General features: G+C 52.0%; 2 protein-coding genes across 4 annotated transcripts; both read left to right on the forward strand.

Moving 5' to 3' along the window:
- Nucleotides 1-10071: 10071 nt before the first annotated feature.
- Nucleotides 10072-34812, forward strand: TPM4 (tropomyosin 4). 3 transcript variants are annotated; one of them, XM_040241038.1, is made up of 9 exons: nucleotides 10072-10237; nucleotides 16453-16578; nucleotides 21100-21233; nucleotides 24767-24884; nucleotides 25446-25516; nucleotides 26476-26551; nucleotides 28804-28866; nucleotides 28953-29022; nucleotides 33379-34812. In XM_040241038.1, the coding sequence occupies exons 1-9, from the start codon at nucleotides 10124-10126 to the stop codon at nucleotides 33459-33461; spliced, it is 855 nt and encodes a 284-aa protein (XP_040096972.1). In that variant the 5' UTR covers nucleotides 10072-10123; the 3' UTR covers nucleotides 33462-34812. The 3 variants fall into 3 exon arrangements, with proteins under 3 accessions (XP_040096972.1, XP_040096974.1, XP_040096973.1); XM_040241040.1 differs by lacking the exon at nucleotides 33379-34812 and adding an exon at nucleotides 30010-30107; XM_040241039.1 differs by lacking the exons at nucleotides 10072-10237; nucleotides 16453-16578 and adding an exon at nucleotides 16811-17125.
- A 3946-nt stretch (nucleotides 34813-38758) lies between these two features.
- RAB8A (RAB8A, member RAS oncogene family) lies at nucleotides 38759-59516 on the forward strand. Its single transcript, XM_040241042.1, has 8 exons — nucleotides 38759-39128; nucleotides 44476-44536; nucleotides 46769-46829; nucleotides 50926-51003; nucleotides 53203-53292; nucleotides 53854-53919; nucleotides 55424-55474; nucleotides 58166-59516. Exons 1-8 carry the CDS (start codon nucleotides 39005-39007, stop codon nucleotides 58256-58258), a joined length of 624 nt encoding a protein of 207 aa, XP_040096976.1. The 5' UTR covers nucleotides 38759-39004; the 3' UTR covers nucleotides 58259-59516.
- Nucleotides 59517-60948: the final 1432 nt, after the last annotated feature.

Raw genomic sequence — 60948 nt, forward strand, 5'->3', positions numbered from 1 at the left:
GGCGGGGCTTCTCTGGTCAGGCAGGGGTAAAGAATCCGCCTGGTACTGCAAGAGACCCGGGTTGAATCCCTGGTCCAGGAAGATCCCACATGCCACAGAGCTACTAAGCCCTTTCGCCACAGCTACTGAGCCCGTGCTCTGGAACCCCGGAGCCACAACTGCCAAAGCCTCCTGTCCTGGAGCCTGTGCTCTGCAACAAGAGAAGCCACTGCAAGGAGAAGGCCATGCACCACGAGGAGGACGAGCCCCCGCTAGTTTCTCTAGCCAAAACTAGAGAAAGCCCCAGGCACAGCGATCAAGATCCAGCACGGCCAAAACTAAATTTTAAAAATTAAATAACTTAAAAAAAGAGTTGGCAAATATTCCCAGCTTCCTGACCCTTCAGCTGGATGACTCTCAGACGTCTTTAGAGCAGATGTCAGAAATGGTACAGAAGATCCTAAGTGGAACCAACCCCTGGCTGCCCACAGACTAGCCACTCATGAATATGCCTCCTCTCCCTGTCTTCTTTCCGCACCCCCTCACCAGACTTCCAGCCACTGTTGCTGGCCAAAATCCTGGCCTTCTCTGCCCACGGAAGCCAAATAAAAGAATAGGGAGACAAGAGTTTGGAGGAAATAGAAAGGTGCTTTAATCCTCAGCGAGAGCTGTGCCCTCCCCCATCCCTGAGGCCTCTAGAGACTTATGGAAGGCAAAGGCTTGCCGTAGGAGTCAGTGAAGAGGCAAAAAGGTGATAGGACCTTGACCGCTCCCTCTTGCGTTGTTTCAAAGACAGTCATAAACTAACATCAGTAACCCAATAACTGAGTCTGGCAGTTCAGGGCCTCTGCACCTTCTTTCTGATATGTAAAGGGTGTTGCAGGGTAAACACCAGAGAGGGGATGTACTTAGCACAGAGTCAAAGGGAAAAAGTGTGAATTGTAGCTCCTGTACAGATGGGGGACAGAAAAGCAAACTTGGTTACAAATATGCAGAGTTAGGAGCAGTTAAAGCAAAAAAAAATAAAAAACTAGGAATGTTCAGGGCTGCTCACTGTTCTCTTAATCTTCTTTGTTCTCAGGAAAGGGAAAGAAAAAAACTCATTCCTCTTTTTTGCCTTTCACTGCAACAGAACTACCTCCCACACATCCTTACTTTGGGTCTCCTTTGGGAGAAACCCAGAGTAAGGCATGGACAAAAGCGTAGAGGTGACGTGGGAATGACTGAAGTTTGTAAACCCTGAAACAGCGCGTGGAAAACCCTTGGTGCCGGGTGCATAATGAATACTCCGCTGACGCTATTAGTTGCTTTGTTGTTGTTAATTTTTAAAATTGGGGTAAAACACACAAAACGTAAGATTTACCATCTTTATCTTTTGTAAGTGTACCGTTAAGGAGCACTAAGTATCTTCATGTTATTGTGCAGCCATCACCACCAACCATCTCCAGAACTCTTTTCATCTTGCAAAACTGGGACTGTCTCCATCAAAACCTGGCTCCTCATTTCCACCCCTTAGCCCCTGGCACCCACCATTCTGCTTTCTTCCGTCTCTGAGAATTTGACTTTCTAGGAGCCTCATGGGCTTCCAACACAGCGCAGGAGTAAAGAACCCACCCGCCAGTGCAGGGGATGCAAGAGACCTGAGTTTGACCCCTTGGTGGGGAAGATCGCCTGGAGTAGGAAATGGCAACTCACTCCACATTCTTGCCTGGAAAATTCCAGGACAGAGGAGCCTGGTGGGCTACAGTCCATGGGTCACAAAGAGTCAGACACAACCGACTGACGGAGCACGCCCACACACAGGGACCTTTTATAAGATGAATCAGGGATTTCCCTGGAGCTCCAGGGGCTAAGACTGTTTCCACTGCAGGAACCCAGGTTCAGTCCTTGGTCAGAGAACTAAGATCCCTCACGAATCATACCATGCTTCTCCTTTCCTTGACTGGCTTATTTCACCTTAGCATAATGTCCTCACGTGTCATTCACATTGCAGCAAGTGTCAGAATTCCCTTCCCTTTTTAAGGCTGTGGATTCCACGGTGTGGACGAACCACGTTTTGTTCATCCATCCATTCATCAGTGGTCACTAAGGTTGTTTCCACCACTTAGGTCTTGTGCATCATGCTGCCATGAAAGTGGGTGTGCAATTCTATTGTTACTTTTTATCACTTACCCATTAACTCATTCATTCATTCAAAGTTCCAAGACTTCCAATATGCCCGTGTTCAGAGTATTGTAAGTGTTCCATATAATTGGGGAGTAAAACAAACAAACTCCCAAAAAAACAGACTCCCTAAGACAAAAGAAGGCAGCTTTTCAGTGGTAAAGAATCCGCCTGCCGATGCAGAAGACACGGGTTCGAGCCTCGATCTGGGAAGATCCCACAGGCCTCAGAGCAACTAAGTCAGTGCGCCACAACTATTGAGCCTGTGCCCTAGGGCCTGGGAACCACAACTCCTGAACCCTCATGCCTGAAGTCTGTGCTCCACAACAAGAGAAGCCACCACAACGAGAAGCCTGAGCATCACAACGAAGAATAGCCCCTGCTCGTAGCAGCTATAGAAAAGCTGACACCACAACGAAGACCCAGCACAGCCAAAAATAAATAAATATATTTTTTTAAAGAAGGCAGATTTGCTAGATGCCCCAATGTCAGGCCTTCCTAAAAGGAGTGATTCTTAACGAGCAGGAGGATTTAGCCCACCGTGGCTCAGACAGTAAAGAATCCGCCTCCAATGCAGGAGACAAGGGTTCGATCCCTGGATCGGGAAGATCCCCTGGAGAAGGGAGTGGCTACCCACTCCAGAATTCTTGCCCGGAGAATCCCATGGACAGAGAGGAGCCTGGCAGGCTACAGTCCGTGGGGTCGCAGAGTTGGACACGACTGAAGCAGTTTATCACGCATGAAACACGCACCACGCAACATGCATGCACAGCTACATTGTCAGTGCACGGAAACGTTCTCTGTTGTTAGGCCTGGGGGTGAGGGGCTCACGGCACCCAGTGGGTGGAATCCAGGGATGCTACTCGACATCCCACAGTGCACAGGACAGACTTATACTATAAAGAATTCCAGTCGAAAATGTGAATAGCACCAATGCTAAGAAACCAACCTTAAAGGATGACATCTTTTAACTCTTTACCACCCCATTCTGCATCAGGTCAGAAAGACAGCAGCAGGGGCACCTAGATAGGCTAAACCCAGGATCCCAGGTGAGACATCTTGGTGTCAGGTAACATCACAGAGACAGAGTAAATAGGTATCTAGAAATATGAAGGGTCTGAGACTTTACTTATAAGCTCACAATTATTTTTGTTTTAGTTTTTGAGACTTGGTAATTTATAAAGTACCATATAGGCTTCCCTGGTGAAAGTGAAGTCACTCGGTCGTGTCCAACTCTTTGCAGAGGAGCCTACCAGGCTCCTCTGTCCATGGGATTTTCCAGGCAAGAATACTGGAGTGGGTTGCCATTTCCTTCTCCTGGTGACTCAGTAGTAAAGAATCCATCTGCCAAGATAGGAGACTCAAGTTCAATCCCTGGGTCAGGAAGATCCCCTGGAGGAGGAAATAGCAACCCACTCAAGTATTCAGTTCAGTTCAGTCGCTCAGTCGTGTCCGACTCTTTGCGACCCCATGAATCGCAGCACGCCAGGCCTCCCTGTCCATCACCATCTCCCGGAGTTCATTCAGACTCACATCCATCGGGTACGTGATGCCATCCAGCCATCTCATCCTCTGTCATCCTCTTCTCCTCCTGCCCCCAATCCCTCCCAGCATCACAGTCTTTTCCAGTGAGTCAACTCTTCGCATGAGGTGGCCAATACTCAAGAATACTCAAGTATTCTCCCCCAGGGAAATCCCATGGACAGAGGAACCTGCAGGCTACAGTCCATGAGATTGCAAAAGAGTTCGATCTTCCAGACCCAGGGATTGAACCCGCATCTCCTACATCTCCTGTATTGCAGGTGGATTCCTTCACTGCTGAGCCACCAGGGAAGCCGCATATAATTATGTATGTATCTTCCTAATCTTGACTATATGTGTCTTTTAAAATTGCTCACTTATTGAATTTTATTTTGAATTATATTGTAAATATTATGAATATATTTCCTTTAACTTTATTGATGATTTAATCTTTATTTTCCTTTTTTTTCCCCAAAGAGCTTAAGCTTTTTTTTAACCTGCCAGTTTCATGGATGTTGACAGAAGACATAAGACTCCACGGTCAGAGACCAAGGACTTTATCTCTCACAGCACAGCAGGCGGCGTGAACTTCACGTTTTTGCTTTTTCCTCCAAGTGCCCAACAGGGACAGCCAGGTGCAGACTGGGTTTGCACCATGGCTGAGTAACTTGAGTTTAGAAACGTCTGTCTTTTCTGTGGACTATGAACAAACCTGTCCTACCTTTATGTCAGAAGGAAGCATTAACCTTATTATATGGACAGCAAACAAACCTGCTTTCTGCTCCAGAGCAAGAAATCCTGTCTTCCAGGGCTGTTTGCTCTACAAACATCCTTGAAAAGATAGCCAGAAGGCAAGCTGTCCACATCCTTGCTCGAGAGCTGTATAGAAATACCTGGGACTCACAGAGGATCCTTTCCCGATAGCGGTAGCTCTGATACCCAATGGGCAATGGTTGTTGTCTGTGAAGGTAATTTGGGCTGGACACCAAGCATATGAGGTGCTCTTCAGTATAGGTGATCACCATGGAAACTCTGCAGTCAGACATGTCTAAGTTCAAATCTTGCTTCTGCAGCTTTTCAGCTGCCACAACTTTCTTGACCTCTCTGTGCTCCAGTTTCTCCTCCTGTAAAAATGGGACTAATAGCAGCCCCTATCTTATAGGTTTATTGTGAAAATTAATGTATAAGCTTATATATGTGAGGCACTCAATGCAGGCAGATTGAGGGCCATGTCAGTGTTCACTGTAATTATGATTCATTATTACGACGATGCCTTAAAGCTTGTGGTCATGCCTGTTTTTCAGCATTTGTGGGCAAGCTCTGTAACCCACACAGTTCCCTTAGAGTCAGTCTGCAAGAATTTGGGGAGGACACAGAGCCCTTTGCTCCCTCCTCCCCACACTGGCTCCTCCCCCAATGATTCTTAGTGAACAAGGGAGCAGGGCCGAAGCAGTGGTGGTTTTTGAGTCCAGGGAAATCAGACAGACTCAAATTCAGATCCTGATTTTGGGATGTGAAAGCTGAGCAGCTTCTCTGCTGAGGGGACTCCAAGTACACACAGCACAAGGCTCTCAGTGAAGGGTGAATGAGTCCTCCATTTCTGCCCACCCCACCCCCACACGCTGCACACGACCCACTCAGCACACGCTCTGGGTCATCTTTAGCCAGTCTCATTTCAGTCATTAACATTTTCATGTTATCATTGAATGAACAAGACTCCATCGGATTCAACCTAAGAACATCTTTGCTCTTTTATCCTTCAGTACTCCCTAAATTCAGTCTTGCCCCTCAGTCTCTCTGTGTGTCTCAAATTCCAGCAGAGATCTTGGGAGGAGCAGGGGCAACCCCTTTACAGTCCTCCTTCACACCTCAACTGCCACCTCCTCAGGGAAGCCTTCCCTGATTTCCACCCAAAACTAATCAAGGTCTCAAAAAGACACATGTATCTCAGTGTTCATCATAGCACTACTTACAGTAGCCAGGACATGGAAGCAACCTAAATGTCCAAAGACAGATGAGTGGATAAGAAGATGTGGTACATATATATACAATGGAATATCACTCATCTATGAAAAGGAATGAAATCGGGTCATTTGTAGAAGATGTAGCTGGACTAGTGTCTGTTAAACAAAGTGAAGTAAATCAGAAAGAGAAAAATAAATATTGCATAGTAACGGATATATGTGGAATCTAGAAAAATGGCACAGATGAATCTATTTTCAGGGCAGGAACAGAGACACACAAACAGACAGGTGGACAGGGTGGGAGGAGAGAGTGGGATGAATTGGGAGATTAGAACTGACATATATACACTACCGTGTGTGAAATAGATAGTGGGAAGCTGCTATAAACCATAGGAAGCTCAGTCCGGTGCTCTGTGATGGCCTAGACTGGTGAGATGGGGGGCAGGGGGGGCAAGTTCAAGAGGGAGGGGATATATGTACACATATAGCAGATTTACTTCACTGTACAGCAGAAACTAACAGAGCATTGTAAAGCAATTATCCTCCAGTTCTAAAGAAAAAAGAATGAAAAACAACTAATCAGGTTCCTACACCAAGGGCTTCCTTCTCCCAGCATGTATGCAGGGGCAGAGAAGCAAGGGAAGGGTCTTTCTGCAGCTGCTGAAGCTGGAGGTGACCCACACAAAGGCCAGATAGAAGGCTGGCATATCAGCACCCCCAGGAGCTGCCTTCAACTGACAAGGACGGGAATTGGTGGATAAATGCTCCAGCTCCTTCCCCTGTTGGATCCTCCAACTCCGAAAGGCATGCTCTCTGCTGCCTTCTAGAGGTCCCTTGTGGGACTGTGCCCCAGGCTCAAGAGTGATAACTGGCTTCCCCATAAAGGAGACTTTATCAGCCTCTTTCCTTTCTGTCCACTTTCCCACACCTTATCTGTGTGTCTTTGCATAACCTCCCAAATAAAGTAATTGCTCTTGACTTTTTGTCTCAGAATCTGCTTCTGGGGAATCCCAACCTAAGACAGAAGTTTGCTCTATCCTACCTAACAAATTCAGCAACGGTTTGCAGATATTGGTCTCTCCTCACTGGGCTGAGTCATGTCCTTGTCTCCAACCCCTGCACAGTGCCTGCGTGTAGTAGGTGCTCAATAAGTGACCCCGAGTCTCAGGGATGTGAGGTCGCCAGGTGGCAGCATGGAGCGCTGCCCCCACCCCAGTCCTCAGGACCCCCAGTTAGAGAGTGAGGTTCAAGAAGGGAGCTCACTCCTTCTAAGCTATAAATGTCAGGTTTCATCCACCTCATGCCCCAGGCCACACAGTCTGGAGAGCTGGACCATGGCCTCCAGGGGCCAGGAACCCCAAATTACCCTTCCAGCCCTGCCCAGGACTTCTGGGTGTCCCTGGGGCAGATACACAGAGAGCATGTAAGTCCAGTCTTAAGGCTGCAGGGCAGGGGCCAGGGCTGGGCTCTAACACCATTCCTGACCGCCTTGTCCCTTCCTTGGCATCAGATTCCACCTGCGGGAGCTCCCTGAACAAGTGCCACTTCCAGGGACAAGGGTCTACCCTACAAGGCCTTGGAGCAAGCCAGCGTCTCCTGGGGGAAGAATCCCTTTTGGAGTCGGTGGTGTTAGGACTGAGCCTCACCACCTGCGATGAGGCTGGGTCCCAGGGTCCCCCTGAGGGACATCAGGGGTGTAGAGAGCTGACCTCTGATGACCTGCCCTGAGACAGTTAGAGGATGGGAGCTGGGGCATTTGAAGATACGGTGGAAGGGTAGGGTCTTAGGACTTCAGAGTCAGCGGGATCCAGTGACTCGCAAGCTCGAGGACCCTGCATGGGCCACTCTGGGCCTCAGGTTCCTTTTCCATAAAACAGGAATGAAAACAGTCTTCTACTTCTTAAGGTTCAGGGAGGCTGACATGTACACACTGCTGTATTTGAAATGGATAACCAGCAGGGACTGGCTGTGTGGCAAGGGAAACTCTGCCCAATATTATGTAACAACCTAACTGGGGAAAGAATATTTTTTTAATTTAATTAATTATTTATTTATGGCTGTGCTGGATGTTTGTTGCTGAGGGCCTTCTCTTGTTGCGGCGATTGGAGGCTACTCTCTAGCTGCAGGGCGCAGGCTCCGTGAGGCGGCTTCTTCCGTTGCGCAGCACAGGCTCTAGGCATGTGGGCTTGGTAGTTGCAGTTTATGGGCTTAGTTGCCCCACAGCATGTGGGCTCTTCCCAGACCAAGGACTGAACCTGTGTGTCCTGCACAGGCAGGTGGATTCTTAACCACTGGACCATCAGGGAAGTCCAGGGGAAAGAATTTGCTAAAGAACCGATACATGTATATGTATAACTGAATCACTTTGTGGTACAGCTGAAACTAACACAACACTGCTAATCAACTCCAACATAAAATAAAAAGCCAAAAAAAAAAAAAAATCTACAATTCTTAAAAAAAAAAAAAAAATCAGTTCCCTAACTCTTAGGGTTCAGGGAGGTTTCAGTGAGACACTGTGAGTCTGATGCTGAGTATGGTGTCCCGCACGTGGTGTACAATTAATGAGCGGTATTCCATGATTTATCTAGTGTCCGTTAATTGTCACTGAATTTTTCAGGATGCAATTATGACGGTATGCTTCTATCATAAGAGGAGGTATTCTGCACAGCCAGGACATAGCGCTGGGTGAGATAAGGGAGGTGGATGGAGAAGAGAGTTGGGGAGGGGTCTGGGTTGAGCATCTCAGCTCCTGAACATGGGGAGAAACGTGTCTTTGGAGCATGAGAAAGGTTCTAGAATATTCTGTGTGCTACCATTTTGGCCTTTGTGCCAATGGGGGTGGGAGGTGTATGCAGGGGAGATGGTCTCACCCTGATCTCACCATGACAAAGAAAAGAAAGCTGGTTTAAGGGGCAGTGAGGGAATCAGGAGGTGGCAGAGAAGTGCTGGGGACTCTAGATCTTAGCCTGACGCCCACACTCCCCAGTGGTGCTGCCTACTGCCCAATGCCTTTATTTCACTCCCTCTGCAGTCTTGGGCAAGAAACATAGAAACCTCACTACCTCCGCTCCATCCCGTATAGAAGTCTTGATGCTGGGCTGGGGGTCCAGAGCTCTGTCTAGAGTACAGGAGGGCTTCCTGGAGCAGGGGGCCCTCTGATCTGGGCTTTGCAGGATAAATAGAAGTTTCCTAGTTAGAGATGTGTCTGCATGTGAATGTATGAGCAAGTGCATGACTGTACAGAGGGAATTGCTCATTTGAATTAATAAGGACTTTCTGATCTTCCAGGGGTGCATTCAGAGGGCCACAGACAAGACTCAGGCAACAGGACTGCCCCAAAGCTGCTCACAGTCCAAAACAGATGATCAAATAATAACAATAATAAATGCCCTGCCGGGGAAGCAGTGGAGGAGCTGAGCTGAGTTGGGGGAGAGCTAGGGGTGGGAGTGGGCAGGAGTCTTGAGTGAGACGCTGAGGAGGTAAGCCACTTCCTGTTCCTACCAGTGCTGGAGAGCCGTGGCCAGATTCTGAGCAGGGGAGGGAGAGGGCGAGAGTCAAGGAAGGCATTCAGAGTCTGGTCTGGGCCTGCCTTGGCCTCCCAGAGATTCCTAGAGAAAGACAGCCTGGGTCCATTTAGCCCTGGTGAGCCAGATCCAGAGGGGCAGGTGAGACGACAGAGAGAGACAGAGTCGCAGAGAAAGAGACGGGGGCAAGGTGGAGGGGGGGAGGAGAGAAAAAGAGATACAGAGAAAGTCCAAAAGGGGAGAGACCCAAAGAGACGGGGAGACAGGAAGAGGAAAACGGAGAAAGACACAAAGAGACAGAGAGACAGAGAAACAAAACGAGATGGAGAGAGACACAAAGGCAGGAGAGAGACACAAGAGACAGTTACCAAAAGGAAGACAGAAGATAAACACAAGGAGACAGACTGGGCAGTCAGAGGTGGGAGTTATCCAGGGAGGCCCCCAGGGGTGGCAGAAGACAGGGTGCAGCCCTGATCCCCAGTACCTGGAGGGACCCAGAAAGAGCGGGGAGAAGAAAGAACAGGAGCCTCCTCTGCCCACCTCACTCCAACTCTCACCCACCCACCAGCCCTCTTCAGCCCACCCAACCACAGATGGGAAAACTGAGGCCGGTACACAGGCCAGCCTCATCCTCCTAGGCCAGCCCTGTGCCCGCTTGCCCACACGGGACCTGTATCACCAGGTTAAAAATGGAAATGGGTCTGGCTTTTTTTTTTTCCCCCTTTGAGAAAATCCTAGGCCCAAATAAGGCGAGGGCTGCAGGGAGGCCGGTGAGCTGGCCAAGTCCTCCTGAGCAAGCAAGCAAGTGGCGGCTGGCCCAGGCGGCCTGCGTTTGGGCCTCCTCCAAGACTCACCCCACAGCAGGGCGGTGCACCCCGGGAGCCTATAAGGACCTCTCCGCCGCCCTGGCTGCTCACTTGACGCCACAGCCGCCGCAGCCCTCTCTGCGCCCACGGCCCCCACCACGCAGCCATGGAGGCCATCAAGAAGAAGATGCAGATGCTGAAGCTGGACAAGGAGAACGCCATCGACCGGGCCGAGCAGGCGGAGTCGGACAAGAAAGCCGCCGAGGAGAAGTGCAAGCAGGTGATGTACCTCCGCTGGGCCGCGCCAGGCTGCCCAGCACCCTCTCTGAGCTGGTGACGTTCTGGGGTGGAGGGTGGGAATCTCAGGAAATCTTAGGACTTAGGAGACCGGGGCTGAGACAGGGGGTGATGCTCTGGCTGAGAGAGAGTAAGGGGACTATTGTCTTCCCTGGAGGGGTTCCTGGGCTGGGAGAGAGGGGGCCGACTGCACCCACTTCCAGCAAGGCCAGTGGGAGCAAAGTGAGTGAGAGACAGAGTGGGAAAGCGTGTAAGAAAGGGAGGGGCATTTGTGTGGGTTGCTTGTGCATGTGTGTGCAAAGACGAGAGTCTGAGGAGGTGTGTTGGGGTGAGGGGATCACCACGCGGGGTGTGTCAGAAGGGGTGGTTTAGGGCTGCTGTGTGTATGTGAAAGGTGTTTGTGTGCGTCTGAGCATTTGTGTGTCTACATGCGTTGTGCGTTCTGGCTGTGTGGAGACCTGAAGGTGACTGAGAATACGTGTGCCGAGGAAGGCCTGAGTGTGTAGCTGTTGACAGTGGGTGTGAAAAAGTATGGATGTGTTTATGAGTCTGAGCGAGTATTGATGGTGGTATTGCCCTGGGTTTTACCAACAGGGGAAGAGACTAGCTGTGTGTTCTTGTGCAAATGTTGACATGATGTTGATGAAATTGTGTGTGTCAGGGCGAGTGTGTGTGTGTTGCGGTGACTGCATTTGGGCTGGCATGGGTGCGTGCATGTTTGTCAGGGTATGTGTGCGCCTATTGTGTGGTTGTGTTTCTGTTGGGGTATCTGTTGTGTGAGTGTGGGTGACAGATTGGGAAGTGTGGTCGAAGGTATGGGTGTGTGGTGAGACAGCTGTGACTGGCTGCAACAGCAGCTGATGAGGGTTTGGGGACTGGGGTGGGTAGAGATTTCAGGGTGAACTTGAGAATCTCAATGTGTCTCTGAGGGTGCCCTTGCTGTGAGCCTGGCAGGGGAAGGTGGGGGTGCCTCTGGCAGGCAGAGGCCCTGGATTCAGAGCTTTGGGGATAAGATTCCCAGGGGCCCGGACAACAGGGATCCATCAGAGAGCCAATGGAAGGGGGCTGGGCTGGACAGTCCCAAGACCTTGGCTTGGGGCAGAGAACAGGAGTCAGTTGTCTGGGTCTGGGTGGTCAGAGCAGCCAGTAAGAGGAGGGAAGGGAGTCTTGATCCCTCCACAGTAGCCTGCCCCACCTGGGGTCAACTGCCAGGCCCTGGGGAGCTTCAGGGTCTCTGATAAGCCCCAGGAGGCGCCCAGGATGGTGACACCAAGTGCCCAGCCCTGCCCATCCTGGGCGCCAGGCCAGCTCAACAGGTAAAAGTGCAGGCTCTGAGCTCAGATCGGCCAAGTTCACAGTTCAGGCACTGGGCGTGCTTGCTGCACGCTAGGTCACCTCAGTTATGTATGACTCTTTGTGACCCTGTGGACTGTAGCCCAACAGGCTCCTCTGTCCGTGGGATTCTTCAGGCAAGAACACTGGACTGGGTTGCCATGCCCTCCTCCAGGGGGGTCTTCCCAACCCAGGGCTCGAACCCAGGTTTCCTGCATCGCAGGCAGATGCTTTGCCGCTGGGCCACCAGGGAAGCCAGCTTCACCTCTCTGTGCCTCTGCGGCTACATGTGTGAAATGAGGAAGTGACAGTGCTGCTTCCCTTACCACCGTGGGAGGACTAGAGGTGACGAGGCAGGTGGAGCCCTTGGCGTGGTACCCGGCGCACTGTAAGCGCTCCAGTAACTCAGGATTCTTTCCTACCCCACCCTACTTCCCCTTTGGGCTCCCCATCCCCCAGTGTCCCGGAGCTACCCTAAGTAACATATCCGCACAGGACAGCCCCACCCTCAGTGCTCCCTGCCACAAACCCTCCTCCCTCCCTGGCAAACACAAACGCCCATCCTGTGCTGGCCCTGAGCTGCGGCCTCCATCCATCATTTAGCACTTACCATGAGGGCTTTGCGGCAGGGCATGGCAACCCACTCCAGTATTCTTGCCTAGAGAATCCCCATGGACAGAGGAGCCTGGCGGGCTACATTCCATGGGGTTGCAAAGAGTTGGACATGACTGAGCGACTAAACATTCAGCATGAGGGCTTTAGCCAGGGATTCAGATAAAAGCAATTTAATGGCTCTAACTCGCACTAAGGTGTGAGTGACTGATATAGCATATTCTACCAAAGCAGTTGTTGTTCAGTTGCTCGGTCCTGTATGACTCTTTTGTGACCCCATGGACTAGAGCCTGCCAGGCTCCTCTATCCATGGGATTTTCCAGGCAAGAATACTGGAGTGGGTTGTCATTTCCTTCTCCAGGGGATCTTCCCAACCCAGGGATCAAACCCAAATCACCTGAATCGCAGAATTTTTTTACCACCAAACCACGAGGGAAGCCCCAGGGCAGACACAAGTCCAAAAGCGAAGGCTCCTCAAAGCATCCCACCAGCTGCATGGCCAACGAGGTGGGGATAGGGTCTCTGACCTCCAATTGGATTTTCATTCTGTTTTCTTTTTCTTTTCTTTTTTTTTTTTTTTGCCCAAAGCTGCCTACTAGGGTGGTTCACACATGCATGCTCAGTCATGTCCCACTCTTTGCTACCCCATGGACTTGTGCTCACATCCAGTCCAGATCATCTAACTCTGTAACCAGGGCACATTGCTGCTGCTCTTTCACTGAGCTCCTTCAGTGTTCTCATCTGAGAAATGGGGACAATGCCTTCTGATAGAGGGTACGTAAGATTCCAGAGGTGCAAAGCAGAAGCCTGAGCCCTATAGAGCAGATAGCCCATTCTGCCTGGGAACAAAGGCAGGAGATCACGAAAGGCTAAGCTTATTCGGAGTGCCTTATGCTTCCAGAGGCCAGAGAGCACGGGTCTTGGGCCAGCCTGACCCTCAGGGATCCTGCAGCAAAGCCCCCATTCCAAACCCTCTCTGCGCAGTATGGGAATGGGCCGGGCCTCCCTGGCCTGCTTCCTGCCACACCCCTTGCAGGGCAGTGACATCCGCCCCAACTGGCCTTTGACCCCACATCCTGCCTCAGCCCAGCCCAAAGGCCCCATTTGCAGGGACTAAGGTCTGCCGTCCACGACATTCCTGGCCATTTTACAGGCAGAGAAACTGAGGCTTTAAGAAGGAAGTGACTTGAGGGAGACCTTGGAGAGCCAGTGCGAGGCTCAGCCTCCCCAGCAAGACACCACACATCCTAGGTGCTTTGTGTGTGTGCAGTTCAGAGGGACAGGAACCCGACCCGTGTCAGCTTTATTTTTCCATACCTGGCTCCAACCACTGAGGGACTGGCAATTGTATCAATGATTCATTCTGCAAACTTTCCCTGGGGTTCCATGGTGAGCGTTGAGCCCAGTCCTGTGCTGCGCGATACTGGAGCCGAGTGACGTAAGGGCTTCAGTAACTGCTCCAGCCCCAGGGGTTGTGCAGTGCTTAGTCACTCAGTCGAATCCGACTCTTTGCAACCATTTGAACTGTAGCCACCAGGTTTCTCTGTCCAGGGGAGTCTCTAGGCAAGAATACTGGAGAATTTCCTCCTCCAGGGGATTTTCCCAACCCAGGGATTGAACCCACATCTCTGGGTCTCCTGGACTGCAGGTGGATTCTTTACCAGCTGAGCCATCGGGGAAATCCCTAAGGGAGACAGAGCCAAACACAGAGGCGTACCCCTGCCCCAGGGGTCAGGGTGGGGCCAGAGGGTGGGACAGGGACTAGGGGCCCAGTGCAACAGTGCAGACCACCCAGGGGAGGGACCTGGGTGGGGAGGTCAAAAGGAGGAGGGCTTGCTGGGCCGTGCGCACAGCCTAGTCTAGCAGTCAAGCAAACCAGCTTTGAAGTCAGTCTGACAAGGGTTCAAATGCCCTCTTTGAAGGGCCTCAGGCAGGCCCCATTTTCATTTAGGGACTGTTTACCCTTTTGAGCTTCCCCGGTGGCTCAGATGGTAAAGTGTCTGCCTGCAATGCGAGAGACTTGGGTTCGATCCCTGGGTTGGGAAGATCTCCTGGAGAAGGAAATGGCAACCCACTCCAGTACTCTTGCCTGGAGAATCCCACAGACGGAGGAGTCTGGTGGGCCATAGCCCATGGGGTCGCAAAGAGTCAGACAAGACTTCACTTTCACTTTCACTTTCCCCTTTTGTGACGCTGGCACATTCTAACTGCTTCTTAGCCCCCTGCCCACCTTATCACAGTCCCTACCCTTTACTGTCCAGAAAACGTCATCAAAAACGATCTTGACACCCGCCAATTGAGCCTGACGCTGCAGAATCTGCCCTCAGTCTTTCATGTTAAAAGAGCATTGCACCTGGCACACAGCACCAAGGAAATGCTGCTGTAGAAAGAAAATTTGGGGGCCACCACAGGCAGGACCTTAGTTCCCTGACCAGGGATCGAACCCATGCCCTGTAGTGGAAGCACAGAGTCTGGACCGCTGGACTGTCAGGGGAAGTCCTAGCACCTAGGAAATGCTGCACTGTACAGGGCTGGAAGGAAGTCAGGTGGATGTTGGGTCAGGGCTGACCTGTTTCTTTAAGGAAACTGGCTCATTTTCTCCGTGAAAGCGGAAGTTCAAAAGCAGCTGCCAGGGTGCTGGGAGACCACCAGGTCAAGGCTTCCATTTTGCAGATGACAACAGAGGCCAGAAAGGGGGACAGGGTCAGACAACGGGGATTTGGAGCCTTCCGGGCTCCTTGCCTAGATGTCAAGGTCAGGGCCGGTGAACCCTGTTGTAGGCGGAAGCTGCAGCCACCCTCCTCCTCCTCGGACCCCCCACCCCTTTTCCATTCCTCAGCTCCTCAGTAAGACTCTCAGAAGTCCTGGGAATGGGAGGCTGGGATAGCAGCCCTGTTAAGAATCTGCATGTGCGCACACACGCATATGTGCAACACATACACAGCACACACAGCGCCTGGCACATTTTGCACATCGTCTCAGGACGGAACAGGAGCAAGCCGCAGGGGGCTGCAGGAAAGCAGGTCGGTTAGGAGGGCTTGTTCAGATGTGGATTCAAATCCAGTGCTGGGTGATCCACGGATAGTCACTCCACCTCTCTGGGCTTCCTGCTATGAGGAGGAAGCAGGAGGAGGATGCAGAGCCCATGAGGGCTGTCTGCTCACCTTGGCAGCATGAATAGGACCAGGGGTCAAACCACCTGAGACATAAAGTCAGATCAAAACTTGAGCGGGACTGAGCACCCCAGCCCAAAGTTAGGGGCAGGAGGGGGAGGTGCAGAGGGAAGGAGGGTGACAGAGAAGCTTTATGAGTTGACCCTTGACTGGTGTGGTGGGGGGGGTGCTGGAAAGGTTAAGGGGTCTTTGTATTCCATAGGACTTCTCAAACTGGGGGTGCCGGGAGGGGGCAAGCCTCTCTGGATAAATGAAAAGGACTGAAAATTTGGGGAGTGTTGGGGACATTTTTATTAAACACAAGCCAGACTGCAAGAACTGAAAAGCCCTAACCTGAATCTTCCAAGAAAGTGATCTCTAAGGAGTAGCTCTCTTCCAGTAAGCTTCACGAAGTCCCAGCAGTGGGGGACAGGGGCAGGGGTTGAGCCTTTCAAACCTTCAGGGTATTTTGTGAGAACCACTCTCTTGGGCAACAGGGAACCATGGCAGGTTCCAGGTTGGCTCCTTGGGTCAGGAAGGTCCCCTAGACAAGGAAATGGCAACCCATTCCAGTATTCTTGCTTGGAGAATTCCATGGACAGAGGAGCCTGGTGGGCTATACAGTTCATGGGGTCACAAAGAGTGGGACACGACTGAGTGGCCAACACTTTCATTTTTTCACCCTTTTGGGCAATAGGGAGCCCTGGCAGGTTCTCCCCAGAGGTAGGGTCTGGCTGCCAATGTTGGGAAGGTTGAGGGTAGGGGGATGGCCCAGGCCAGAGTATGAGACTCCACCAGGGAGCCTGCAAAATTGAACCCGAGTTTCTAGAAAGCGTGTCGGGACTTGTTTCTCAAAAGCTGTGATAGATTCTGCAAGAGTACTGGGGGACCCCAAAAAAAGATAAACACAGCTGGTCCCAGGACAGGGAAGGATGTGAAAGCCATGTTAATAGGGATGAGTGTTGCATTTAGTGAGGGGGGCAGAACATTTTTCTCCCTGTTTCACAGATCAGGAAACGTGGATTCTTGTGAGTGGGGGGGGCACGTCTGCACCGCGAGGACGGGGCCCCCTAGGCTGATGCGTCCCCCGATCTGTCCCCAGGTGGAGGAGGAACTGACCCACCTCCAGAAGAAGCTTAAGGGGACAGAGGATGAGCTGGACAAATACTCCGAGAACCTGAAAGACGCGCAGGAGAAGCTGGAGCTGACAGAGAAGAAAGCCTCCGACGTACGTGCCCAGTAACGGGGGCGCCCGCGGCCGGGCCCGGCCGGGCCGGGCCGGGCAGGAGCCCGGGGGCCGGGCGGGCGGGAAGCGCTCGAGGAAGAGGAGGAGGAAGAGGAGAAGGCGGTGCCTCGCGGCGCTTTCTCCAAATAAGTCCCGAAAAGGGGCACTTTCCAGCAGCTGCGGCCAGCGGTGCCGACGTCAGGCCCTCCCCCAGCGGTGCTGACGTCGGCTGCCCGGCCGGGTGACCTCATCGCCCCGACGGCGGCCCGGCCGGGGGCGGGGAGAGGCGGGGGCGGCCCCGGTGCAGGCAAAGGCTCGGGGGCCGGGGCGCGGCTGCTGCAGCTCTTGCCGGAGTCGAGCCGAACCGAGCGCCCGCCGCTGCCCGCTGCCCGCCGCCCTCTGCGTGCGCCTCCGCGCCATGGCTGGCCTCAACTCCCTGGAGGCGGTGAAACGCAAGATCCAGGCCCTGCAGCAGCAAGCAGATGAGGCGGAGGACCGCGCGCAGGGCCTGCAGCGCGAGCTGGACGGCGAGCGCGAGCGGCGCGAGAAAGTGAGAGCCCGCGCCCTGGCCCCGCGCGCCCGGGCTCCCGCACCCCCGGCCCCGCCGTCACCCTCCTTTCTTCCCTTTTCCCGGTGCCACCCGCTTCTCGCGCTCCCCGCCCGCCATCCGCTGTCGCCCCCTCCTGATCCCACTTTCGCACCCTCGGGCCCCAGCGCTCCGGATCGCGGACCGGCTGCAGAGACCCCATCCTCCACCGCCATTCTCCTTCCCTGGCCTGGGACGGGGGGAGGGGGCGCCGCATCCGGGTCGGGCGGGGCTGGTGGAGCGGGAAATGGGAGAGATGTAAGAGGGGGGTGCGCGATCCAGGAGTGGGGAGTGGAGGTAGGGGGCACCCTGCTGCCTTCCGACTCGCCGCCGCCGGCGCCTGGGTCCGGGCGGGAGAGGGCGGGGAGCTGCGGCTCCACCTAGGAGCGGGAAGTGAGAGTGAAAACGTTGAGCTTCCATTGTCTGGGGTTGGACCGGCCGATACTGGAGGTGGGGGTGGAGGCGCCGCACTTTCTCGCCACCTCCTAGGGCTTCCCGGTTCCTGCCGAACTTTCCCAGCTGTTCCCAGGGGCGCGGCGGCGACGTGTCTGCTCCAGGCGGGGGGCGGAAGTTCAGTCCCCGAGCCGCCGGCCTTTCCCTCCCCAGCTGGTCCCCTGCGGGAACGAAGGCCGCGGGACCCTGCCTGGCTCGCGAAGCCCCTTGGAATGTTAGCTCGGGGCCCTCGACCCACGGTCGTTTTGTGTGCGGCCGCTGCAAAATGCGAGGCCTGGGGCTGAATGGAGGCAGGGGGGCTCACCGCCCTCTCTCCGTCCCTTGATGACCCTTGGGATGGGACAGGTGGTGGCCACCTCTGGAACTGGAGAGAGATCTGTATTCCAGTCCCATCCCATCCCATCCCACTTGGTACTTGACTCCTAGGAGGAGCGTGTCTCCAAAGTCGGGGTGACAATAATGCCGCCCCCACCCCCTCGCCGTAGGATTGCTGAGAGGGACTGTGGAGGAAAACCTCTCTGCCTGGCACCTACTGGGTGCTCTATTCTTGCGCTTTTCTCCCCACATTCTACACGTAGAGGAGCTCACAGCCTAGTGGGGGCAAGGGGAGTCAGACAGATAAGGCTGATTACCATGGCGGGTGGCGGGGGTTTGTGTTCTGTTACCTGGGAGCATGACAGAAAGAACCAGCCAGTGGGATAAGCTTCAATATGGAGGCTGAGCAGTCTTAGAATAAGTAAGAGTTTGCTGGGACAAGAGACTGCAAAGACTCAGAAAGAAAGTTGGGGGAAGAGTGTGGAGGCCCAGGGTCTCGGGAAGCTGGAGTGTTGAGACTCAGGGTGGGACCCCAGAAGTGGAAAAGATGCCCAGGCAGAGGGCACTGCCGTGGGGATCGATAGATCTGGGTAAGAATCGCCCCCCACCCTCCCAAAGGCTTGTTTCCGTGCTGGCTGGAGTCAAAGCCTTTAATCCTGCAAGGGCCGCCTTGGCGTGAAGAGCCCTTAGAAACCTGGTGTAAGCCTCCCAACAGTAGCTGGTTTGGCCTCTTTCACACACGTAACCGGCATAACCCTCCCTCTGATCTCATCCCAAGCCATCTCGCTGGAGGACAATTACTCCTGCTTAAAAATGGCCCTCAGCTTGGAGCCAAGACTCGAGTGGGACCATCCAGTTGGGAGGAAAGATGTTTTTGGAAAAGTTTCGAACTTCTTAAAAAGTTCACTTTTCAAAGCATGCTTCTCTTGGTCAGGAAAAGGGGAGAAAGCCTTAAGAAGGTTCCTGGTTAGAAGGAATGAAGCCCAGGGGGGAGGGGAGGCCTTTTTCAGGCTCTTGTAGAGAAAGCCAAGAACCGGCGTGTGGCAGACTTCTGGGTCTGCCTCCCGACAGCTGGTTTAGATTTTTGTGTGATTAACCGACATCTTCCTGTTGCTTTGCCACATGTATCTAGCAAGCCTCTTTTACCTTATAAGGAAAATCCTTTGTAGACTGTAGAAGCTTTGATTGCAGGAAGGGGTGGAGCCCAAAATGACTAGCAGTGACTAGCAGTTTTTCAAGAATATATATATATGTATATCTGTACATAGAAGAATGTATCTCAGAACTATTTCCGTCCCAGATAGTTGAAAATGTGCCAAAAGCATGGTTGTCGGGATTCAGAATCCTCCATAAAAGGAGGGGCTCTTTTAAAAAAAACAAAACCTACTCATGAATCAGGCACCGCTGCGTGATCTAAAAAATCAGTGCCTTGACTATTGATGGGTGTGAGGTTTCTTTTTGGGGTGACAACTTTTGGAATTAGATGGTGGTGTTGGTTACACAGTTTTGTGAGTGTACTAAAAAAACGTTGAGGGGAGGAGTCCATTCCTGCCCCAGTTGCTGAAGGAGTGAAGATTCATCTAATTTTAAGAAGAATAAAAAGCACCCACTCTTTGGAAGGAGTGGGTGACATTTCTTAAAATAGCTCATCAGTGGTTTAAATGGATTCTCCAAACTGGTGTTCTGGAGGAAGCTGTGATCAGAAACACCTGGGGGAATTTCCTCTCCTTCCGCAATTAGGATAGTGGAGCTGAGAAAAGTTTCCTGAGTCTGTGTTTTTTCAGCAACTGTGGCCTCATTCTGTTACTCCACTAATTTTTTACAGCCCTCCCCTTCGGAGATTCTTTGTCTTGTTCTGAAGAAGCCAGGGTGACTATACTTCTCCCGTCGGTTGGGCCCCGTTTTAACCAGTTCTTAATATTCTTAAGTGTGAGGCCTCAAAGCCCCCACAGGACCCAAGAGTGTAGATCTGGCAATGGAAGAACCCTGGTCTAGGGCTCAAGAATCTGTTCCCTGCCAGCTCTGGGACACTGAAAAAGACTGTATCACCGCTCCTGCATCTCTCAGTTTTCCCAACTGTAAAATGGGTGAGATCCATGAGGATTAAATGGGGGAGAAATCATGGCCGCAAGAGCTGCCCTTTGTGGGACTTCCCACATGCCAGCTGCAATGCCACACCCTTGTATTACAGTCCCCAGAAAGGTACGAAGGAAACAGGCCCTGGGATAGGCTCAGAGCAAGTAGGGAGGCTGCCTGCTCCGTGCCACATGGCTGAACGCTGGCGGAGCAAGGATTCTGACCAGTACATTTTGATCCTTGAATTGTTGCTCTTATGCATGCCAACGTATTTATTACCTTCCTTGTAGGTGAAAAGCCAGTAAAACCGTTCCGCCATCTCTCTGTGCTTGTAACCAAATTTTCTTTGCTTTCTTGTATCATTTTGTCCCTACATCTCTCAGCCAGCCTTGATTAAGGATGGAGTTCCATCGGGCTGCCCCCACTCAGCACCCCTACCCGCCACTGCCCCAACTGTACAGTCAGCGTATAACTGAGGCGTCCAGAGTCTTGGATTTGTCTTACCGTTCAGGTGGCTAGGAGCAGACCTTACATGACAGTGAGCCCGTTGATTGGTGGCCTTGCTCTCTAGAAGTCCCATGGAGAGGCCAGCACCATCCTCTTGGAAGATGCAGCTTACTTCTCTCTCTGTCCTGTATTGACTTGAGTGTTGTGCTCACTCGTGTTCAACTCTTCGCAACCCCATGGACTGTAGCCCGCCAGGCTCCTCTGTCCATGGGGATTCTCCAGGCAAGAATACTGGAGCGGCTTGCCATTTCCTCCTCCAGGGGATCTTCCTGACCCAGGACTGAACCCACGTCTCTTACATCTCCTGCATTGACAGATGGATTCTTTACCACTAGCGCCACACCAGGGAAGCCCATAATGACTTCACAGCCTGTCCTGTCGTGGGCAGTGTTCACTGACATTTGGCGGAAAAGATCATATGGAAAATTCACATTGTCCAGAAGAGACAGTCTGAATTCCTTACCGCCTGGATTCCTGGGTGGGCTTTGGTGGGGGAAGCGTGTTAGCTGGAGAAAAGGGCACTGTGTGAGTGGAAGGCTGGCTGACCTAGTTCCTTCTTAACCTGGTTCCACCTCTGACCTCTCTAGGCCGAAGGTGATGTGGCAGCTCTCAATCGACGCATCCAGCTCGTTGAGGAGGAGTTGGACAGGGCTCAGGAACGACTGGCCACAGCCCTGCAGAAGCTGGAGGAGGCAGAAAAGGCTGCAGATGAGAGTGAGAGGTGAGGACGCTCTGAGCCCGGTGGCATGAGCGTTTACTGCAGGGAAATTGGGGTCCTGCCATACTGCCAACCTCCTGGAGCTGGGGTGAGAGTCAGTGAGGTCCCAAGGACACACGTGTGTACACATACATACAGATGGGCAACCATACCTTGTAAACCATCATGCTGTGTGTGGAGGCATTTGACGTGGCGGTTATGAAGGAAAACTACCACCAAACAGAGGAAGGCAGAAAACAGGCAGATATAAGGCTGCAGTCGGCAGTCAGTCTGCAGAGCGCTGTCTCCTGTTCTCTCTGAAAGTCACTGTGTGTCTGGTTGTCAGCATTCTCAAGACATTGGTTTCCAGGGTGATATGAGAAGATGGGGGATGAAAACTGGGAATGGGCTGTCTGCATGAATGATTATTAGCAGTGCTTCAGGCCTTGGGTCACTGGACTGTGTGTCAGGGACATGCACAAACCACTCCGATTAATGTATTTGCAACTGATAGCACTTCTTACCTCCAGGGCATTCTCCTTCTGCCTCCAGCAGGGTGCTGTGTCCTCTCAAGCAGCACACCTTGGTGCGGGCTCTGGAGGACTATGGGCAGATTGTGTAATTCACAGATGTGGCCGTTTCTGTGTGATGGTCAGTGGGTTCCTTGTGTGGTGGTGGTGCGGGCTGGGCCGGTGGTCCTCACGTGTCTGCCACAACATCACACCAGAAATCTCACTGGACTCACCCGCCGTAGTTTTCAAGTTTGCCCGGTGGCGCTAGAACCTGCCTCCCGATGCAACCGATGCAGATTTGATCCCTGGGTCGGGAAGGTCCCCGGGAGGAGAGCGTGGCAACCCACTCTAGGACTCTTGCCTGGAGAACCTCATGGACAGATAAGCCTGGCAGGCTACAGTCCATGGGGTCGCAAAGAGTCGGCCCCGACTGAAGCAACTTGGCACTCATGCACCATAGTTCTCTGGTATAAACTTCTCCCAAGGATCCGTTCCTGATGGTTCTGTCGCACCCTTACACTGGAGGGGCTAAACCAACTGGAGAATCTTGGAGACTGACTTTTTGAGTTGTCTAAGCAGGAAGTTTCTTTGCCGTACAGTAGAATGGCCCTTAGGGAGGACGCAGATCTCGGGGCGTGCTCTGCTTCAGCCACTTCATAGAGTGAGAGGGCGGTAGCTCAGGGCAGCCACGTGGAAGTCTGAAGGATCCAGTCACAAGTTGCTCACAGCTATGCCAGGGGCCTCAGCTAGGTGCTTCCCTTGTTCACCGTCAGACCGGCCTGGCCAGGTGTCTCACTCACTTCTCGCACCTCCGCAGGTCAGAAGGCCTCTCGCTTGTTGGTATCATGTTACCAGTAGCCTTTGATGGCACCCTTGTTAGAGACTGCTGTTTAGGTGGAAAGAATTCTGTACTTGGGAGCTGAAGAATCTAGATTGAAGTCCTTCCACTGCCATTTACTGTGGGGCCTTGAGCTAGTCCCTTTGATTGCTTCTTGACTGCAGAGGATTTTCCAAGCTTGCTGATCTCAGGGCCTGGTACAGGCATGCATGCTGAGTTGTGTCCAGCTCTTTGTGACCCCATGGACTGTGTAACCCGCCAGGCTCCTCTGTCCGTAGAATTTTTCAGGCAAGAATACTGGAGTGGGTTGCCGTTTCCTACACTAGTGGATCTTCCCAAGCCAGGGATCGAACCCAAGTCTCTTGGGCCTCCTGCATTGGCAAGCAGATTCTTTACCACTGTGCCACCTGGAAAGCCCATACGGGCCTGGAGAGTGTTTTGATAGTTAGCTGAGAAGGGCAGTGACAGTCCGAATGGAAGTGTTTATTAGAAGTATAATAATGGTCCTCTGCTGTGGGCAGGCCTGATACACACTGATGCATTATACTGAGTTGGCCTCTTCTTTGGAGATATCTGAGTTTACCGTGTCCACTCCACATAGTGCAGGCCATGGTGAGCTCCATTTCATGGTCAGAAGTTGTAGGGTACTTCCAGCTGTTCCCAGGATGCCGTCCTTCCCCACAGTGGATGTATCCACTTCAGTTCAGGCCTTCCTCACCCATCGCTTTGTGGATATGTGCCTCTTACCTGCTCTTCCCACTGAAGTCCCAGCCATCATTCTGCTTTCCATTCACACTTGTTTTTGAAACCTTCCTGTGGTTCCCTGTTCCCTCGGTGCAAAACCCTTAGCCTGTCATTCAAGTGGCCTGTGGTGCAACCACCCTGACTTCCCTGCCATATTCTTTCATTCCTCTGGGGCTTTCTCTTTTTTTGTACTTTTTATTTTGTATTGGGGTATAGCCAATTCACAATGTTGTGATAGATTCAAGTGGATAGCCAAGGGACTCAGCCCTACATATACATGAATCCATTTTCCCCCAAACCCCCCTCCCTTTCAGGCTACCACATAACATTGAGCAGAGTTCCCTGTGCTATACAAAAGGTCCTTGTTAGTTATCCATTTAAAATCTAGCAGTGTGTGTATGTCCATCGCAGACTCCCAAACTATCCCTTCCCCCCCAGCCACATAAGTTTGTTTTATAAGTCTGTGAGTCTCTTTCTGTTTTATAAGTTGATTTGTATCACTTCTTTTTAGATTCCACATATAAGGGGTGTCATACAATATTTCTCCTTTTCTGTCTGACTTGGGCTTCCCTTGTGACTCAGCTGATAAAGAATCCACCTGCAATGTGGGAGACTTGGGTTGGATCCCTGGGTTGGGAAGATCCCCTGGAGAAGGGAAAGGCTACTCCAGTATTCTGGCCTAGAGAATTCCATGGGCTGTATAGTCCATGGGGTCGCAGAGAGTCAGACACGACTGAGCGACTTTCACATCTGTCTGACTTATTTCACTGAATATGCCAACCACTAGGTCCATCCATCTTGCTGCAAACGGCATTATTTCATTCTTTTTAAAGGCTGAGTGCTATTCCATTGTATGTGTATACCACATGTTTTTTATCCATTCTCTGAGGCTTTCTTGTACAGCTCTCTCTCTCACTGAATACCTTTCCTCTCCTTGTTCACTTGTGGGCTCTCTTCTGGGAAGCCCCTTGTGACATACAAACACACCCTCCCTACCCGACTCCCCACCCCAATGCAGCAGAATTCATCGTTCCCACAGCCAGGCTAGCGCAGACCTTTGATCAGATCCTGGTAACTGTTGGCGTACAAGTCCCCCTCGTTAGTAGTTAGTGAGAGACTATAGGAGTGTGGACTCTGGAGCCACATTAACAGGGTTGGAATCCCAGCTCTGCCTCTTACTGGCTGTGTAATCTTGAACAAGTAACTTAGCTCCTCTATGCCTCAGCTTCTTCCTCTGTAAAATGGGGGTACTGTACCTATTTCTAGGGATGGGGGTTGTGACATATAAAAATGGTGCCTGGCGTCCAGCAAAGATGCACAGGAGTGTGAGCAGCTCTAGTCTCCTCTTTGGAGTGTGGTTCTTGGTAGATGTCAGTGAAGTGTTTAGATGAGCAGATGCCTGGAGGTGCACGGTGAGGTGGTGATGTGTGTTTGGAGGCAGTGACAAGTTCTGCTCCTCGCAGAGGGATGAAGGTGATAGAAAACCGCGCCATGAAAGACGAGGAGAAGATGGAGATTCAGGAGATGCAGCTTAAAGAGGCCAAGCACATCGCCGAGGAGGCCGACCGCAAATACGAGGAGGTGAGTGGTGGGGAGTGGGGCTGGTGGGTGGCAGTAGCAGGAAGTGGGGAAGAAATGGACCTGTGATAGGGAAAGCCCTGGGGCCGCCTAAAGGAAGCTCTTGGTCAGCTCAGCTGTCCTTCTGCATCCACATCTGTTTTTTCCGAAGACAGCCACTTGGCTAGGAAACCATATCTTCCACGATGCCAGAAGTCCTGGGAAATTCTGTGACGCCCAGACAAGTGGGGACTTAGACTTAAAGGGGAAACGAAGTGATCAGATCCCCTTTCTTTGTCCTCCAGCTGGGCGTTAGGCTAAAATGGGGAATTGCAGTCCCCGGCCATGGGTCTTCAGACCACGAAAGCTCAGTTCTCCTTCTGCCTGCCCCCATGGCCTCGTCTCTTCCTTCCCTTTCCTGGGGCCCACAGGAGAGAATTTAGGTTTGGAAATTAGACTTGAAGCAGCAGCAGAAAGCCCCAAGTTTGCTGGACGTGGCCTTGCTGTTTGCACCGGGTAGGGATGGGGTATCCTATTAGATGTGGCTCTTGGGGGTGTCTTAATTGATCCTTCCTGTTTCTGCAGGTAGCTCGTAAGTTGGTCATCCTGGAGGGTGAGCTAGAAAGGGCAGAGGAGCGTGCCGAGGTGTCCGAACTGTGAGTGGCAGAGCGGGGTTGGGTGGTGCCCAGCTCAGCTCTGGATATGGTGGATGGGTGTTGGTAGGGGAGCTGGGAGGGAGTAAGTTATGTTGGGAGTTGATGGATGGGTGTCTGGGACTCATCCATCAGTCCCTCCTCTTTGCTTCCCTGGCTGACAAAGAGTGACAGGCAACTGTTTGTTCTCACCACCCTGGGAAGTACCGCCCACGTGTTGACTCTTGCCACAAAGGTATTGGGAAATACAAGTGTCGGGCAGTAGCCAAGAAGCCCAGAAGTCCCGTTTTCCCAGAGAGGAATCCTCAGGAGGCTGTGCCTTCTTAAGGGAGCACTGAGGGCAGGCTGCCGTGTCTGTGTCTCAGTGCCTCGTTCTTCATGTCATTGTTTGGCTAGGACACATTCTTGGTGGCGAGGAAAGGTGACAAGCTTGACCAGAGTCCCCATAAGCTCCCCTCCCCCCCTGCCACCACAAAACCCCAAAAGCCTCTCCCCTCAGACTCGGGTGAGGAATCAAGCTCCCCAGAGCATTCCCGCAGTGCTGAGAGAGATCTGGTTTCCAAAATCCGTTCCAGGCCTGCTTCCTGGCATGTCCGGTGTAAACTCGGATTGCCATCTCCCAGCCTCCTGCACTGCGTCTCATTCTTAAACACCTTCCCGAGTCAGCCTCATCAATCGTGGATTTCACAAGGCCGTGTTGCCTCAGACTTGGCGGGAGCCCAAATCCCAAGAGCTTTACAAACCTCCCCAATACTCCTCGGCCTGCTGTGCCTTTGCCTGGCACGATGGGGTTTTGACAAGTACACAGCACTGTGTCTCAGAGAAAGCCATTAACATTTTTCCCCACATTCCTTCTGGGGGCCCCTGACAGTGCGGATTGCTCCTTTTGAAAAGTTCTTTTAGGAGACTGCAGTTTGTGCAAAAAGATAAGACACCAAAAATCCTCTTTTGTCTTTGGGCAGAAAATGTGGTGACCTGGAAGAAGAACTCAAGAATGTCACTAACAACCTGAAGTCTCTAGAGGCCGCATCTGAAAAGGTTGGTGGTTGGCTTGAGCTGGAGGGTGATTTGCTGGACTTTTTTCTTCCCCCAAGGAACGCAGGAGCATGCCAGTGTATCAGGGGTCTGACCTGTATTTGCTAACAGTAGCTTTGGTACCCAGCAGCCAGGTTTTTTTTCCTCCTATAGAAAAGGGTGTCCTATGGCTAGATTTCTCTCTTTCATAGGGTCTTAATGCCAGCTTTTATCTCAACCTCCTACGAAGGTGGATTTATTTATCTGTTTATTTATTTTGGCCATACAAGGCAGCATGTGGGATCTTAGGTTCCCGACCAGGGATCAAACCTATATTCCCTGTAGTGGAATCGAGGCGTCTTAACCTCTGGACCACCAGGGAAGTCCCCTGAAGATGAATTTAGAATCTGAGATCGAGACCTGGCCAGGCTCATATTAGGGAAGTCAGAGCCTCAGCATATAAATACAGAGCCTATAGAGCCTCTCTCTCAACTGAATCCCCAGGTTCCTCCAGAAATACTTTCTAGAAGGTTGGGCAGCAATCACAGGTGGAATTAGGCTTTTTTGTTGTTGCTGCTGAAACAGTACCCAAAGCAGTCATTACAGGACAGAGCATTAGTCATTACATTAGAGAGAAGGTACAGGCCCTTCCGTGACCTTCCTTCCCTCCCCTCCCCACCCCTGCTGTTGAGTTCCCTTTTCTCAGCTCTTCCTCACTCTCCCTCCTCCTACTCCCCTCCAGTTGCATTGAACTTCAGTTTCACAGACATTCCATGTTGGCCACTTCCAGTGCTTTCTTTGAACCTTCTGTCCAGTCAGCCTGGAGTGGCTGCTTCCTTTTCTCTCTGCTTGGCAACCCCCTATTCACCCCTCCCAGATTGCTCATCTAGGTTAGGTATTTCTCAGCGGCATAGCCCCACCTACTTCTTTCCCTACCATGAGGGTTGATCACATTTATTATAATTAATTGCATGCCTTCCTCGCTAGATTGTAGAGACCGGGACTCTGTTGGTCTCGTTTAGAGCTGTGTCATTAGTCCCAGCATGGTGGCTGGCGGGTATTTCATGCTGGGATAGTTGGTGAGTAAATGTGGGTATGCCAGAGACTGGTCATTGGGAGAGATGTTGCAGTGATCTACTCTTGAAGAGCTTGTAGTCTAGTTGAGTAGAAGGGTTGACAAAGTAATTAGGGTGTGGTAGGGCTTCCACAGAAGGATTTGGAAAGCTGGGAAAGGTGTTGCAAGGAGGTGACCTTAGAAAAGACCGTAGAGGCTTCCCTGGTGGCGCAGTGGTAAAGAATCCGCCTGCCAGTGCGGGAGACAAGAGTTTGACCCCTGGTCTGGGATGATCGCACATGCAGCTACGTTTATGCACCACAGCTACTGAGCCTGCGCTCTGGAGTCAGGAGCTGCAGCTACTGCAGCCTGAGCACCCCCGAGGCTGTGCTCTGCAACACAAGAAGTCACCACATAAGAAGCCTGTGCAGTACACCTAGAGAGCAGCCCTCCTCACTTGCTACAACTGGAGAAAGCCCTCACAGCACGGAAGACCCGGCACAGCCAAAAATAAATAAATAAAATTATTAGAGGGGGAGGAAAAAGAGAAAAAAAACTATAGAGCAGGATGCCGGCCAGGAGCTCATATTCCAAAATCAGGTTCCAGCTGTGGCTTGGTCAGGTGGTAGCCACGTGACCCTTGACTAGTTAGAAAGCTTCCGTGACTCTTTCCTAATCTGTACACTGGGAATGGTGCTAACCACACAGCTGGCAGGTGATAAAGGTTGGCTAATACTCACCTATGTTGAGCCTTGAAAGACAAACATACCTTCTGACAGACAGCAATGAGGAATGGGACATTCCATGCCTGGGGCCCAGACACAGGCGAGGGCTGGGGTACCACAGAGTACTCAGAAGAGGGTTAGGAAGTGGCGGGAAGCTGGTGGGAAGCAGGGTTGGAAACACAGACTAGGCCAGCTGCTGTGGAGGGCCTTGAGAGGCATGTTTCCATTCATTCATCTGCCTCCGCCTTCATCACACGTGTATCGAGTTGTCAGGTCAGGTCTTGAGATCAGTCACATCCCAGAGGGATCCCCTCCCAGACTCTCTGTTTCCCACACATTTCATCTGCCTGGAAAGCTGCCTGTCTCTACTTTGCTTCTGAGGCAGGTTCATAGCTTCAGGCATGCCCTTTTCTCCAAGCATCGGGGAATGTGTGTTCTCTTGTGCTTTCCTCCCGCTCCCTCCATTTTAAAAAGTAGTGTTTTGATCTCTCCCGCAGTATTCTGAAAAGGAGGACAAATATGAAGAAGAAATTAAACTTCTGTCCGACAAACTGAAAGAGGTGAGTGTGATTCCCACCCAGCTGGCTCAGGATTCTCCTGGGGTTGGTCTTGAAGCAGTCCTGGTGACTCCTTTCTATTGCCCTAGGCTGAGACCCGTGCTGAATTTGCAGAGAGAACAGTTGCGAAACTGGAAAAGACAATTGATGACCTGGAAGGTATGAAATCACCATCTAATTGTGTTTGCTCTGTCTCCCCCTTACACGACACATCCACAGTCAGGGGAAATCTGGAAAGGCTGGTTTGGGCTTCATCCACGTCAGGAGAGTAGAGTGATGTCACTTCTGGAAGTCTGGAGCCCTGGGACGGGACAGTGCAAAATCAGATTCAAACTAGGGTTGCCATTTTTCCAGAACTAAAATATTTCTGCATAATTAACTCCATATGTAAGTACAGAGATCCAAATATGGCTGATTTTTTAGCTCTTTAGAGTTTCCTTCAATTTGCTCATTTCTGAGACGCCTCGCATTTTTTAAATGCCTTGCATTTTTTATGAAAACTCTCTCCCAGAGAGCGCAAAGCTTATCACAATATGAGAAGATGGAAATTTAGAGACCGTAGAGACCTGAATAAAGACTCCAGTCTGTGAGTCTGGTGCCCACGTATCCCAGAATTTCTTGAAGTGTTTCGTCTTTAAAAAAAAATTCTGTCCTATGCTCTTCGCAGAGTAACCCGGAAATTCCAGAATCCTGGAATTTCAGTTGTCCCAAACTGCCTGTCCCACCCAGAAAGGGTACAGAACTCGTTCTTCAAACTGTGTGTCCCAGTGTTTGGTTTGGGAAGTGAGGTTTCCATATAAGGCAAAATGCCCCCATTCCAAAGTATGACCTTTGGACTGGATGACATCACTGAAAGTCAAATAACCTGGGATGATTGGCGGGGAGAAGCTCTCACCATTTCCAGTCGCCACTCTTTCTAAAGTTTCACTATGGCTAATCCCCTGCAGAGCTTCACTCCACTTAGAAATCACCCCATAGGTCTTACGTTTTCTCGTTTGTTTCACGTGAGACGCACCCCTGTCCTAGTTCGTGCTTTGTTCTCTCAGTTGTTTTCTTCCGCTCAATGTGTGGCTCTCCATTCCAACCCTCACATTCTACCCCCTGTACCTCTTCTGAACTCTCTCCTTGGGGCCCTCTGCCCTCCAGACGAGCTGTACGCTCAGATGCTCACATACAAAGCTGTCAGCGAGGAGCTGGCCCATGCTTTCACCGACACGACCTCTCTCTGAGAGGCAGCTGGGGTGCCACCCTCTGTCCTTGCAACACTGAAGTCTGCCTTCTCACTGTGGTGCCTCCACTCCTGTGGGCTTCTAGAAGCTCCAGTTTCCTGCCTCCTGGTTGATCTTTCAAGCCTTCTGCTGCTGTGTCTGTGACTGTGTGACTGAAGTAAAGACAGGCCGTCCTCATCTTCACACCCTCCCATTTTCATTTTCTCCACTTGCTGCCTTTGAGCCATAGCCTGAGGCCCTTGACCGTGATTGAAACCAAAAGTGAGTGGTTTACATGAAGAGCTGGTTTGAAGAAAAGAAAATTATGCTCATATGATTCTTTTCTGACAACATAAAAACAAAAGCCAACTTGGCCTGAGCTCTCAAATGTATTAGCTAACTGTATCTGCATGCCACTAGCAGTTTTTCCTTACATAGAAATTGTTTTGAATGGAGACTCATCCAACCTCTTGAGCAGCTTAAGAGAGTCAGCAGAACATGCGAAAACCAGCAGGCTTATCTGTAAAAAGAAGCTACCTTGGGATGGAACTTCATCTGCGGATTCAGACAGCGGCAATGGCATTTTGGTCTCCTTAGTCCTTTTCTCTTGTTTTTTCTGTTGTACTTGAAGAATGGTGTCTGGGGTTCCCGATGTCTTCACTGTTCACGAAGCACCACTTCAGCTTCCAGTTCTGGGAGGCAGCTCACCAGAGAAGCTCACCTCTATTCCCTACCCTTAGAAAACAACTCTGCAAGGAATTAAAGGGCATCCCATAGCAGGGCAAGGGAATGGAAGCTGCTAGAATGCCGAACAAAGGAATTGAGGTGATTCTTGGAGTTCCAAAGCAGCTTTTCTGAGCAACACGTATCTCCCCTCATAGTTAACTAGAACCAGGAACTTTGGTTTAGTGAGGGCTCATGAAGTTTGTGCAGAGAAGGCAATGGCACCCCACTCCAGTACTCTTGCCTGGAAAATCCCATGGATGGAGGAGCCTGGTAGGCTGCAGACCATGGGGTTGCTAAGAGTCAGAAATGACTGAGCGACTTCACTTTCACTTTTCACTTTCATGCATTGGAGAAGGAAATGGTAACCCACTGCAGTGTTCTTGCCTGGACAAGGGAGCCTGGTGGGTTGCCGTCTGGGGTCGCACAGAGTCAGACACGACTAAAGTGACTTAGCAGCAGCAGCAGCATGAAGTTTGTGGGTCGGTGTTAAAAACCTCTAGCGACCAAAAGCTCATCAGTTTCCCCAAGAGAATCCACAAATTTCAAATAATCAATCTGTTCAGTTCTCCCCTGTACCCCACCACCACCACCTCAAATTGTCCCAGAAACACTGACATTTTGAAGTCCAAGCCACCTTCTAGAATGCCCCTTGAACCTGAAAGTGGCATGAGAACCTCTGAGTAGATCATTTATTTTTGGTCACCATAACTTATTCCTCATCTAGTAATTTTTTTATTCAGGTGGGAACCTTTGTCACAATTCTTTATGTTCATTCCTGCAAAATAGAACTTTACTAAACTACCCACACCCTTCCACCCTCAACTTTCCTCTATTCCTGGCTTCCCCCCTGAACTTCTGCATAAACCACTCCCCTCACCTATTGCCATGAGTGTGACCCTGGAAAGATTAAACGGTGTAGGGGTGGGTGTTGTTTGCTCTCTCCACGTATTTGTTCCTGGGATTTTTCCAGACACATGTAGCCTCCACCCTTTGAAATAACTGCAGCCCTGCCTATCCAGTCATTCCACCTAAGCACCTAGGTGGAGCTTCAGAGACTAGGGCCATGGTAGATCTCCTACTACCTGTTGACAGTGTGATGGAGTGGGTGGAGGGTGGGGTTTGCTGTCACATTTGTCAAGGGCAATTAACACTTTAAGGGACTCTTACTTTCTCTCAGACCTAATAACAAAGTAGATGCCAGGGAATCCAAGTGGCAAGGTGAAGTGAGGTCGGGATTTGGAGTTGAGATACCTTGCTTTGCACCCCAGCTCTGCCGTTTGAGCTGTCGAGCCCTTTTCTGCCAAAATAAAAGTGATAGCTGAGTTATTGAGGAATAAATGTGATAACTGAGAACAAATGGGTTTGCATGCAGTAGGCACTCAGTTACTGTGTTAATCCAGACTCGACGGGCCCAGGTCACTATTCTCTGAGAGAATCCTCCCAGACCATACGTCACTAGTTTTTTCGAATGAAAGCTTCAGTAGTTGTAGTTGAAAGGTGGCCATCTTTTGCAGTCGTTTTCTTTCTGAATATTTCCAAGCTGATCATATCACATTTTATGAGATATTTTGCTTTCCTCTGGTATTTTAATGAGTCTTGGCCTAGTCCCTTATCAGCTATTACTCCTTGTAAACCAGTTTTCTCTCGTGCTCTGTCATGCATAGCTCTAGGTGGCATCTTAGAGTTTTGTTGATTTGTTTAGTTTGGGAGGGGTTGTTTGTTTTTTTCGTTTGTTTCATCAGCTCAACCATTTAATAACATACCACAGAGTGGGACACGACTGAAGCAACTTAGCAGCAGCAAGTCTGGCTTAAATTTCAGTCATTCTGCATTTACCTGGAGTTTGACTGCTGTGGACACATAAATGGACATATAGGAACAGTAACACAAGTGTTCCTGGAATTTGAACAGCTATTATCAGAAGCTCCAAAGGAAAGATGGGTTATAGGATTATATTTCCCTTCCATAAGCTCAAGGACTAACCAGCACTAGAGAGAAAGTGTACTAACACATTCATATCTCAGACTAAAAGCTTATGTTTGTGTAGCATTTTATAAGTTCTGAAGCATTTCTCATTTGTTTCTCATAATAACCCTCTGCCACACAATGGTATTACCCTCATTTGACAGATGGGGAAACTGAGACCTAGAAAGTTTAAATGACTTAGGTTAAGTGGCATTTACTTCACGGGGCTTAAATCCAGGTGTTCTGACTCGAGGATTGCCAGATTTAGCATATTAAAATAGAAGACACCCAGTTAAATTTTAATTTCACATAGGCAATGAATAAATTTTGAGCGTTAAGTGTATTTCAAGCAACATTTGCAATACGCTTCCATTAAAATTTTTATTTATATGAAATTCAAATTTAACCGAGCACCCTGTATTTCATTTTCCAACCCTATCTAACTCCCAGATTTGGTATTTAGTATCTAGAAGTCCATGGTGTTCTGCTATGATTAAAATGCAGAGTACTTTCTCTGCTCTTTCACTCTGACAATGTGGAATTTAAAAACTCTCCCCCCCCCTTTTAATAAAGATGCTTATTAATTTGTTTTTCCCTCATTCTTAATTTTCACCAGAAAAACTTGCCCAGGCCAAAGAAGAGAACGTGGGCTTACATCAGACACTGGATCAGACACTAAACGAACTAAACTGTATATAACCGAAACAGAAGAGTCTTGTTCCAACAGAAGCTCCAGAGCGCCATGTCTTTCTCTTCTCTTGTAAGAAGTTTCTTTTGTTATTGCCTCTTCGCTTTGCTGGAAATGTCAAGCAAATTATGAATTCATGACCAAATATTTTGTATCAGAGAAGCTTTGAGCACCAGTTAATCTGTTCCTTCCTGTTTTTCAAAATGACACGTTTTTTCAGCTCTATTTTTATCCTTAAATTGCATATATTCCTAAGGTAGGCAGGGTATTTCCTATTGAGCATACATACTCTCTTTTAAGACTGAGGGCATTTGGTTCCTGGGAGAATAGACAACCCCACACTTTCAAAAACACAGATTCTGATGTCTAGTCATGGGTCAGTTTAAAAGGTTGGAGAATGTCCACCTTTGGTCACGTGGTAGGAGGCCAGGGATCATCACATTTAAATGGGTGGGGATTTTCCATCCAGACCAAAAAAAGGGGGTTGGGGTTACTGTGGGAAGTCATAAACCACGGAGAGGTTAACCTGATCATCCAGGCTGTTTTCCACACTCCGCCGTGCAGAACAGAACAGACATCCTCTGAGCAGTCAGCATGAGAATGCTTAGAAAAGAGTCATAAATAATTAGCCAAATGTGTTTTGAATAGATCCTTGATATGCTCTTCTATATGTTTCTTTCAATCTAAAGTTCTCTGAGGAGCTGATGTCTTATGACCCATGCTTATCTGCTCTGATATGAGGCCATCCACTCAGGAGGAATGAATGTTGGAGAATTCAGTCCTATTCAGACAAGCAGTCTTTTTCAAGACCATCAGTAATTGAGCAAGACTGTTTTTCGGTGAACAAATATTAGGCAGAATGGCCCTCTCAGACAGCAAAGTAAAAACTAAAAAATTGGCGTAACTTCATCTCTATACTCGAGAGAATGGCACATTGGAGATTTACTTATCTAGAATTTTAATTCCTTCTTCAGGACCAAGTTAATGAAAGACCAAGAAACTCCTGATTAAACTGGATATGGAGTATTTTGTACACAGGGCTGCACATAATGTGTTGTATTTTGTTATATTTCTGCTTTCTCCGTTAACATCTCAGAGCTGAAACATTCCACATTCCCCAGCAGTGTGGGGGCCAACTCAAGTTTACAGTTCTGACTAAAAAAATCACCCTGCTTCTAGCTTATCTGAATCCTCTGCCCCTCACTCCTATTTATTAAGCGCCACACTACCCAGGAGATACACTAGCAAATTGTGCAATTGAATAAAACCCACACTTTCCATTTAGATTCTTGCAACTGTATCATATGTAATAGTATCACTTTTTCTACATTTTGGTCAAATAAATTTTTACATAAACTCCAATTTGTGTGAATTTTAGAATGTGTGGGGACATACACAGCATTTTGGTCCAACAAATGTGGATGGGAAAACGCCAACAATTCAACAAATGTTATTTATTTGCTGTTTACATGACCACCTGATATAAGGATTATGATCTCTATATTACAGGGGAGAGCTCTTTGCCTTAGTAACTCAAACCTCTGGTCCGCTGTCATCTCCAATCCTGCCTGCACCAGACTAAAAGGATGAGAAAGGTTTTAATAGGTAAGATAGGAGCAGGAAAGATGGTCCCTGTCGCTTGAGTCAGGAAAGCACAAGGCCAGCCTGAGTAAGGTTTTCTCTATGTTAACACATATAAAGGAAGGTTGTAGGAAAGCTGGAAGATAGGCAGGGTCCACGCTGATGAGAGCCTGAACTTAATTTGGTCAGGAGTGGAGAGCCACTGATCAGTAATTCTATAAATTGAAGTAATTACTTAGGAACATCCACTTAGCATTCATTGTCAGAGGACTAGAGTGAGGGTAGACTAGAGGCAAGAAGATCAGCTAGGACAATATTTCAGTTAACCCAGGATATAGTGCTTGCCATAACGGAATAAGAAGGGAGAAGTGATATGAAGGAAAGTAACTGAAGACTTAGTTTATCGGTTGGCAGGAACTTAAAGAAGAACCCAAAGGAGAAGACCCTTGAGAGTCCCTTGGACTGCAGGGAGATCCAAGCAGTCCATCCTAAAGATCAGTCCTGGGTGTTCATTGGAAGGACTGACGCTGAAGCTGAAACTTCAATACTTTGGCCACCTGATGCGAAAAGCTGACTCATTTGAAAAGACTCTGATGCTGGGAGGGGTTGAGGGCAGGAGGAGAAGGGGACGACAGAGGATGAGATGGTTGGATGGCATCACCGACTCGATGGACATGGGTTTGGGTGAACTCCGGGAATTGGTGATGGACAGGGAGGCCTGGCGTGCTGCGGTTCATGGGGTCGCAAAGAATCGGACACGACTGAGCGACTGAACTGAACTGAAAGAAGAAAAGGTCAAAGATGACTGCAGTTTCACTACCTCAATTGCTTTGATATTTGCTCTAAGATATGATCTTGAGGAAGGAGAATAGGGAATCAAAAGGAGAAATGAAAGCCTTTAAGACATTAAGGCAAACAATTTTTTTGTCACCTAGTACAATCAAAAACAACAGTCACGCTGACACTGAGCTTGTTAAGCTGGTAGATCAAATGAAGTATAATGCAGTCCTCTAAGTGCCCTACCATTGCTAGATTGAAGTTCCTCATCTCCCCCCTCCCCCTTTGGGCTGTAATCTAATCTCAGAATACCGTTTTAGTCATCCTGGTGCCTCAGCACTTAATACAACTAATGTTTGTTAAACTGACCTGTCTCAGCTCTTGGGGAGTACCGAATCCCATGAAGTGTGAGTGGGACAGAAGGTGAGGTTAGGACCAGATTGTGAAGACTTTATCCTGCCGATAGACCGTGGATGGATACGCGATAAATGTTTTAGACTAAGCACACTGAAGGGCAGAATCTGGATTAGACAATGATCGGGGAAACTAGTGGAGAGATGTGATCTGACAAGCAACAGAGATAGAAGGACAAGATTTAAGAGCCATTTAGAACCTCTAAAAACCAGGCTGTGAAGGATGAAAAAGTATCAAAGCAACTTAGGTCTCATTCAGAAGATAACTCAAGCTAGTATGAGTAGAAGATGACAAGTTCAGTTGTGGATATGATGAGTTTGAGGTATCTTTAACAGATACAAAGGCAGGTACCCAAAAAGTAGTTGGGACGTGGAGGGATGGCTCAGCTCTGGGCTAGAAAATCATCCAGCATGGAGATAATAGGAGCCAAGGAAGTGAATAAGATCACCCCAGAAGCAAGAACAGAGAGAGAACCATGAGGAACAGCAATATCTAAGAGACAAGCAAAAACCCCTCCAAATACTGCAATGGAATCTGAGAAGCAGCACCCAGAGAAGAGGTGGTGTGGGTAATAAAAAGAAACTGGGAAATAAAATGGGAACAGTACCAAGAAGAGGACCACCGGAGAATGTGGTCAATAGTAGCAAACAACACAGTCAGAAACCTGCGAAGTGGCCGATAGCTCCGGCTGAAGCTCTTCCTAACCATAGGGAGATTAGCAGAAAAATGTGCTGCAGTGGGTGGAAGAGGTAGGGACCATCTTTATAAATTCCTCGGGCAAGTCTCTAGGCATGATACCCCTAGAGCGACACCTAGCGGTGGCCATGCAAAGTGGTATGTGAGTGAAGTCGCTTAATCGTGTCCGACTCTGCGACCCCGTTGACTGTAGCCCGCCAGGCTCCTCCGTCCATGGGATTCTCCAGGCAAGAATACTGGAGTGGGTTGCCATTTCCTTCTCCAGGGGATCTTCTCACCCAAGGATCGAACCCGGGTCTCCTGCATTGCAGGCAGACGCTTTATCCTCGGAGCCACCAGGGAAGCCTGGCAAGTGGTAGTATGGTCATCTCAACGATGCAGGAAAACGTCATGATCAAGACCTCAGCCTCCAGACTTCCCTGGCGATCCAGTGGGTAAGAATCTGCACTCCCACTGCAGAGGCATACCCGGTCAGGGATCTAAGGTATACACACGCAACATGTGCGTGTGTGTGTGTGTAAGTTGCTTAAGTCATGTCAACTCTGTGCAAGCCCATGGACTGTAGCCCTCCAGGCTCCTCTGTCCACGAGGATTCTCCAGGCAAGAATACTGGAGTGGGTTGTTATTTCCTCCTCCAGGGGATCTTCCCCAGCCAGCGATCCAACTAAGGTCTCCCGCATTGCAGGCAGATTCTTTACCGTTTGAGCAACATGGTGCAGACCAAAAAAAAAAAAAAGACCTCAACCTCTGAAGCTGGTCCCTTTGAGTTCAAAATCCAGCCTACCTGGTTAAGACCCTGGGAAAGTCACTTAACCTATTTGGCCTCGGTTTCCTCATCATAAAACGGGGGGAGGACAATAATACCTACCTCAGTGGGTTGGGGTGGGGATGAAACACTATGTAAACGCTGACAACACTGGCAGGCACAGAGCCAACGCCTGTTGTTGCTAAGTCACTTCAGTCGTGTCCGACTCTGTGACCCCATAGACGACAGCCCATCAGGCTCCCTTGCCCCTGGGATTCTCCAGGCAAGAAGACTGGAGTGGGTTGCCATTTCCTTCTCCAGTGCATGGAAGTGAAAAGTGGAAGTGAAGTCGCTCAGTCGTGTCCGACTCTTTGCGAGCCCAAGGACCGCAGCCTACCCAGGCTCCTCCATCCATGGGATTTTCCAGGCAAGAGTACTGGAGTGGGGTGCCGTCGTCTGTTAAGTATTCCCTATAATTCACACTGTACTAACTCCTTCAGAGGTTTCCGAAGCCCCCAGGTGCGCCTCAAAGGGCTGACTGGTTTGCCGCGGGCGAGGCTCCGGGGTAAGACTCGGATAACTTCTAAACAGGTTTGTGGGCCGGTCCTGAGGAGTCCTGCAGGCCTCAGGGCGCAGCTTGGGTATCTCTAGGTAGGTCTCCTGGCCAGCGCCGAGGTCCCTCAGCAGGTCTCCAGGGGACCTCGCTTCGACTATCACTGCGCCCCTGTTCTCCTTTGCTCTTTGGCTCCCCTGGAACGACGCCGACGTCGCCACACCGCACCACCACAGCCACGATGCCTCCCAGCACTTGTCCGGGCACCAACTGAGGCTGCGCGGGTCTTGGAGCTCGGGCGCCAGAGACCCCACGCGCGTGCGCCCTCTGCTGGCACCAACGGTCTCCCGGCGCGCGTGCGCACAAGCTCCAGACCAGCCCCTGGTTTGAGGGCGCGCGAAGCCGTTGACCAAGCTCCCGGCTTATCCCCATCCCATCGTGGGGCGGGGTCGCCCCAGAGTCGAGGGAAGAAGGCGGGGACAGGGGATGCCACGCCTCCTCCCTGTCCGTATTTGAAGCTCCTTGACGTCTCACCACTGGCCAATCGCAGCCCGCCTTGTCCTGAGCGCCGGCCAATGAGCGGCGTGTTTGGGTCGCTTCCGGCTCTGCGCCCAGTTCGCCCCTTCCCCACGTCTTCCCGAGGCGGGCGGGGGTGCGGGGGCTGGCGTCGGCCGCGGTGACGCGCGTCGGGCCAGGAGCCAATCGGGGGCGGGATCGGCGCTGATGGACGGGGCTAGCGGCCAGTGGAGAGGCGCTAGCAGCACTTCCCGTCGGGGAGAGAGTGTAATATGGCGAAGACCTACGATTACCTGTTCAAGCTGCTGCTGATCGGGGACTCGGGGGTGGGGAAGACCTGTGTCCTGTTCCGCTTCTCCGAGGACGCCTTCAACTCCACTTTCATCTCCACCATAGGTAGCGGGGCTGGGGAGCGGCCGGGGGCGCGAGAGGCCCGGGCCGGGCGCGCCCCTGAGGAGCTGGGGCTGAGGGAGCGGCCGGGCGGGATGGACCAGGGATCTCAGAGGATCTAAGGGAGGCAGAGGGTTAAAGAGCAGTCGCCTGCATCATCGTTTGGGGGTTCCCCGGACATGGGGGGGAGTGGGGACCAGGTGCCCATTTTGCAGATGGGAAGACTGAGGCTCCAACCCTCAGCCTGCTCAGGGAGTATATGTCCTGGTTGAGGTCTTGGCCCCCGTCGTCTTGTTCTGTCTTTGCAGCATCCCTTGAAGCAGTTTTTGGTTCCCTCGTCTTACTAATTGGAAACAGGCATGGAGAATTTGTCCATGGGGAAAGGACAGCAGCAAGTGACATCTGACCTTATTACGCATTTACTGTGTGCCAGGCGCTTTATGGTGCATTATCACACTTCCGAATGCTCTGTATTAGGTGCTGTTACTAGTTCATTTCGCAGATGAGGAATTTGAGGCTCACAGAGCACACTAGACTTGCCTGTGGTCACACTGTCTACAGGTGGCAAAGATGGTATTTGTTCCCAGATATGTATGAAAATCCCATGGACGGAGGAGCCTGATAGGCTACAGTCCATGGGGTTTTAAAGAGCCGGACAGGACTGAGCGGCTTCACTTTCACTTTATGTCTGAACCCAGAAATCAAGGCTCAACCATCCCAGAGAGATGTGAGCACTCACCCCCAGGAGAAGCACAGCTGATCCATCTCAAAGCCAGGACTCCAACCCAGATATCTCCTCTTCTTTCCTCTGGAATATTCAGGGGTTGCACCCCTCTCCCTGACCTGTTTCCCCCGGGGATGAATTTCTTCTAGAAGGAATGGTGAGAGGGAGTGCAGAGACTTTCCCTGCCCATGCCCAGCCTTCCATCCCACTCGAGGGTGACAGAAATGGCGACTGATAGCTGTCTGCTCTGGGACCTGTCATCTCGAGGCGGATGCCAGATAAAAGCTTCAGTGAGAAACCAAAATCAGCCGCTGCCACTGACAGCCCTGACTTCCCTATCGCTCGGCCCAGGACACTGGTTGTCACTTTGCAAAACAGCCCTTGCCTGCGGGGCCAACCCACATTGTGGTGGAACAGAGTTGTTGCTTCTCAGTTCTGACATCCATGAAAGTGGAGCTGGCTTCTCCCCACCCCACAAAAATGACCGTTGTCCACATGAAAAGGTTTGACCTGAAAGTAACATCCATCAAGCCCATGGCCTGTAAACTATGCAGCCTTGCTGTGGGGTGGGGAACTGGGAGAAAGATCACTAAGCCCAGGGGGAAAAAACCTAGGAAATGGGCTTTGCTTTACCCATGTGTGCCTTATCTCCCTAATCCCCATAGTGAGCTGCCGATTCCGTCTTTGCCTTCTTCCAAAGCTGCACTTTGCAAGACTCTTAGATGCCAAATGGAAAGAGAATTGGACTGGCACTCGTCATTCTGATGTCCAGGTGCTGTTTGCCCTTATGCAAGCACTTCACCTCTCCGAGCCCTGTTTATTCAGTTTAGGAGTGGTGTCTCTGTTTTGGCCAGCACCTGGATGGTGGAGGATCAGAGCTGTACAATGAACAGGGGGCTTTCACCACTGTCAGTGGCCATCTAGAGGAAGCACAGTGTCTCCTCCCATGACAGCATCCTTCCCTGGACACAGGTCCTTCTGATTCCTCTCCTTCACTAACACCAAGGTCAAACTTTGGGGTTTTACCTTTGCATCCCCACCAATCAGGAAGTGGTATTCACTCCTGGTAGACTGTGGCTCGCACTCAGTCCAGACCTCGGTTTCCCAGAGTCACAACCTTCCTAGTGAGAATTTGGGGGTTGAGTTTTTTGTTTGCTTCTTAATTCTTGACGGGAAAACCCAATCTAGTCTCTGAGGAGGCCAGCCTCCACTTACAGGTAAGGATGTCACTTGGGCAAGGTCATCTAAGGCGGTGGACGTGGCACTTAAACCCAGAATCCCGCCACTCCCCCCAACCCCGGGATCCTCATTACATGTGTAGCCTTCCTGCTGGCCTCTGTTTTCTAGGAAAATTTAATTCCCCATGACCTTGAAGTTATGGCCTCATAACTCTTAGGCCTTGTAAAGTTTACACTTCCTAATTAAACTTGGTGTGTTAGTAAAACCCAAGAGGCAGATAGAGTGGTGCTTTGGGTTCTGTCGATTGGACAGTGCTTCTTGGTTTCATACATTCCCGTGTGTGTGGGCTTTGCTGGTGGCTCAGAACGTAAAGAATCTGCCTTCAGTGCAGGAGACCTGGGTTTGATCCCTGGATGGGGAAGGTCCTCTGGAGAAGGGAATGGCAACCCACTCCAGTATTCTTGCCTGGAGAATCCCGTGAACACAGGAGCCTGGAGGGCTACAGTCCATAGGGTCGCAAAGAACTGGACACACTGAGCAACTCACACACAGGCACACACGCACGCAGGCACGCACGCGCACATGTATAACAGGAGCAGGGGATGTTTTCGGAAGACTTTAAGAATGCTTTAAGAAGCCACTTGCATGTGGCTTAGTCCTGAAATACAGCCTAATGCATAGAGGCGATTGGCACTGAGCGTACCTCTGTATTTTCTTTATAGATTGGGGATTAAGTGGCTGTTCATTTTCTGCCCAGGTTACATTTTGCCAAAGCCTGCTCTCATAAGCTCCATCGATCATTTGTGGTGTGAACTTGGCCCTGTGGCTCCTGGAGTTAGCTCTCCTCAGCCTGGCTCAACCCCTGGCTTCTCCTTAGAACCCCATTCATTCATTCCTTCAGGGAGGTGGATGATGTACTTGAAAGTGCTTGCCAAACCACGCAGGACCACGTAGATCTGTTGCTCTTCATTTATTTTCATGCAGCCATCTTTTCCCCACTGCCTGCTGCACACCAGGCATCTGGCTAAGTGTAGGAGCTGGAGGGGTGACTTGGATGGATCAGGAGGAAGCAGAACTGTTAACTAACTAGGCCTGCAGTCAGAGTTTGTGTGCAGGACTGGGTGATCAGCTTCTAGCAAATACGTACTCAACCCCTGCTGTACTTGGTCACTGGAGATGCAATCATGAATAAAATAAAAGAGCACCTGCCCTCCTGGAGCTTATGTTCTAAAGGCCAGTATTCAGATGCAGGCTTACCTTCCCTCTCGTCCACAGGACAGCTCCTAAGGCAGGCAAGGATGGAATTAGCATTCCCCTGTGGGGTTCTAGGCTTCCCAGGTAGCTCAGTGGTTAAAGAATGCGCCTGCCAGTGCAGGAGACGCAAGAGACCCACCTTCAGTCTCTGAGTCAGGAAGATTCCCTGGAGAAAAAAATAGTAACCCACTCCTGTATTCTTGCCTGGAGAATCCCTAAGAGGTATTCTAGCAGACTACAGTCCATGGGGTCAAAAAGAGTCCGACCCCAACTGAACAGCTGAGCACACGCACATGAACCCTAGGTTCTAAGGGGTTAAGCCAGGCCTCAGTCTCAAAGGTTCACAGGTGGAGATTAAAAAAATATATATATATTGATTGATTGGGGTGTACCGGGGCTTAATTGCGGCATGTGAACTCTTAGTTGCTGTGTGTGGGATCTAGTTCCCTGACCAGAGATTGAACCTGGGTCCCCTGCATTGGGAGTGCAGAGTCTCAGCCACAGGACACCAGGGAAATCCCCACAGGTAGAGATTTAGAACCAACTCTTAGGGGCAAAGACTGCACTTAGCTGTTACTCCTCCACACAGGCCATTCAGATCATCACGTTTTGCTCCTAGCTTCATGGAGTGAATAAACAATGTGAAGGATAATACATGAAGAAGAGGAAGCAGGTTGGAGGAGAGAGGATGGTTAGGCAGGCTCCTCGAGGAGGTGACTGGAACAGAGACCTGAGTGAAGAGAGAGGGGAGCCAGGTGGCCATGGGATGAAAGAACATTCCAGGAGGGAAAAGAGCAAACCTAAAAGCCCTGAGGCTGAGACATGCTTGGGTGGTGTGGCCAGAGAGGAGGCTGAGAGCCATGGGTGCTGAGGGGGCCAGGTTAGAGCACTTGGGGAACTGTTTTCACTTTATTCTGGGGCCAAGGAGTCAGTGGGAGGCCACTGAAAGGTGTTGGGGGAAAGTTTTAAACAGTCTTGTTATGGGGAGTTCCCTGGTGGCCTGGTGGTTAGGATCCCAGGCTTTCGTTGCTGTGGCTGATTTCAGTCCCTGGTCGGGAAACTGAGATTCTGCACGTCATACGGCATGGCCAAAAAAAAAAAAAGTTTTATTGACATATAATTCAACTCACCCTTTTAAAGTGTTTAAGTCAGTGGCTTCAGACCCATTTACAGAGTTGTACAGCCATCATCACAGTCAATTTAAGAACATTTTCATTATGACAGAAAGACAGCCCACACCCCCTGGTCAATCTTATTCCCCCACACCTCTGGGCAACCAGTAGTCTCCTTTCCGTTGCTCCGGATTTGCCTTTTCTGGATGTTTCGTACGACTGGAATTATATACTACGTGACCTTTCCTGTCTGGCTTCTCTCATTCACTGTCATATTTCCAAAGTTCATCTGCATAGCAGCGTGTGTCAGGGCTCCATTCCTTTTTATGGCTGAGTAATATTCCTCTGTAGGGACGGACTACGTTTTGTTTATCCACTCATGTGCTGGTGAACACACTGGAAGGTTTGGAGCCGAGGTTAGCTCAGTGACATGGTTGAGTGTGTGTTTGGGAAGCTAGGGAGGGGATTGAGGGAACAGTGGTGGGAGAGCCTGGAGGGCAGTTAAGAAGGCTGAGAGGTCGCCCTGATGCTGGGGAAAGGGGCCTAGGGCTGGAGGGTGGGAGAGAAGGAGGGCAGGGTCAAGAAGGCTTCTTGGGAGGGGCCCTTTCAGCAGGTTTTGTCAGGCTAACAGGCAGGCAGGTGGGGGCCACTCACAGGGAAGGAAGTACACGAGTAAATGCCAGCACTTCATCTGCATCAGGCACACCTCGGGCCCAGCGCCCGTGTGCTCGGAGGGCCAAGTACGGGTGGCACCCACTCCATGAGGCCGCTGACCAGGGAAGGGAAGAGAGCAAGGCGCTGGCACCTGAGCTGTCTGGGTTTGCCCGCCAGCCCTGCGCCTTGCCAGCTTCCTTCTGTGCAGCTCCATTCTGTCCTCTGAGCCTCAGCCTCCCGTTCTGTGAGAGGAGAAAGTTCACCAGGCGCCTCCAGATTTGTTTGAGGGGTTTAGAGATCCTGTATGCCCAAGCGCCAGCAGGGGCCCCCGAGACCATGGCAGCTGTTTCTGCACAGGCTGGCCGCACCTGCCATAGATGCAGCTTGGGAAAGAGGCTGACGGTGATGTGCCTTTTTTCTTTTCTTTCAGGAATTGACTTTAAAATTAGGACCATAGAGCTCGATGGCAAGAGAATTAAGCTACAGATATGGTAAGCATTGTGGCTTTCATCAGCCCCTCCGCCAGCAAGTGCTTTGAGCTAGAAGCCCCTGGCTCCCCGCCACCCACCCACCCCAACCCCACGGCCCCCCGACCGTGGCCCTCATCTCTTTGTGCCTAGCCCAAACACTTTGGGCCTTCTTCAGAAGCCCCAGGTGAAGGGACTTCCCCGCGGTCCAGTGGTCAAGACCACACTTCCACTGCATGGGGCATGGGCTCGATCCCTGGTCAGGGGACCAAGATCCCACATGCCCAGAGATGTGCGTGTTAGTCGCTCAGTCGTGTCTGACTCTTTGCGACCCCGTGGACTACTGCCCATGAGGCTTCTCTGTCCGTGAAATTCTCCAGAAGAATACTGGAGTGGGTTGCCATTCCCTTCTCCAGGGGATCTTCCCGACCCAGGGTTGAACCCACGTCTCCTGCATTGCAGGCAGATTCTTTCCCATCTGAGCCACTAGGGAGGCCCCATATCCCCAGGTATATGGCCAGAAAAAGAAAGGAGGAGCCAACAGAAGCCCCAGGAACGGTGCTCTGCTGGTTGGTGGGGCTTAGAGTCGGTGTCCACCCCCTCTGAGGACATAGCCACCAGACCCAGTTCACATGTGGGCACACACTGCACCTCAGAGCAGCCCGCTTCCCTTGAGCTCACAGAGAACCCTCGTGGCAGCAGTGAAGGCCACCAAAATAGCAGGATACCTCTGCCCGGCCTCTCCATGAGCCCATCAGCTTGATGAGGGAGGCCTAACATCACTTCCTCTTTTCTCTCCTGGGGACACCCGGGCCTCACTTCCTAACACACAGACCTGAAACCCCAGAACCGAAAATGAGCTGAGGCCAGGCCCAACAGTGAGATCTGTGTCTGTTCGGCTCACCTGGGACTGACTTCCTGTGCTCCATAAAATCAGAATTTGTGAGTCCCCGTCATGGATTGTGGTCTGTAGGCCACCACCCTAGCAAGGCTGGGCTCAGGTGGTCAGATGTAGGAGGGCCTCAGCCTGCAGCCCCATCACTCGCAGGGGAAACGCAAACCCTGAACCACACAGAGGTCACATTGGGGAGGGCAACTCGGTCCTTCCAATCCAGGCACGTGCCTGTGTGTGGGATGGGGGCTGTGAGATGGGCTGCGGAGCCCCCTCCCTACAGCTCTTCTCCCCAGCTCAAGTCTCAGATGCTGAGTGCTGCCCCACCCGCCTAGCGGGTCCCCTCAACTTCAGGAGTCTCCACCTCTGAGCCCGACTTCAGAACTGAAATCTGAGTGTGGCCTAACTGATCCTCCTGAGCTCAGGAGGCAGCCAGTCTCTGGCCGCCTCGTAAGTTACAGGCCGTTCAAGTTCCTCTATTTTACAACACGTTGGAGGCCCAAGTTCAAAGGGACACTAAACCAGCAAGCAGGAGCTTTGCTTTCTTCTCCTCCCCCCCTCCTGCTTCTGCTCTTAGCGGTCACAGTGGGGTTAACGACTCTTAAAACTCCTCTAGAACAGTCATAAAATAACCGATCGTAACTGCTAGCGTCACCTGCTGTTGGCGGCCAAAAGTCAGCATGGCCCCAAACCAGGTGTGTCTGTCTGGTCCAGACATGCTGAGCCCTGAGCAGAGGGTGGTGCAGGGTCGCAGGAGGAGCCCTGGGCCCAGAGACAAAAGCTGTGGTCTTGCTCTGGCTCTGCCACTGGCCAGTTGTCACCTTCAAACAGAATACTGAATACCCTCCGTGCCAGGAGCTGGGCTGGGCAGGGGCATATCTGACCCGGGTGTCGCCACCGTACCCACAAGGAAGGCCTTTCCCTGGGGTCTCCACCAAGATGGTGAGCAGGGAGCTGCTTCCTGAGCTTCTCAGGGCTCCCCTAACTCAGCCCACCAACAAGGGCTGTGTCCGCCTGCCACCTGACCAGCCCCTTCCACACACTTGGCCCCAGATTTTCACAGATAATACCATCCAACCTTGGCTCTTCTGTGGCCCAGAAACCCTGGGGGAAATCCCCAGGAAGACAGGGTATGGAAGAGGAGTCATTCTGCCACATCCCCAGCCAGGAGACGTCAGACAGCTGCCCTGGCCGTGGTTTCTTTCTCTAATGGGGGCCAGTGCCCCGCAGCAGAGTAATGAATCAGGAGATGATGGCCCATGAGAAAGCTGTCCATCCTGGGTAAATGCCCCTCGTTCTCACTGTGACGATTGTTCTTGTTCTGCATCACCACTAATATCCCTTCTTCGCCTTCTCATCGTTAGGGACACAGCTGGTCAGGAACGGTTTCGGACGATCACAACGGCCTACTACAGGGGTGCAATGGTATGTATTGGTTTGCGTGGGGTTTGGGGCTTTTTTTTTTTTCAAGTCAAATGAACATCTCGTCCTTAGACACTGACACCTGGAAGTTTCTGAAGAGCCCGTGGTCTGGCTCCTCTGGGGTCCTTGGTCCCAGGTTAGTTTTAGGAAAAGGCTCTGTGCCCCACCTCCACCCCCTTGTCCATGCATCCCCTTCCAGCTCCAGAGACAATGCAGGGTTCAAGGAAACCTAATTCCCCAGGAGTGAAGGAAGACACAGGAAGCCGGTTCTTCCAGGTGAGGTCAGGTAAATCGGAGCTGGCATGCCCCAACGCTGAGGAGCGCTCACGTGGCCCGCGTCAGTCTCTGTGGAATTTGCTACCGAAAACTTGAAGATCTTCCAGGAGCTGACTTGCTCTGGGTTGTTGTCTGTTATATCTGCTTCCTGGGCCTGAGGCGGGATGAGGCGATTGGGGGGACTCACTCTTCATCCGTCAAATATTTTCACCAAGCACCTTCTCCAGGCCAGGCCCAAATCAGATGCAGAGGGCAACCTGTCCTGGGCCAGGGTCCTGTCCTCATGATCCCCAAACAGGTCCCGCACCTGTGAGGAGTATATACAAAGCAGGGTGCCCAGGGGCTGCGGGGAGTGGGAGGAAGGTCCCCAAGACCTACTCAGCCACCTGGGTCGCTCTCTGAGCACGTTCTCCTTACTTGGAAAGTAGTATAGAGAACAGGAATGTCCCAGGCAGTTGTGAGCATAGATGGCCAGTTCCCCGTTTCCAGCTCCAGCTCACCCCATCAATCAGCTGCTTAGACCTGTTTCCTCCACTAGGCCGAAAGCTCCAAGAGGGCTGGGCTGCCTCTGGGTCCCCAGCACATGCCCAGTGCCTGGGACTAAACTGAGGGTGCTAGGAGCTTGGGAAGTGCTGGCAGACAGCAGCAATGAATAGAAGCATTAAGTATTTAGAACATCCCACACAGCATCTGAACATAATAGAAACTCAATCATGTGGGTTGCAACCTTAGTGCTCCTCATTAAAATTAATTTACTAATTTTCCCCTCACCTTGCTGTGCTGTGGTACAGCGAGGTCTTGGGGCACTTGGGTCCTGGGGGAGCTTTTGCTGTGTGGCCTCAGGCAGACCCTGTCCCTCTCTGGGCTGAAATAATACCCCCACCCACCATCCACTTGCCCCATTCGCCAAACCCTTCTCTGCAGCTGGCAGGGGCCCTAGATCTTGACCATAAACCCCTGAGTGTAAGTGCCATGATCGTCCCCATTTTACAGATGAGGAGCCTGAGGCTCGGCACCATTTCAGGCTCTGCTTAAATTCACACAGAACATAAATATCTGGGCTGGTAATGAGTGACTGGCTCTTCCCAACCCTCACGTCCTCAGCGAGCTCCCGACGAGGCAGCACTGAGCCATCTGTGAGATCCTGTCCAGTTCCAAGGTGACCACGTCCTCCCAGACCTACGCTAACGCATACGGAAGCTGCCAGCTGGGTGTGGCCATTTGAATCTAAATCTGTTAACGTTGGTGACCCAGGCCCTCAGTCCCGCCTGCCGCACTTCCGGTGCCCCAGAGCCTTGTATAGCCAGGGCTGACCGTAAAGGATAGGGCGGGGAACGCTGCCACCGCTGCAGCCCCATCATCACCTTTGCTTTGTCCTTGTGGCACTAGACCCTTGGGTCCAAAGTTTGGGGAGCATCGGACATCCGATGTCCAGTTGTAAGCTTGCAGTCAGATCTGGGGAGCTGTGCCCTAACAGGCCAGGAAGATGCTGACTTGGAGCCTTGGGGGGAGCTTCAGGGAGGACCAGAGATAGAGTGATCCTGTGTTTTGGGTTTCCCTGGTGACTTAGCGGTAAAGAATCCACCTGCCCATGTAGGAGACGCAGGTTCGAGCCCTTGGTCGGGAAGATCCCCTGGAGAAGGAAATGGCAACCCACTTCTTACACGGAAGACTTTGACCTTCGGTGGGGATGTAAGCAGGTCTTGCCTGGGAAATCCCATGGACAGAAGAGCCTGGCGGGTTGCAGTCCATGGTGTCGCAAAGAATCACACATGATGGAGCAACAACAGTTGCTTTCCAGGGCCTCCTGTGCCTTCCTGATAGAGTTGTATTCATACCCCCGGCTGCCCCCCCCCCCCCGCTAAGCCCCTGCAGGTGAAAAGCTGGGGCCTTGGAACCTTGCACCATGGCACCAACCTAGCAGGGGTGGCAGCAGAGCCCTAGGCCATAGGAGCGGCCAGCCCCTGAATAGAGGGGCAGACAGGCCTCCCAGGCCTGTGGGGTTTCTTGCCCCGTGGGTAGAGGCCCCAGTGATGCTCGATTCAGAGTGTCCACTCGCCAGAGTCTTCTTCTCACGCTCCCCTTGGCTGGAGCGTGGCACATATCACAGCCACCAAAAGCTCCTCCAAGTCTTCTGTCGGCAATCTCCATTTAGTCTCCACGAGAGACCACTGAGTCAGGGTTCCCAGGTGGCACTTTTGAGAAGTCGTGGCTGTGGCGGGCTATACGGCCACTTACGTAGCCCCACACTCACAACGGGGATTGGGAATTGCAGCGGCTTGCTTGCCCTCTCTGTGGTTTTGTCACAGCCTCGCCCTGTGGTTATCTGCCCAGCACACATGGCCCGCGTTCTTACTCTGCAAATTCAGGCGGCCTTAGAGACATCTTGGCCAGCACCAGAGCTTCTGAACAGAGGGTTTAGGCCCCTGGAGCAAGTGGTTGTTTAGTTACTAAGTTGTGTCTGACTCTGCAATCCCATGGGCTGTAGCCCACCAGGCTCCTCTGTCCATGGGATTCTCCAGGCAGGAATACTGGAGTGGGGTGCCATTTCCTTCTCCAGGGAATATTCCTGGCCCAGGGATCAAACCCATGCCCCTACGTTGCATCGCAGGCAGATTCTGACCCCCCAAGGAAGCATGTAAGGTGAGGGAATGGAGTGAGCTGGGCCTCGGCAGGACAGCTGGGGCCGTGTGCCTTGGAACCCAGGGGCCGAGCCACACAGGGGCCGGATATCCTGTTGTGGGCTGGCTTTCCACGTGCCCTGTGGGGATGTCCAGGGCCGCAGGGGTCCCGTCACAGGGTGGTCCTGAGCACTGCTTGATCCTGTGGAGGGTTCAGGGAGTTCCTGTCATCAGCTCCATCAGAGCTGGGTTGGAATCGTAAAGGCCACCTCTCTCTGTACTTCAGTTTCCTCTTTTATCAAGTGGGGTATTTGTCCTTCTCAGCAATGGCAGATTGTAGGCTCAAGCAGAGGCGGGTTCACTTTGCAGCTGTTTCAGAACCCATGGACCATCTCCCAGTGGCTCACACGTCGGTTACAGAACCACAGAGGCCTCAGCGTTGCCTGCCTCAGGGCCTGAAGCCAGCCCAATAATGATGGGGTTGCCGGAAGGCACATGGGCATCAGGGTTTGTCCCCCTAGGCTTAGACGCCAGTTGTGTCCTTTACTTTCTTGTGTGTCTGGAGAGAGGGCCCTAGCCCCCCTCCCCCCACCCCCACTTGCAGCCTCAGGGTCCCCATTCTCACAGTGGGGACAGTGGGGCACCCAGCCCAAGCCTGTGGGTCTCAGGAAGACCCTGTTACAGTGCCCAGCTCATGGTGGGCACCAGATGAGGGGTGATGCTGGGATGAGCAGAGGAGGCAGCCCTGGCTGAGTCTAGGAGAAGACTCGGCAGGGTGCGGGGTGAGTGGGTGTGGAAGAGGCCGAGCATCGCCAAGGGTGGCAAGAGGGGGAGCACGGTGGGCATCGGGAGTACAGAGCACAGTCTGTAGAGCAGGGGCTGCAGGAGGCGAGGTTGGGAGGCCAGCCACTGGGACCTCACTGGCTGCCAAGGCAGGTGGGCTTGTGTTTCTCCTGCCTGCAGGGCTCCTCTGTAAGCATGAGGGTAGTAGTGTCTGGCCTTCTGGAGGAAGGGTCACGTCGGTGGCCAAGGAACAGGACTAGAGCCTGGGCCACCAGGGAGAGGCTGGTGCCGGAGCTCAGCAGAAGGAAGGGTCCAGGAGGGTGTCCTGTTGGGGTCTCTTCTGCCCGGCTTGCTGGGTCCTCCCCCCGAGAGAGCTCGCAGCTTGTCCAGAGCCTGTGTGTCTGTCTCCCCCTGCTCAGGGCATCATGCTGGTCTACGACATCACCAACGAGAAGTCCTTTGATAACATCCGGAACTGGATTCGGAACATTGAAGAGGTAAGTCTCCAGGAGCGCCCTGGTTTACCCGTGAGATCCCTGAGCACAGAGGCACCTCGAAGTAACTCGCTAGGAACAAAGAGGGACGGGAATTCACACAGTCAACCCTGGAAACCACCCACGCGTGGCTTTGTCACAGAGCAGCCCCGAGAGGCCATTCCACCAGCTGGGCTGTCTGTTTTGGGCAACCTCGAGATCATGGAAGAAGGAGACCCAGGCTCTGTGAGCATTCTGCTTTCTAAAGAAGGAAGGGTCTCCAAGTGGTGTGACCTTTGTACTTGGAGGGTGTGGTGAGGGCATGTCAGGCCGGACTTTGAGCTGCCACAGAGCGGGCTGTGAGCTGGGAGGAGGGACCCATGCTCAGGCCAACCGTGCTGGCCCCGCAGCAGCCCATGGGAGGAGACCTTGAACCCCAAGGGAAGAGAACCATAGGCCCCCCTTCCCGCCCCACCGGTCCCAAAACCAGAGTGGTCATCTTCCTGCTCTCCAAAGAGCTTGCCCTCACCCCCAAAGCCTCCCCCATTGACAAACTTGTGGCTTTTGATGACTCACCGGGTGAGGCTTCCGATCTGAGAACTTCATCCACCTGTGAAGCTAGGGCTGAAGGTCCCAGCACGGTCGGCACCTGTGGACAGGTGCTCTGGGCTGAGGACCCCATGTGTGCTGGCAGGAGGGGCCCTCACACCAGTCTCTGGAAGTTCTCCGTTCCGGCCAGTGGGCAAGAGAGCCTTCCAGTTAGTAGGACATTTGGGAGCAGCAGAGAGCATTTTTCTGAAGCCAGATCTAAGCTACAGCAAGAAGAACCTTTTCTTTTTTAAAAAAAAGTGTATTTACTTATTTATCTGAAGTAATAATGTTAAACCCGTTCTTTGCGCGAATGAAAAAGCGCACACGCTTTTTGAAAAAGAACTATATTTTTGAGAACACAAAGGTTCTGTCTGCTTTAGTCACCTTTGACCCACCTTTTAAAGATAAGAAACATTATCACTTCATTTATAACACTAAAAGGGAGACCGAGGATCAGAGTGGTGAAAAGCTACACTGTCAGTGGGTGGCAGAGCTGAGATTCAGACCCTCCTCTGTTTTTCTGATGTCTCTGATTTAAAGCAAGTGACCATGAAGTCAGCCCACCCTTTTTTTCCCTCCTTGAGAAACTATTGTGGGTCTGGATAACTTTCCATTTCCTGTGCTTTAGGGACCTTTTGAAATCCTCCTGTAATAGTTTGCACACTGGTGTATCTCTAAGGGCCTCTCATGGCCTAATCCTTCAGGAAATGAGGCCCACTGTGGGGTGTAGAGGAGAGATGGAAGAAGGAACCATTTTCAGGCATGAAGTGAAAGTGAAAGTCACTCAGTCATGTCTGACTCTTTGCGACCCCATGGACTATAGCCTGCCTGGCTCCTCTGTCCATGGAATTCTCCAGGCCAGAATTCTGGAGTAAGTAGCCGTTCCCTTCAGGGGATCTTCCCAGCCCAGGAATTGAACGCAGGTCTCCCACTCTGCAGGCGGATTCTGTACGGTTTGAGCCACCAGGGAAGCCCAAGAACACTGGAGTGGGCAGCCTGTCCCTTCCCCAGGGATCTTCCCTACCCAGGAATCGAACCGGGGTCTCCTGCTTTGCAGGCAGATTCTTCACCAGCTGGGCTACCAGGGAAGCCCTTTCAGGCATGAGGGCAGAGTTACGGAAACGCCCTTAAGGCAGAGCACCCAGGGCTGGTGACTGCCAAGGGCTAGGACCACCGCAGGCACAGCTTGTGTCTGGAGCCCAAAACAAGGGAGCTGGAGCTAGGCAGACAGTCCTAAAACAGCGGCTGATGCCTCCAGCCCGGGAGCCAGGGAAGGAGAGAGGCGAGCAGGGGTCAGGACCCCAACCTCACTTGCCTCCCATAGGCCAGACACCGCCAGGAGTCCAAGCACAAGCACGGTAGCCTGGTTGATGCACCCCATAGAGAAGGCGTCCTTGACCTCCAGAAAGCGTGCACTTGGTCGGGGTGGCAGGCAGAACCCTGCGCTTGGCCCTGGCACTGGCTCTCAGACACGGGACAGGCCCCTCGGCCTCTCTGAGCTTCAGCTTGCCCTGTGTTCAGGGTGTGTCTAGCTGTCCGGGTCACGCCGCTCTGACCTTGGGCGCGGGTTGGCAGCGGGCCTGCAGTCCAGTCTGCCTCACCCCACCCCCACCCCCCGCCCCTCCTCCCCAGCATGCCTCTGCAGACGTGGAAAAGATGATCCTTGGGAACAAGTGCGACGTGAACGACAAGAGACAAGTTTCCAAGGAGCGGGGAGAAAAGGTGGGTGTGGTGACCAGCACGGGCCTGGCACTGCCAGGTCCTCGTGGAGCAGAGGGACCTCAGGGTCTAGAGTTCCCTGCACGGAGGCCAGCCCTGCCCTGCCCCAGATGGGCCCCCCGATGGGGTTGGGGGGGCAGGCTTTAGAAGGGGAGAATCCCTCACCATCTTTATGAACAAAGATGACCCACCCTCCCGGGATGCCAGGCTTAGCTAAGGCACACAGTGGAGTCGGATGTCAGTGGGCATGTGCTATGGCAAGGGAAGGTGGGCTGCACGTGCCTAGCCAGGCTTCAGCCTAAGGATTGAAAGCAGCGAGGGCTTCCTGGCGTGCCCTGCTGCCCCCACCCAGCATCGTGTGGGTCCCCGTGAGGCCAGAGGGGCAGAGAGCAGAGCCATGGTTTGAGCCAGGCCCCGCGACCCTCCTGCCAGGGACGCTTACCACCTGTTCTCCGCTGGGGGCTGGAGGGCGTAGGCCCCCTCACTGTTACCCACTTAGCATGCTGTGTGGGAGTCAGGGCACCCAGCGGCTGATGTTCACATGTGTGCCTCCCTCCCTCCCAGCTGGCCCTGGACTATGGAATCAAGTTCATGGAGACAAGCGCAAAGGCCAACATCAACGTGGAGAACGTGAGTCCCAGGCTCGCGGCACCAGCCCCTTTGGGCCAAGGGTCAGATAGCACCCTCCAAGGAGGCTGTCTCGGGGACTGGCCACAGGCTCCCGCGGCCTCTAGACTGATGACCGTGAAGTTCTCCTTGAGCAGTACCACGTGCCAGACCCCTTGCAAGGCCCAAGCAGTCTGGGGAGTCGCCCCCTTGTTCTGACACCAGCAGAGGCCAGTCCCAGCTGGGTACCTGGGACACGATCTCACTGGCTCTCAGGCCGCGCTGGGGAGCAGGCGCAGTTTTGTGGGTGGGGGACCGAGGCGCAGAGAGTCCTCCAGCGGCCGGCACCCAGGCCCGCCTCCAGATGCGCGCTTTCATTCACAGCGCCCACCTATCCAGAGCAGGAGCCCTGCCGAGACTTGGCCCAGGCAGGCCTTCCTCTCCGCTCCACCAGCCCTGTAGCTCCCCTGCCTTCTGCTGCATTATGCCACTTCTGACCAGAATGGATCTTCCACGCCACTCCCGACCTCAGCCACCTACAAGAGGCACAGAAAGCCGTCCCTAGCTGGCCCAGCCAGTGTGTGTCGCCCATGACTCAGGCCTCGGCCACCTCTCTCTGTCCCTGGCCCCCTGGGCTGGGCCCTCCTCCAAGCCTTTACCGTGGTCTCACCCTCCTTCCCTTTCCCATCAGGGACAGCCCATGCGGCCCCTCCCCCAGGAGGCCTGTGCCATCCCCCAGGCCCTTAGGCCCACCACTTTGGGCATCCCTGGCACCCCGAGACCCTCTCCACAGCAGAACTTGACCACATCAACGTGTCTTCAGTGAGACTCTGCCTCTCCCCAGACCAAGAGCCCCTCAACAGCACGTGCTAAGACTGATTCGTCCCTGTATTAGGCCCGGGGCAGGGCTGGTGCCAGAGTAGGGTTTGGAAGTGTTGCCCAGATGAGGGAAGGGAAGAAATAAATGGTCAGGAGACTGGGACCAGCAGCAGCCTGGGGTCAGGTCAGCTCGAGCCTTCACCCATCCTGGGAAGATGAACCTTTGACTCTACCTACCAGGCCTTTGGGGGCAGTGACCCAAAATGAAGCTTGTTTGGCCAGGGAGCCAGCCACTTGTCTTTCTGCCCTGCCTCTGACTGTTAGAAGCAGGGCAGAGCAGGCAGACACAGCACAGGGGTCGAGGATTAGAGCTCGAGGAGTCAGTGAGCCACTGGCTGCCTTGAGACAAGTAACGTGGCCCCCTCCAAGCCTCAGTTTCCTGTCTGACCAGTCAACAGTGATCTCACCTCCCAGGGTCATTGGCTTAGGGGAAGTGGTGGTCTGGGTGAGCGGGGGTATCCCTGCAGCCACAGGAGATAGATGGGGATGGACGGGTAAGCCCCAAGCCTGGGTCTCTGTCCTAAACACCATTACCCCTCTTCCCCGGCTCCACTGTTGAGCCACACGTATCGCTTGGCAGGGGCCAGGAACCAGCCAGCCCCCATCTGCCTCCCACTCCCAGGGTGCTAACTGTGTGCTTATTCCACAGGCATTTTACACTCTCGCCAGAGACATCAAAGCAAAAATGGATAAAAAATTGGTGAGTGGGTGTGCCTATTGGAACTGGCCAGGATTGCCACCAGTGGTGTGATGCATCCCTGGGCAGGGCCCTGCTTCTGAGGACTGCACCTAGGAAGTGGGGCCGAGTTAGCAGGTGGGGCAGGGGCACCCACCCTGAGCTTGCTCATCCGCTTCATCTTTTTTTTTTTTTAAGAATGACACAGTTGTTTTTGTTGTTTTTATTTATTATTTATTTGGCTGCACTGGGTCTTTGTTGCAGAGTCGGAGGCTACTCTAAATTGTGGTGCACTGGCTTCTCATTACAGTTGGGGGCTTCTCTTTTTGTGGATCACGGGCTCCAGGCTCGAGGGCTTCCGTAGTTGCAACGAGCGGGCTCGGTAGTGGTGCACGGGCTTAGTTGCTCCACAGCATGTGGGATCTTCCCAGATGGGAGATTGAAGCCATGTCCCCTGCCCTGGCGGGCGGATTTGTAGTACTGTGCCACGAGGGAAGTGCGTCATGAGCTTCATCTTTCCTCTGGCCCAGAGCTACTCAGTAGCACCCACTGCTCACTAAGCCCACCAGCTGGCTGGGGACACAGGGCCCTTTCCTCCCCTCTCAGGAGCCAAGCACGCAGGAAGATGGAGGGCCTCCTGCAGGAAAACCTGCCAGGCAGGCTTAGAACCACAGTCTACGCAGTAGCAAGGCCCTCAAGCAAGGCTTGTGTCTTGACAGCTGCTGGTTTTCCATCCTGACAAGTCTGGCAGGTTGATAGCCTTTTTCCTTCCTGCCTCAGTCTGCAAGTTGTGGCAACCTTCAGTGCATCCCAGGGCTCTGAGACTTCTAAGGTCCTGCCTGAGTCCCTCCCCATACACCCTTTCATTCCTTTCCAGCTTGTTGGTTTACCACAGGAGCAGTTTCATAGTCCCAAGCCTTCGGCATCACTAGTGCTTTCTTGGTGGAGTCTGAATGCTGAACTGTGTTCTGGGCATGTTTAGCACCTACATGCTGTCGTGAGTCTTGCTCCAGGGCCTCTGTTCCAGGAGCCATTCTTTCCCTGCCGAGCGATGCTTCCTGTTGTCTGATCCGAGAGCTTGAAGCGCTCTCTTTATGACCCCTTCTACATCTGGCCATTAATCCTAGGATGCTCTGAATTGAATTGCAGGGCACATGATGGACTGAGTAGCAGCTCTTTAGTCAAAACAGGAAACAGTCTATGTAAGCCAACGCACTTTGAGAAAAATTTTCTTAGAATTTTCTCTTCAATATAACCATAAAATTTTGATTCTCAACCATCATTCTGACTCAGTTGGGCCCACTGGGAGTTACACTGGGCATCATGACAACACTTATGCTTTTATTTTTTTATTTTGTTGTACGATTATTATTTTTTATTTCGGCTGTGCCGGATCTTTGTTGTGGCACGTGGGCTTTCTCTAGTTTCAGCAAGTAGGCTTCTCATACGAAGCGTGAGCTCTGGAGTATACAGGCTTAGTTGTCCCATGGCATGTGGGATCTTAGTTCCCTTACCAGGGATCAAACCCACGTTCCCTGCATGGGAAGGTGGATTCTTAACCGCTGGCCCACCAGGAACGTCCCTGCCTGTGCTTTTCATAACAAGCCTGTTGGTTGCCCCCTTCCAAGGCATAGATTATGAGATGCTGATGCTCAGCGATAATCTGTGTAATTTCTTTTTTTTTTTTTAACTAAGTTGCAAATCACCAACAGTGAAATTCTGTCCAGTTCTTACTACCTTTGTTTATGTTCAGAGTAGCAGTCCCGGATCATCTCCTGTTGGTCTTTTTATTTTTTTTTAAATGTAATTGAAATGGGACATTGTATAACTTGGGCATTGTTATAACATTCAACAGTTACTGTTGAATAAATTCAGATTTTACCTGAGAACTGGAAGATGAGAAGAAATTAGTCAACGAAACAGCACCTGCACCCTTCCAAACATGTCGGGAAAAATAGGATTTTAGATGTTGGGCTGGCAGGGGCCAGATCAGAGGCTTCAAATGCTGGGCAGCAGCACTGATGGGTTTTCAGAAAGGCTCGAGTTTAGGGCGTGCCTCACCTGCAGCAGGGCGGAGGGTGAACCATGGGGGGAGGTGGGAGCCAGAGCCTTGGCACAGGGACAGGGAGGCCAGTGGGTGTGAGTGGCAGCGGGACCTGGAATGCAGCACCTCCACATCCCAAGGGGCAGAGCCTTTCGCTGCCCCTCAGCTGCCTCTCTGATAGGAGACGGAAAGGAGGGAAGGATGGGTGACTGGGAAAAGGAGATGGGGGAGAGGAGCGTGAGGTGGGTCAGTCAGTGGTTGGAAAGGTGTTGGAAAGGGGGGGGTGGGTGGATGGATGAGTGATGAAAGGAATACCCAGTTAGAAGGAGCGATGAACGGCTAGTAGATGAAAAGCAGATGTATGGGTGTTTGAAATTTGAGTTGTCAGTTGGAGGGGACAGCTGGAAGGATTGATGGATGATAAACAGGGATGGTTGGGATGATTGGTTGGAAGGAGATAGATGGAAAGAAGGAAGGGGGTATATGGATGATGGATGGGAGGGAGTGGGTGGTGGATGGAAGGGGATGGATGGATGGTTGGATGGAAGGAAGGAAGGAAGGAGACGGGTGGACGGTAGGTTGGAAGGTGACGGATACGCTGGCTGGTTGATGAAGGGACGTAGAGCTCATGTTGCTTGGCTGTAACCCCAGAAAACCCCTTGTGATTTCAGGAAGGCAACAGCCCCCAGGGGAGCAACCAAGGAGTCAAAATCACCCCGGACCAGCAGAAGAGGAGCAGCTTCTTCCGATGTGTTCTTCTGTGAGGAGTGCCGCCTTACTCTGAGCCTCGCTCGGCCCAGCTGACTGTGCCTGTCCTGAGTGAGCCCCTCACTCAGCCGGGGCCCTCCCCCCTCCAGCACCCCCCGCCACGCCGCGGCCACTGGGCCCACGGCCACCAGAACACAATCGAGAAATCGTTTATTTTAGCAACTGCTCTTTTTCAACTCTGGAGATGGAATGAGTGAAAAGAACCTGCTGTCTTTCCTGCGACGTCCGCTGAATGGTTCCACACCGTGTGTAACTAGAGAGAGAGAGATGGAGTCGTGGTGTGGCCACCAGTGGCAGGCCACGCAGCAGGTCGCCACCTCCGGGCCTCGACAGCCAGAGCCCCACTGGGAAGCCCGTCCACCATCCATGTCCCCCTGCGGCAGAAGCGAGGCCCCCCAGAGGCTGGCGATCACTCCCGGAGCGCCCGGCTCCGCACGCTGAGCGCAATGACCCACGTCAGGCCAGGAAGCACCTGCCCTGCACATCCAATGCCCTTTGTCACCTCTTCTCTGAGTTTCTGGACAAGGGACAGAAACCATTATCCCCACCCCCGCCCCATTCCCCTCATCCCATCTCATTTTAACTGTCAAACCAAAGGGAAGCACAAATTAAGGAAATCCTGAGGAAAGAAGCATGGCGTGGCCTTTCCTGTTTACAGCCAGGTTTGGCCTCTTGGTCCAACCGGGCCTCGGGCTGGGCCGGTAGGTCTCTCCCGCAGCCCCCACCTGAGCACCGAGGGGTCACGTGTGTGCCTCGGGGGCCCCACTCAAACACCGTCTCCACTCGGCCCACCCTCCGCGGGGGTGCCCGCTCCTCCTCCTCCCGTCGTCTCCAAATTGGACGTTCTTTCTAGAGATTTTTATTTTTCCAGATCCGTAGTGTCAGGAGGTGATTCCGTCTTTGATTCACAATGGCAGGCCCAGGTGATCTATCAGGAACACACACACACCCTTCCTGTGCCAAGAGCTCAGGGTGGCCTGCGGGGCCTGGCTGCAGAGCAGTCTGGGTGGGTTTTCAACTGCCGTCGTCGCCCACTGCTGTTTCAGCAGCTCAAGTTCCCGGAGAGACGGCAGTCAGGACCAGGTCACCAGGTCAGAGGGGTGTCACCAGGGAGCCTTTCTCTTTCTTTTTTGAATTAAAACCAACATACCAGCAATACTCTGCTCTCCCCTGGAAATCTCTTTAACCTGCTCTGTTTACGTCGGTAAACGCACTTACAGAAAACAAACAAATTAAAGCTCATTTCAAAGCTAACGGATCTTTATGTCCGCATTTTCCGTGTAGGTACACGGATGTGGCCAGACGTTGGGTACACAGGACACCTGCTATTTAAAACGCAGCCCAGGTCAGCAGGAGCCTCGGGTCTGGATGGGATCAAAGTGGAAGCGGCAGGTTAACCCAAGCTGGAGGAGAAGGTAGCCCCAAGCTCTGAGGAGGTGACACAATTACAAAAAGACTGACTTGGGAAACTAAGCTTTCCAGCACCCCCAGACACACATACACATACAGCATAGGGAAACAGAACGCTCGCTGCCAGCATCATGCCCTCTACTGAACCCACTAGGCCCACATTTACCCTAGCATGCCGCCACACTTCTCTTGGTCCTTGCTGGCACCTGTTTTGCCAAACTGAGCACTCCACTGTGAGCCGCCTCCTTCACCTATCAGGAGATCCTGCTTCAGACCCACCACTCAACCAGGGGCTGAGCCTCAGTTCCCTCATCTGCAAAAGGGACATTGTCATGGTCTCCACCTTGCAGGATGGCTCTGAAAAGTCCATGAGAGGGCACATCCCCAGCCAGCTGCTAAGACCTCTGTTGTCATTTGATTCATTACCGTTAGCATTGTTACTCATCTCCCAAGAGGAAAGCTCACCTCTTGTTTTACATCTTGTCTAACAGGGACGGGTCATCCAAGTTAACAGCTTTGAGCTGTAAAGTATTTGCTCCGTAATGCCCCAAGTTTTCACTGGTCGCTCCCAACCAGGTCAGGTGGGATCCTTAAGCTCCTCAGTCCCACCTTGTATCAGCCTCTTGCTCAGAGAGTCATGATTTTCCCTTGTTTCTAAAGATCTTGATGAGGGGGCAGGTAGAGAATCGGCTTCTCAGCTACCATCTCCCCCCTGTACTGAGACACATGATACCTTGGCTCTTTTTAGTAACAGCTTTTGTTGTTCAGTCACTTGGTTGTGTCCGAGTCTGTGACCCCGTGGACTGTAGTACGCCAGGCTTCCCTGCCCTTCACCATCTCCCGGAGTTTGCTCAAGCTCAACGTCCACTGAGTTGGCGATGCCATCCAACCATTTCATCTGTCGTTCCCCTCTGCCTTCAGTCTTTCCCAGCATCAGTGTCTTTCCCAGTAACAGCTCTAGTGAGATGTAATTCATACACATAGCATTCACCCACCACAGTGTGCAGTTCAGTAGTTCTGACTAGTCACAACCATCACCACAGTCAGTCTTGGAACATTTTTATCACCTACTAGCCGTCAGTCACTCCCCATTCCTCAGCCCCCAGCAACCACTAATCTGCTTTCTGTCTCTCTGGATTTGCCTGTCCTGAACATTTCATATAAATAGAATCGTACATTGTGAGACCTGCATCTGGCTGCTTTCACTCAGCATAGAGTTTTGGGGATCAGTCATGCACTTCACGCCTTTTTACAGCTGGGTAATATCCCGCGGTGT

Source organism: Oryx dammah, unplaced genomic scaffold, assembly GCF_014754425.2.
Source record: "Oryx dammah isolate SB20612 unplaced genomic scaffold, SCBI_Odam_1.1 HiC_scaffold_5, whole genome shotgun sequence".
Classification (NCBI taxonomy): Eukaryota; Metazoa; Chordata; class Mammalia; order Artiodactyla; family Bovidae; genus Oryx; species Oryx dammah.

Bases quoted from the DNA above. Each gene is read 5' to 3' on its own strand.
- TPM4 (XM_040241038.1), top strand. From the start codon at position 10,124: ATGGAGGCCATCAAGAAGAAGATGCAGATGCTGAAGCTGGACAAGGAG. The intron at 10,238-16,452 runs GTGATGTACCTC...ATCTGTCCCCAG, and splicing joins CCGAGGAGAAGTGCAAGCAG to GTGGAGGAGGAACTGACCCA. The intron at 29,023-33,378 runs GTATGAAATCAC...AATTTTCACCAG, and splicing joins GACAATTGATGACCTGGAAG to AAAAACTTGCCCAGGCCAAA.
- RAB8A (XM_040241042.1), top strand. From the start codon at position 39,005: ATGGCGAAGACCTACGATTACCTGTTCAAGCTGCTGCTGATCGGGGAC. The intron at 46,830-50,925 runs GTATGTATTGGT...CCCCCTGCTCAG, and splicing joins CCTACTACAGGGGTGCAATG to GGCATCATGCTGGTCTACGA. The intron at 51,004-53,202 runs GTAAGTCTCCAG...CCTCCTCCCCAG, and splicing joins GGATTCGGAACATTGAAGAG to CATGCCTCTGCAGACGTGGA.